The sequence below is a fragment of the Moschus berezovskii genome, chromosome 9, assembly GCF_049115385.1.
Source record: "Moschus berezovskii isolate FMDL1 chromosome 9, NW_MosBer_1.0, whole genome shotgun sequence".
NCBI lineage: Eukaryota > Metazoa > Chordata > Mammalia > Artiodactyla > Moschidae > Moschus > Moschus berezovskii.
The window spans coordinates 103566663-103634157 of record NC_142468.1 but is presented as its reverse complement, the minus strand read 5'-3'; the positions used below and the strand labels follow the sequence as shown (position 1 = coordinate 103634157).

Below are 67495 nucleotides of genomic sequence, written 5' to 3'. Positions count from 1 at the left end.
AGCCTGGTGGGATACAGTCCATGGGGTCGCAAAGAGTCGGACACGACTGAGCGACTTCACTTTCAATTTTCACTTTCCACTTTCATGCATTGGAGAAGAAAATGGCAAACCACTCCAGTGTTCTTGATTGGAGAATCCCAGGGATGGGGGAGCCTGGTGGGCTGCCATCTATGGGGTTGCACAAAGTCGGACATGACTGAGGCGACTTAGCAGCAGCAGCAGCAAAGGCCTTTTGAGTAGCTAGAGACCAAACCAGCTTGTCAGTTTGGGCCTGCTGAGTCTCAATTGTAAGTCTATATAAAGGCCAGGCAAGTTCCCTATAACCTGGAATCCATATGTGGCCATAGCCTGTAATGCCCAAGAATCCTCTCAATTGTCTTAAAGTAATAGGTAGAAGATGATCTAATATAGATTTAACTCTAGAAAGCATCCTTCAAATCAATGACTGAAAAATATTTGACTCGTCCAGATAGCCCCATTATGGTAGTGGATCAGGAAGAAAGCAGACCAGGGGCTTTAGTGAGCAGAAAGTTGCCCCAGTGTCCAAAAGAAAATCAACTTATTGGCCCTCCACAGTTATTAATACTCAAGGTTCCTCAGGTGTTACTAGGATGGGAGCTTGTGTGTGGACCCCCAGGCACCTTCGATCCCGATAGTGGTGAGAGTACAAACCCTGGGGCCTACACTTCAGAGGACAGTCTCTTCTCCAATATGGTCCTTTGCAGACAGGACATGGAGCTGGGGACGGCTTAGATGCCTGAGGGCAATCCCGCTTGAGATGCCCCTCCTTTCCACGGTAATAACAAGTCCGTCCCTTTTCACCTGGGTCCCTCTGGGCATTTTTTTCTCAGGCTGTTTCAGAGCAGGTCTAACAGCCATTATTGGGGCTTCAGTCTTTTTCCTGGTTCTTTTTTGCCTCTTATTTTCTACCATAATATCCTGTCTGAGCCAGCTGCAACAGCTTTTCTGAAGACTGATTTGGTCCAAACTCCTGTTTTTCTGACTTAGGGAAGATATCTGGAGCTGGCTGAATGAGAACTCTATCTTTTAAGATCATTCCTCCTTCTGCACTTTCAAGATCAACATCAGTAAACTTATGGAGACCTCCCATGGTCTATCTAGGAATTTACCAGGAGTGTGTGCTTGCTTAAGTCCTTCAAGAGTACATCCAGCAAAGCAGCTCTGTTATTGGAACTACTTGGCTCCCAGTTGGAAGGAGGGCTATTCTGTGTTCTCTCTTTCCCCTTGTCTCACGTTCAAGCCATTCATCTCCAAAAGTACTAACTTCCCCCAAAACTCAAGTTTTTGAGTCAGGAATCAGTGTCTGTCCCAAGACATACATAACATCTCTTCAAGTAAGGTCATAAAGTTAGTCCTGGAAAGTCTTCTATGTACTTTTTGGATCCTCTAAATAGTCTTGACCGAAACTGGGACTGTTTGAAATTCTACCGAGACTGAGGCAACCCTTCCTAGAAAGTTGCCCTGATTCTCAGCCTGTGCAGTTGGGAGCCCCAGATAAAGGGGTAAAGTAAGAGAACAGGAGGGAGTTGAAGGTTTCACATGCAAATCTGCACCCTTAGGACATAGTCTGGCATGTCTTTCAGAGAGATAAAGAGCAACACATATGTCACTTCTGCCAATTTCCCTTATTTTCTACAGAACCGGTCTAGTTGTAAAACAGTAATATTTGAGATCCTTTAGCAGGTCAGCGTTTCCCATCTTCCAAAGGATACTGTGGTCATTCAGTATCACAGAAGAAGATCAGATATGTCTTTTTAAACTCGGGGGATCAAACTTGTCCCAGCTTGTTTTTTAAAACACATATTAAAGGTGTGGTTCTGATAAAGGATTAATCTCCAAATTATACAAGCAGCTCCTGCAGCTTAATTCCAGAAAACTAAGTGACCCAATCAAAAAATGGGCCAAAGAACTAAACAGACATTTCTCCAAAGAAGACATAAAGATGGCTAATAAACACATGAAAAAATGCTCAACATCCCTCATCATCAGAGAAATGCAAATCAAAACCACAATGAGATACCATTTCACACCAGTCAGAATGGCTGCTATCCAAACGTCTACATGCAATAAGTGCTGGAGAGGGTGTGGAGAGAAGGGATCCCTCTTACACTGTTGGTGGGAATGCAAACTAGTACAGCCACTATGGAGAACAGTGTGGAGATTCCTCAGAAAACTGGAAATAGAACTGCCATATGATCCAGCGATCGCACTCCTGGGCATACACACCGAGGAAACCAGAATTGAAAGAGACACATGTACTCCAATGTTCATTGCAGCACTGTTTATAATAGCCAGGACATGGAAGCAACCTAGATGTCCATCTGCAGATGAATGGATAAGAAAGCTTTGGTACATATACACAATGGAGTATTTCTCAGCCATCAAAAAGAATGCATTTGAATCAGTTTTAATGAGGTGGATGAAATTGGAGCCAATTATACAGAGTGAAGTAAGCCAGAAAGAAGAACATCAATACCGTATATTAACGCATATATATGGAATTTAGAAAAATGGTAACCTGAACCCTGTATAAGAGACTGCAAAAGAGACATAGGCATTTAGAACAGTCTTTGGGACTCTGTGGGAGAGGGTGAAGGTGGAATGATTGGGGAGAATGGAATTGTAGCATGTATATTATCATAAGTGACCAGTCCAGGTTCGACGCATAAATTTTCCTCTGTTCATTTCTTTGCATTTGTGCTTTTTTAATAAAATTCTTTTTTAGAAATAAAAAAAAAAAAAAGTAAAGGTGTGGTTCTCCCACCTGGAAGAGAGAAAAAAGCGGCATCCACAGCCATGGCTTCTTTCCACCGGAGACGTCCCTCCCTGCTCTAGATGGGGGTGTAGACAGACTTGCCACCAAAGCATCCCTTCCCTGGTCAGACTTAGTCTGTCCCTTACTGATGCAGGCATCTTACTCATACCAGTTCTTATCTGGTTCTACCACCTCGGCGGGGTGGAGATGCACCAGGTGTAGACCTGATGGTATCCCAGATTGATTTATTTCCATACAACCAAGACCTTTGTCTGATTTGCCCTTTTCTCTAATGCCACCGGGGTGGAGCAGAGTAGCTTTCTGGAATGTTTCCCAAGCTAAGACTACTAGGGGAAGTATCCATCTTACGTGTGTCTGCGCACATTCCTGAGTACAGTTCTAACCGCAGTAGAAGCGGTGAGTCGTAAAGGGGCGAGCAACAACCAAGATGGCCCTTCTGAGTGTCACCACGCCAGTATATATGATAGCAAAGGAGGTGGTGGAGGGTCGGCCAGTGAGGAAAAAGTGATTTTTGTCCTCAAGCTATTAGGGCCAATCCTTCCAGTTCATTCCCACAGATTCCACAAAAGAATATCTAAGGAATTGAGACAAAAGCCACCTGAGAGCCTCCTCTGGTCCACTAAGAGCTAGCGCTACCAAAGGAAGAAGCCCACTGTACTTCCAGTCTGAACAGATCCTGGCAATTTCTGATCTGTGTCCTCAAAAACCTCATGGTCACCAGCAGTGCTTCTCTCCATATAGATAGGCAGCACAGCCATGACAAAGACTCACTTTCAGGCTGCTGGCCCCTGAGGCAGGCAGCCAAAAGAGTAATCTCTAGCCTGAGAGATATTCCTGGAGCTAGACTTCCAGCTCGCTCCATACATGCTCCTAGTAACTTTCAGCTCCTAGCAAAGCTAGGCGCTTTCATACTTGGGGTCTAAGTGAAAGTACATAGTAACAGCATGGATCACAAGTCCCTAGAAAGTCTATGATCTGACAGATTAGGTTAGTAGTTCTAATTCCCCATGCAATTACGAAATGGTCAAAGAGACCAGGAATAGTTGACCGAGAAAGGAAAGTTAGGTCCACATGCTTTGCCCATTTCTGGCTTCTCCCCTCTCAGGGACATTGGGTGTCTCTTGGCACTGACAGGTCGGTATAAATCCCCGACAAGATTCCCCTTTTTGGGACTGCCTTCAGTCACTACAAGGCACCGCAAAACCACAAGCAGGGCTCATCACTTGTTTAATGCAGGGCGTGTCATTTATTCACACAAGCACACCATAGAGTTAATAAAAGAAAGCAGAAAAAGTGCAGACTGAGAAAGCAGAGAGACTAGAGCTCTGAGTGTGCTTACCTTGTCTTGAAGATCCCGGACAAACCCCCAAGATGCTAGCTTACTGTGAAAGACATCAGATTTGTGATCTCCGAAGAAGATTTAACATCGGGCCCAGGGCCCAGGGACCAGGCTTGCTCACTCAAGAGCTTTTGGGTAGCAGAGTTTTATTAAAGTAAGAAAAGGGACAGAGAAAGCTTCTGACAAAGACATCAGAAGGGGGATGAAGAATGACCCCATTTCTTCTAAGTTTATTTTAAAGCACACATTCAGTTAAGAAACAGACTTTAAATTTTCTACAATGTGGGAATAATTATTTTATTAAATCTACAAATTTGGAGGAGGATGCATCTGCCAAAAATGCAATGTGCAAATTACATGTAACAACCAGGGGAAAGGTTCATGATTCATGTTTAGAAAACACTAGGCATTAAAAAAAAAACCTATATAAACAGGGTGATCCCATCAAAATAAATGATATTTAGGAATTAAGTATAGGAATATTAGAGAAGTAGATATCACCCATATTGATGATTTTGAGCCTAAATGTTTCCTAGAATGATAAGAATAACATTAATAGTATTGGTATTATAGTAAAGATATATTTAGGGAAAATGTGTTAATTTGGAGGGTTTCCCTTTTAGCTCCGATGATAAAGAATCCACCTGCAATGCAGCAGACCCTGGTTTGATTCCTGAGTGGGGAAGGTCTGCTGGAGAAGGGATAGGCTACCCTTTCCAGTATTCTTGGGCTTCCCTGGTGGCTCAACTGATAAAGAATCTGCCTGCAATAATGGAGACCTGGATTAGATCCTTGGGTTGGGAAGATCCCCTGGAGAAGGAAAGGCTACCCACTCCAGTATTCTGGCCTGGAGAATTCCATGGACTGTATAGTTCATGGGGTCACAAAGAGTTGGACGTTTTGGAGATGACAAATTTGTGGTTCAGAGATGTCTTGTGATACATTTTGGAACTTTAGAGGTGTATATTTAGGGCTCTTTCTTATAAGGGAGTAAAGTCACTTAAATGTATTAATCATCCAGCAGGAGACCCTAAGAAGAAAATGATTTCAAATGACAGACTTTTGGAGATTATCTACAGGAAAAGGATAGTAGAAACGATAGATATCAAGGGTACTAGGAAGTACTTGTCAACAAAACATTTAGGAGTGCTTTAGATGCATGTGTCTGGGAAGAGATGAATAATCAGTTTAGCTCTAATCATGACATCAAAATGTTCCAAACTGTGGAAGAGGCATGATGGCAGAGAAGAAAGGGCATTTGGCAAGGGGTTAGAAAGTGGTATTGGTCAGTATCAACTGAATCAAACAGTAATTCTTCGAGAGCTCTTTCAACCAATCTATAAATTTAAGATGTCGGACTAGTTGACTTTAGTGTCCACACTAATTTCAAAATTCTATGTTATAATAGGGAATTCCTTTCTTTATCATTTTATATTTTGTCCTTTCTCCCCAAGGAGGGGAACATCATAGCTTCACTTAGCTATAGTTTCCCTAAAAGCTTGAACTAAAAAGTTTAAATTTCTGGAAATTACTCAAAGTTTTTTTACTAAAATCTACTCAGCATGATAAAGTGTTTCTATTATAAAAGAACTTCCCCTGCCTTACCTTGAAACCAAGTACATGGATCTTCTAGAGCTATTAACATACCAAGATGGTACACTGTTGTGTAGTACACAGAGGCAAAAAAATGGCTCCTCATCAATTTTTGACACCCCCAATGGCCCTGTTCTAAAACTCTCCTGAAGCAGAATGGACTAGCTAGCAAAACTACTCATGGCTCTTCTTTCCACCATGTTAAATTTTTTCCAATAGGACAAAGTATTTCCATGAATCCTCCTGTTTTGTCCATTTGTGAATCCTCAAGGTGATGTACTGTAATTCTTGTGAGCAAACAAACTCTCATGCAATCAGCTCTAATGAAGGTAATTTCTGTTATTACAAGTCTCTGTGTCCCATGATCACTACAATCTAGTGACGCCAAATCACTAATTAGCTTCTCACACTTGTGGTGGTTTTTCTTATATCTATGTGTTGAGGACAATGATACTTCAAAGTGTAAATGGTGAAGACTGAAGTCTGTAAAGACATGGGTTCAGTGCATTTGCCCCCATCCAATGGATCCTGAAGAATGTTGGTTTTTTCCTGGTAGGTACAAATATTTTTGTACCTAGAGGCACAAAATAGAGGCTATTTTAGAGGCTAGGCACTAGAAGAGTGCTGTTTTTCCTCAGCCTTCTAATTCAGTTAGAACAGAAAACAAAGAGAAGCAATCATACTCTACTCTTTCAGTCTTGGATTATTCTATGTCCATTTTGCTTATTATTGTTGTCCTATATCTGAAAAGTAATAGACAGCTGTATTTCTTTACTAAAACCAGGATGGATTTCTTTTTTGATTGAATATGCTTTTATTTTAATACAACATTTTGTAATAATTTTTATAATGGAACTAACACATTCTGGGGATTATGCTTTCAAAAGGCAGAGAATTAGAGAATCATAAAGATTAGGAGGAAGAGTTCTTATCCATTTTTGAAAAGAAATGGTGCACCTTCATAGTGGCAGATTGCCTAAAATTGCAGTTATTTAGTGAGAGGTAGAGTCAGAACATTGAAGAAGGAAATGGCAACCCACTCCAGTGTTCTTGCCTGGAGAATCCCAGGGACGGGGGAGCCTGGTGGGCTTCCATCTATGGGGTCACACAGAGTCGGACACGACTGAAGTGACTTAGCAGCAGCAGCAGAGTCAGAACATAAATTTCAGTGACTCAGGCTATAACTTCTTGTATAGTCCATGATATCTTTAGACATCACCTGCTGATTTGGGTTTTAGGCTATTTTAAAGCTTATAATTTAGAATGGCTTTTGTTGATTCATGACAAAGAAATACCAATGTAAATAAATTATGAAAATAAAAATATCCTGCTGAATATATGCCCTACTTGTGAAAAGAGAAGATATGTCCTATATGATTACTGTATTTTAGACTCTTACTACTATTATGATAAATTTACTACATGGTAAATTCATTATTTCACAAAATAATATTCAAGTATTATTTGAATATTTGATTCAAGTATTTAATGATTATATATCTCTGAGAAGCAGGGGGAAAGTTACCTACACTTTGAATCAAGAGAAAGTAAGATAAGGGGAAGAAAAAGCCTAAATATTTCCTAAACATGGTTCTGATAAATGACACTATATTCTTGATATTTCAATATTTTTACAGACCCAAAATCATATAAAAACCACTGTCATTGGTGATGCTTCCTAAAAATATTCTTGCTAATTAAAAACAAAGTTTATATGAAATTGTAGATTAAGTTCACTCAGAGCCTCCCCTTGAGAACAGTGTTTGAATCCCTCAAAAATTTCATCTATTCTCAGGACCTGTCAGATGAGGTTAAGTTGAAAGAAAGCATTCTCCTAGAATATGTGGGTAAGTAATTCTATACTTAAAGCTTCAGTGGAGACTAAACACTAATTCTCTTCATGTATGCTTATTGATATTTAATTGGTTTTAATTTCTGGAGGTCTTTGAAAGTCATTTATGCTAAATTCTTTGGAAAATTGTAAAATAGCAGGGTTTTTTGGGGGGAGGGGAGGCATTTCTTCCTTTTTAACTCTTGCTTTGTCTTTTAGATTCCGGACTGCTCCAAATACTCCCTGTTACTTAAGTTCTGCGTTAGGACACAGCATGCAGGTTGATGTCCCCTTAAACAGCCCATCCTGTCTACAAGCATCTCGAGTCTATTTCCTACTTATTTAAAAATAAACGTCTTTATAACTCATTTCTTCAAGGCCAGGTCTGTTTTCTTAGAAGATGTAGAAGTAACAACTAAATCTGATCCATGAATTAATAGCTATCGATTATAAGCTTTCTCCACACTTTTCACTTCATCTTAGGTAAATGAAAGCATTTTGTCAGTATCCTTTTGAAGATGACACACAAGCTTTGTCTCCACAGAGTTGGTTAAATCTCTGATCTGGATTTACATGGAGAAGGTAAAGGCAGCGGAAATGTGGGAAAGCTTGTAAAAGATGTATCTCTGACTGGTAAGAGTTTGGTGGCCTCTGTAAACTATACTCAATTATTTCACTTCATCTACCGGTATTAAGTTCTGAGATAGAAGTATTGGAGAAATAATTATTTGATAGAATTTCATATAGAAGGGGACTGAGGGTCACCTAGTAAATCTTATATGCATGTTAATTTATCTTTAATTATTATAAGAAATGAAAAATTGGTGTTTACATGAACACATCTACTAATTGGAACTCATTCTTAAATGAGACAGATAACACCATCTTTACCAGTAAAATAATCTGAAAATAGTAATAATTATTTATTCTGGTCTGAAACAATACATCATTCAGAACATTTGCATATATTTAATCATTACAATTGATTAAAGATGTGTCACTGATGTCATTGGTTAAGAAACATTTTCAATGTCTCCTTGAGAGCAACATCATTTTCTATATTTGATATTTGAGGATATTTGAACCCTGAAAGACTAAATGTTCAGAGTCATATAGCTGCCCAATGACAACTGTTTTTACTCTAACAGCTTTATGTTTCTATTAGTACAGTAGTTTTATTAGATGTAAAAAGACAGTCCAATTCCTCTAAAAAGGAGTGAAGGGAAATGAGGATTCAGCATCTTCTCTAAATGAAAATAGGGATTATAAATATTAATAAATGAGCTTTGGGGAGGCAAGTTATAAACCTAAGTGATCTATCACCAGCTCATGGCACAGAGCCCTGGGGAAAATGGACAGTTATGTACTTAGAGAATAAATGAACTAAAGAAGAATGAACTTTATTAGAAGTAAAGGATTTATACTTAGACTAATTAATTCAGTTTCTTTTGCTCACCACTTTGATCTTGTATACTAAGCTCAGATGTTGATTGAATCAGTTCTACCAGTATTCTATCTGGAAAGCAGGATCCTTTCTTTTCCTGGGAACCCCAATAAGCCAATGACAGTGAAGAATACAAGAATGCAAATGACTCAATGGGAGAGTGACTCTTAGGATGACTGTCTCACATAATAGATTTTATTCTAAAGATGTCAGAATGTCTTCTCACAATGACTCCTGCTGCCCCTTTCTGTTCTAGCACCAAAAGATCTCCCTTGGAAGCTCCCTGTGCTTAAGACTTTGCTTTTTCTGATAGGGCAGATATGAACCCTTATTTGCTGGTTTTGTTAGATATTAAGTCTTGCCCTGTATCTAAGGATTCAGTATAGGATTCATGTCAGGGGTGTAAGAGTCAGGGTGTTTTCCAGGGAGGATACATCAGGGTGGGTTCCTGGAGTTGACTTGCTAATACGAAACTCCCGAGAAATGATGAGGAGGGGAGAATGGCACTGAAGAGAATGTGGTGGCTCCTTAAATATAAAGTTGTTTCTATGTGTAATTTTACTGGCCACCTGTTTTGACTTCAACCTCTGCTCGTTAGCTTTTTGAACAGCCTGGGATCATATTTTGATATAATCTGAGATAAAATGTGAATTAATTCTTTGGTAGATTTTCTAGAGAATTAGAGATTTGAAATATACAGGTGAGTCCCTGAACTTGGTTCCTGGGGGTTGAAATTATTCATTATATACCCTGTCTTTATGTGTAAACATTCCAGTGAAACTCAAAGGGTACTAGGCAATTTTTAATTATAATCTAAGAAGACATTAATTTAAAAAATTGCAGATGAGTAGAAATCAGTAAAAGATACTCTTTCCTAAGACCTAATTTAGATCCAGAGAAAGGTTCTTCAAAATCGTATGCTTCATTACATTTAATCACACAACTTTTCCAAGTTTTTTTAAAGTTAAAATAGCATAAAAGGGAGAAAGTTCTGATAGAATAGAAAATAACTGAATAGAAAAGAAAAAAACAATTTTCCTATGATACAAATTTCTTACTGACTACTTTCATGCAATACAATTTTTAAGCCTTGCCAAATCAAATAAAATATCAATCATAATTCAATAATATGTCTACATTACTAACACCAATGGCTGAGTTTAAAAAGCTTAATATCTTTGGGGAATAAACTGGGAGGAACTAACACTATATTCTTTCATATGATAGAACTGCATGAAGAGATGAATCACAGCTCTAGGAAGACTTACAATAGACTCTGGATCTTTAAGTTTTGCTGTGGTTTTGCATTTTAGTTGAGATAATTTGTAACTCAATAGGGAAAGGAATAAGATTTAATTATTCAAGGCAATGAGTTCCTATGAACTCTCTCACATAATGTAATGCCATCTTTTCTTCTCCTATTTAATTTTTTGAATATATATCACATACACTCAAAAGCACATGGAGCAGAAATATGTATCTTGATACATTTTCACCAAGTGAATACTCCTATGTAACTATCAACCACATCAAGAAACAGAACATCACCAACAGTTCAGAAGGCCCTTCCTATCCTTTCTGTCCCCAATTTCCCTTTAAGGATAATCATTATTGAAGCTTTTTCAACCCTAGAGATTAGTTTTACCTATTTTTGAAATTTATTTCAAAAGGTTAGCACAGTATACACCTCTTTGTATCTAACTGTCTTGGTCAACATTAAGTCTGTGAAAATATCTTCCTTTGTGTTAGCAGTTCAAAAAGGATTTATGTTCTTTACTGCAGAAAAATGATTTAGTCTCTGTAGATTCTTAGACTGGATTTCTGTAATGTCAAAAAAATTTCAGATACTCAATTTCATTTTTAAGTTCGTTTATTCCATTTGTTAAATTGATGTAATCGGATATGCCAGGTGGTTGAACATCTCTCCCCTCCATCCTTCTTGAATAGTGTTGTCGTGCTCTCTATATGATCTTTGATGATATGTGAAAATTTAGATACAAATATAAATAGAAACTAGAGTCCTAGGGTATGAAGCAGAACTGGGAAATCAAACCCATGCTCAGTTCACTGATTGATATCTGTTTCTCTCACATTCAGGTGACTAAAGAGAAGTCCTTTCCAAAGTCAATGAATGAGACAAATCACTCTCAGGTGACTGAATTTGTGTTGCTGGGACTCTCTAATTCCCAGGAGCTCCAACCTTTCTTGTTTCTCATATTTTCACTACTCTACCTAGCAATACTGCTGGGCAATTTTCTCATCATCCTCACTGTGACCTCAGATTCCCGCCTTCATACCCCCATGTACTTTCTGCTCGCAAACCTCTCTTTTATAGATATATGTGTTGCCTCCTTTGCTACCCCCAAAATGATTGCACTTTTTGGTTGAACGCAAGACTATTTCTTTTGATGCTTGTCTGGCCCAGATTTTTTTTGTTCATCTTTTCACTGGCAGCGAGATGGTGATTCTTGTATCCATGGCTTATGATCGTTATGTTGCTATATGCAAACCTCTTCACTATATGACAATCATGAGCCGCCGTGTATGTATTATTCTTGTACTCATCTCCTGGTGTGTGGGTTTCGTCCATACTACTAGCCAGCTGGCATTTACTGTTAACTTGCCTTTTTGTGGGCCTAATCAAGTGGATAGCTTTTTCTGTGACCTCCCTCTGGTGACTAAGTTGGCCTGCATTGACACTTATGTTGTCAGCCTACTAATTGTTGCAGACAGTGGCTTTCTTTCTTTGAGTTCCTTCCTCCTGTTGGTTCTTTCCTACACTGTGATACTCATAACAGTTAGGAGCCACTCCTCTGCTAGCATGGCCAAGGCCCGCTCCACACTGACTGCTCATGTCACTGTGGTCACACTCTTCTTTGGACCATGCATCTTCATCTATGTGTGGCCCTTCAGCAGTTATTCAGTTGACAAAGTCCTTGCAGTGTTCTATACCATCTTTACTCCCATTTTAAACCCTGTTATCTATACTCTAAGGAATAAAGAAATGAAGGCAGCTATGTCAAAACTGAAGAGTTGCTATCTGAAGTCTGGCCAGGTTCTGCAGTCATAAGAAATATCGTATTTCTGGAAACAAAGTAAATTCACAGGACTGTTAACACTGTAGCTGTGTCTCTACATATTTACAGATGGAATCACTGTCACGTTCAGTTCAGTTCAGTTCAGTCGCTCAGTCGTGTCTGACTCTCCGCGACCCCATGAATCACAGCAGGCCAGGCCTCCCTCTCCATCACCAACTCCCGGAGTTCACTCAAACTCATGTCCACAGAGTCGGTGATGCCATCCAGCCATCTCATTCTCGGTAGTCCCCTTCTCCTACGAATGGAATCACTGTCATGTTAAAACCAATCATTTTAACCAGTGGGAAGCATTGATTAAGTTGAAGTAAAGGTTAATGGTGATAATGAAAGATACAAGAAACCTTAGCAATTTTCGTCTTTTCTTCTTTCTATTATGTTTACTTGTCTTTTTGACATCCTTTCCTCCTTAATTTTTAAAATTTAAATTTGTTTTAAGATAAAGAGCTACTGATGTGATATCAACGGTACAATATCTTTAACTTTATAAACTGTAAATACATGGGGCCTTCTTTGGTTGGAAAAAGTATTGTTTATACCACAACGAACAGAATTATTTTTACTGTGTATAAATAAGGCAATGCACTGTTTTACAACAACTTTTCAAAATTGGAAGAATAGTGACGTGAACTTTCTGTTTTGCCATTTTATGTTCACTCTCCTGCAATAGCAGGAGAATATTGTGAATACTGTTCCGAGTCATTTGTTTGGTGACTTATCATTGGATTGTTAGTTTTCAAGGGGTTCCTCCACCAGCTCCATTTTTCCTTGTAAACTTCCCTGCCATTTGGGTCATATGAATTCCAATTAAATGGAAGTATTCACAAGATACAAGGTCATTATGGGATTCACTAGCAAGATCAAATAGATGAGCATCAGTGATAACTCTAAGGGTTCTGGAGGAAAATTTTGTACTCTACAACTGAGCACCATCCACCATTTGGAAAGCAGATCGTAGAACCCTATCAGGATTTATTCTGAATTAAGTTCCTGACCATGATTTAACAAGTGACTATGTGACTAGGATTTCCCACCATTTAAAAAAATCACAATTTCTATCATTCACTAGTTTTACATCGATGTCCATTATATGCCATTCTCCATAGAGAAGGCAGTTAAGGTCTGGGGAAAGGGTAATCTATTAGCCCACTTTGGTTCTGTATCCCCCCAGTACTTACATAACAGAGACATGAATCAGCTGGAATTTAGGTTATGGATCAGATGGTAAAGAATCTCCCTGGAATGAGGATACCTGGGTTCTATCCCTGGGTTGGGAAGATCTCCTGGAGAAGCAAATGGATATCCACTCCAGTATTCTTGCCTGGAGAATTCCACGGACAGGGGACCCTGGCAGGCTACAGTCTATGGGTTTGCAAAGAGCTGGACACAACTAAGCAACCAACATATACTCTGAATCTTTGGATTCCCTTTCATGAAGGCTTTTTGACTACAACTACTCTTAAAACTTTACCTGTAAGTAGAAGAGATTGATATTGAGAACTTGCCAATCAGTTCCTCCTCCACAGGTGGTAGTAAATTGTCTTTACAGGAATGAAATTTTACTCTAGATATGAATTTTCTCTCTCTGCTTGTAGTTCTTCTTCCAAGATCACTATCCAAGGCCTCAGAAAGGGTCTGATTTATGTATTTAGGATTCTACAAAGATTACCTGTGCAACAGATTTTACTCTGACAAATATTGTAGCAATAGACACAAGACCATGAGATCAATTTTCCTGAACAATTCCAGGCTCAAAGAACAATTGAACGTACAATCAGATGCCCAGAAAAGAGTCTAGCATTATGATTATACCTACTTGGAAACAATGAACTCTAACATATGATATATGCATTGAGTGCTGAGTGCTCAGTCATGTCTGACTTAGCAACCCCATGGACTGTAGCCCATGAGACTCCTCTGTCCATGGGATTTCCCAGGCAAGAATACTGGAATGGGTTGCCATTGCCTTCTCCAAGGGATCGTACTAACCTAGGGGTCAAATCCATATCACCTGCATTGTCAGGTAGTTGTTTTTTTTACCAATGAGCCACCAGGGAACCTGTATGCACTGAACTAGCAGTTAATTGTAACATTGTGTTATCAACTTTCAATATACAGTTTTGAAAAATATAGAGTAGAAATAAGAATGTTCCTCTTTCCACCATTCTTAGTGATCTATTTATGAACTTTTTGCTTCTTGCCACTGCAATTCCAGGCTTTGCTATACTGAAGATTCTGATTGCCAGAAGAACAACACTAATGAGAAATACACTATGATTTCCACTGAGCCAAATCTTTGCCAACTGCTTGACCACATTGGGATTTTCATGTTAATAGACAAGCAGCCCCAAAAGGGGGAGTCACTGCATTAACTAGAATAGATGACATAGTTAATACGTGGAGCTAAATAATGTTAGTAAGTTCAGTCTCTCAGTCATGTCTGATTCGTTGTGACCCCTTGGACTGAGGCATTCCAGGTTTCCCTGTCCATCACTAATTGCCAGAGCTTGCTCAAACTCATGTTAATAATGCAGACTGCAAACACATATCACAGTAAGACATAGAAGAAAAACCTATAAGAAGTTAATTAATGATCAGGCTACCACTATAGGAACTGAGCCTTGATCTTCCTTGGAAGCCCTTGATGAACCACATGTCCCAGTACCATGATGTCTTGATTACTATAGCTTTGTAATATAAGAAAGGGGAGGGAAATTTATTGAAAGAAATAATGACAGAAAATGTCCCAAATATGAGAAGGAAAATGAACATCCATTTCCATGATACCTAAAGAACCGAAATAAGTTGAACATCAAGACATCTTCACTAACATATATTATAATCAAATTGTCAAAAGTTAAAGACAGAGGGAATGTTGAGAATGGCAAGAGAAAAGATACTCAAGACATAAAAGGGAATTCTTATAAGTCTATATGCAGATTCCTCTGCAGTAACATTGCAGACCAGGAAATAGTGAGACGATCTATTCAAAATACCTGAGAGAGAAAAGCTTCCAGTCAAGCTGAGGACCTTATCCCTGACCATCTTGCTGAATGTCACTCCACTCCACATTTATGTATTTGCTCAGCCTCAGCATACATGCAAGTCAGTTTTAGAATTAGTAATATATACTCCCTGAGAAACAACTTTACCAAATATAGTACAGTGCTAATGTATAATTATTTTTAACTTAAACTTTCAGGTTAAAATTGGAATGCTCCAGTTATGTAGGGTGGTTCTTTTCCCCCTTCCTCCTTCAGTGCAGTTATGTCATACATTTCTAATAGAGTTAGAGCTGTTTTTCAGATTCTGAATTCTAGGAGGGATGCCCGTATAACCTGGTTGATGTTCTGCTTGTTTGCTTATTTGTTTATGTTTGCTACTAAAATTAAACACTTATTTACATGTCTATGAGTTTTGAAAAATACATAAGGTCATTTATCCATCAGACTTGTAACATACAGAACAGTCTGAGGGCCACTTTTAATGTAAAACAATCAAGACATAAAGAAAAGAATAGGGAAAAAATTTTAAATGCGTTTACATTTCCTTCCATAGATATCAAATGTTTTTATTGTACCATAGCTGCTTCAGATCTTTAAAAGTATATGTAATATCACTGATCCAGTTGAAAAAAGTTTCATCTTACTTCCTGACTATTTCTCTTATCTTCCATTCAAATACTACTCAGAATTTGGTGTTTATCACTTCCTTGGATGTTTTGGAACATTTATTGTCCATAATTATTTAAGCCTGTGAAATCATTTAAATTGTGTCATTTCATTTTTAAACTTTCTTAATGTTCATATATAAAATTCAATTTTAATTGTTGGCAGTATGCCATTGTGTTAAAATATTATATTTTTTTAATTTCCCCATTTATAAATACTTAGATTATCCTCTTATTTGAAAATATTTTAACATACGACATTGTGCATGTATCCTCATGCATGTAAAACTTTTACTAGAGTATACAGAAAGCTGAGTTTGCTGAATGGTACAGAATCCCATCTTCCATTCTTTAAAAATGACCAGTTATAAATTACAGCAGAATCTCTGAAGACAGTCAGGGATGGAACACATATAAAATATCTAAAATATGGTCTAATAGTTTACAGGCATATTTGTCCAGGAAATAGAAGATTTGTCATGGAGAAAAAATGAAAGCATCTTCAAATATTTGAAGTACAAATATGTTGAAGGAGGAGATTTCTTCAACTATAGGTGGTAGAACCAGTTGAACATGATAACAACAAACTAACTGTCTTGCAAAGTAGTGGGCTCCTTGTGACTGGAGAAAGCCTTCCCAAAAGTTGGTGATCATTTATAAGACTGTATGATGTCTCGAATGATAGTCAGAAAGTTGGGGGTCAAAAAGCTTACTCAGGAGTTTGAGTGATAATCAAACAACATTTTGTTTTCATATGTACCACTTAGTTGGTTGAAGTTTTTTTTCTTTCACTGTTAAAATTATTATGTAAAATATAATTATTCCCACTGCAGGATGACTTCACAGTTTTATAAAGGGTGATATTTCACTTCTCCAATGAGATCAGTTTCCTGGCATCCTGGTAATATAAAATGTCATATCTTAGGATACTGCAATTATATGATTGAAAGAAAGAGGAGCAGAGCCTGCACTACGTTGGCACAGAACCTGAGAGGCTTAGCACATTTCAGTGCAGAGACCAATTTAAAATCATGTCAAGAGTCTATTGAAAATGCATTCAACATGAAAATTCACAGGTTAATGGAAGATTAGAAGAGTCAGAGAAACAAGGACTGGGAGAATTATTAGAACGTGTAAGTATCATAAGTACATTTTGAACAGGTTTGCTTGGAATAGGGAAATAAATAGTAAGCTGTTTTCTAGATGTAAAATTGACAACTGGAATTCAGCAAAAGAAAGTCACTGTTGTCTCAAACTGGAAACCCCATCTAAAAGAAGCAAATTTCTGTTCTTTTCTCTCTGCATATAACATAGACACTCCTACTGCACTGGTTTAGGGATAGCCCTGATAGGAACAGGATTAAAATTTGACGAATTGAGGGAAGTGTGTTATAAGCATTATCCATGCCTTCTTTGCTCCTTTTACACTTTATAGTCAAAGGATATTTAGACACTAATAGCCTGGTGGGCTACAGTCCCTGGGGTCAAGAATTGGACACGACTGAGGACTTCACTTCAGTCTGTATTTACTGCCTATCAAAATTTACCTGGAATGAAGACAGGAATTGCTGTCCTTTATTGCATTTTGCTTTCAATCTTATAGGAAAGTAACTTTTATAAGATACATTATGGACAGTAAGAATTATGCCTACTCATGTTCTCAGAGTTCCATTGATTCATTCTAGAAGTATCAAACTTCACCTAAAACCAGGAGGGAAAATTTATTTTATGATGGCTTTGCAGTCTGAAAATATTTTTATGCCTGAGATTTATTGGCAGTGAGAAAATATATAATTCATCAACTAAAATGCTGATGGACTTTCTAAGGAAATTCTAAGAAATTTGAGCGATTTTTCTGAAATTCACATGTTACCATTACACAACTGCCTCTACATTTCTAATTTTAAAGAAATTAAAATATCCTTGGAGATTATTTCGTCTTATTTTCTAAGCTAATAAATGGAAGAAGATTATTTATATATACTAACATGTGCCTATCTAAATTATCAAAAAACAATGAAAAATATTATATTGACCTGGTCTGTAACACTTAATAGTAAAGTCAATATGGAGAGGATATTCTAGTTACTGCTTTTGTTTTGAAAAGTAACTGACAATTCTGTTGGGGAGATGGATATTATATAAAATAAGTTTCAGGAAATTTTTAGAGATAAGACAATCTGTACAGTAGATAATGAGTGATAACACTTCCTTGTGTAACATTATAAAACTCGGGCTTTCTTCTCTCTTCAGCTCCCATGCCTGCCCTTGGCCCTCTACCCAAACCTTCTCTCTGAGTGTCTATTATGTTCAGCATACATATCTCTCATCACTCATTACTATAATCTCCTAATGTCAAATTCCCAATTAGTTTCTAATCATTGCAAAGGCTTTCCTTCTATCTGTATGCTGAAGTCAATGATGTTTCAGAGTGTAAATGGTTAGAGTGAAGTCTTAGAAGACCTGTAGTCTCTATTTTGGCCTTTCTGTAAAGGCTTCTGCAAAATTTTGTTTCACTTGTAGATACTACAAGGCATAGCACAAGGAGGGAGTTGTGCTGCCTTAGACTCTTTATTCAGTCAGAAGAGCAGAGAAAATTTTTCTCTACCTTCTTCTTGGATCTTCTTAGGTTCTGTGTCCATTTTATCTATTAACAAATATCTGAATACCTGACCCTGCAGAGTAATTGATGCCTAAATTTCTTTGATGAAATCATCATGATTTTATCTTTTCTTTTTTTTTAACCATATATACTGTTTCCATCAGTGTAACCAGTTAAATTTTTTTTTTTTTTTTTACATTTAAGCAATTTGCTCTCTGGGGATATTTTCTTTTTTCTTTTTTTTAATTAAAAAAATTATTTATTTTAATTGGAGTCTAATTACTTTACAATATTGCATTGGTTTTGCCATACATTGACATGAATCCACCCCGGGTGTACATGTGTTCCCCATCTTGAACCCCTCTCCCTATACCATCCCTCTGGTTCATCCCTGTGTACCAGCCACGAGAATGCCAGAGAATCATAGGCTATTATGGTTAAATAAGTATAGTTCTCATCTGCCTCCTTTTTTCAAAGAGAAACTGAGTACTCGAAGGGTTGTGTGATTTGTCTAAAGTTTGGTAAGATAGTGGAAAAGAAGTAGAAAAGATTTTATCCTAGGCTAATGTTCTGTCTATATCATATGATACCTTTGGATGTCTTTTCTTGATGTGCCTTTCAGGCTATTTTAAAGCCTATAATTTAGAATGGTTTGCTTATTCAAGTCAAGAAAATATTAGTAGATATAAAATACATTTATAGCTACTAGATATAGTTATTAGATAGAAATAACTAATGAAAGTAAGAATCACCTGCTATGTACTTAATTGTGAAAAAAAAGTGTACCGGAGTGACTTTCACTTTCACTTTCCTATATGATGCCTATGTTTGAGAATATTATCACTAACGTTTTCATTTTTGTGTGCTCAGTCATGTCCAAGTCTTTGCAACCCTATCGACTGTAGTCCTCCAGGCTCCTCTGTCCATGGAATTTTCCAGGCAAGAATACTGGAGTGGGTTGCCATTTCCTTTTCAGGGCATCTTCCTAATCCAGGGATCAAACCCATGTCTCCTACATTGGCCGGCAGGTTCTTAACCGCTTGAGTCATCGGAGAAGCTCCACTAATATGGTTAAATCTATTATATTGTTACAGGATAAAATGTCTGATTCAATTATATGAAGATCATACATATCTCTGAGGAGGGAAAAATTAATATGTACTTTAAGGGGAGTAGGAAAAGAAGGAAGAATTTTAAAATTTTTCTAAGCATTATTTTGAGAAAATGATTAAATTTCCAGACAATTCAGGAACTATACAGATCTAAATTTCATGGAAATAACTATACTTGATTGTGTTTCCAAAAAATAAAATTTGGAGTGCATTTGATTAATATTTCTGACTGAAATGCTTTCTGATCATAAAAAGAAGGCTTACATGAAAAATTATACCTGGAATGTTTTGAGTTCCTCCTGGATATCAATATTTTAACTGTTTGATTAATTCCATTCATATCTCTGGAGGCTATGTTGGAAGGTCACATTTCCCAAGGATATGTGGCTGGAATGTAGGTCAGGATTCAATCTTCTTTATGTGACCTTTAGTGAAGTTTTATTGATTTTTATTTCTAGAAGTCTCTACAAATTGCTGTGATTGCCAACATATTTCCTTATCTACTGCTATCATAAAGAAAAGCAACGTAGCAACAACTAGGCTAAATTCTGCACAACATTTGAAAATTTATTTTCATCACTTCTTTGCTTCTTTTTACTACCTCTTTTACCACTCTCAGATTCCTGAGAGCTCCAAGTGCTCCCCCAGCTACGAAGGGCTTCCATCAGGATACAGCATCCAGCCCTGTCCCACATCCTTGGAGACAAGTCCACCCCAGGTTCAGGCACTGTGCCTCCTAACTTTTAGAAGTAAAGCTGTTTCATGGCTCATCATCTGAGGGCCATGTCAGTTTTTCTTGGTAAATTGTGCCTGACAACTAAATCCTTTCCAAGACTTAATGACCATAGATAAAGATGTGTGCACACTCTTCATTTTATCTTAGATAAGAGGCAGCACATTATTTGTGTCTTTCTGAGGACCATACAACAGTGAGGGAACAGGAAAGGAGAAGAGCATGGAAAAAGTAGACAGTCAAGAAAGTTTCTGATATTCTTTCTAACTCTAACTTTAAGCTGGTAGAGTTTATTGGCATCTGTAAATTATACTCATGCCTACTTTATCTTACCTATCAGGCAGAATATTTCAACAATAAAAAGTATTGGAGAGAGACTTTATTTCATAATATTTAGGAAATGGAGGAATCTGCAAGCCACCGAGCAAAAACTCCTATGATTTCACGAATTCACTCTAAAGTATTAAAAAAAAAAATTTACATGAGCCCATCCAGTAGAGTAAACTTGTTCTTTGAAAAGTTAGATAACACCATCCTTGAACAGGCATTATTGTAAGAAAGAAAATACTCTGATATGAAATAAGACATTATTAAGAATGCTCACATATACATGGTTTCTACACTTGATTAAACATTTATCATTCATGAATTTTTTCTTTTACCAAACATTTCCAGTGTCTCTTTCAGGATAACATTATTCTCAATGTTTTATTTCTGAGAATAATGAGCCCTGAACAATTAAATGACTTGTTCAATGCCATACAGCTGCCTGAAGATACAGTTGTGATCTTAACCTAGAATATTTTCCCAATAGGTTTATGCTTCCATTATAGTATAGTACTTTATTGGGTATAAAAGTAGTATCTTTTTATTAAGTGATAAAGCTATTCTTATTTCATTTAATAAAGAATGTACTGGAGATTCATAGAAAAAGAAGCTCCATCACCTTCTTTAAAAGGAGTAAGGATTATAATATTAGTAAAGAATTTTCAGGAGGGAAAGTTTTAAATCTAACTGCTCTATCACCATCCTACCTAGCTCAGTGTTCTGGGAAAAATGGACAGTTAAATTATTATAAATAAGTTTACTAAAAATAAGAATGGATTTATATTGCAAAAAACTTAGAACTTTGTTTGCCCCAAATCTTCATCCTGCATTCTTAAGAATGGAGGTATTGATTTAAGAGCTTTTCTGAGGTCAATGAGCTACTCTGTAACAGAAGAGGAAATAGATATAATCTATATGTTTATCCTTCACAGTTTTTTCCGCCCGTTGGAGCAAAGATGAGAAAGCTAAACTTTCTTCCTCTTATGTCCATAGCCCCCTATCATAAGAGAAAAAACTGAAAAGATGAAAATATTCATTTATTATGCAAATCTCAATGATTTATGACATAAAATATACAATCATCGTCCACTAATGCTGAGTTGTGAAAGATTGTTTCTGAAGAAGCCAATGCCCCAAACTATCTTACTAGGAATGAGAAAAGAATTTTAACTGTTACAGCAGGAGGAGGTTTTTAGAACCCACAAGGGAAAGAAAAAGAAAGTCCCCTTTTTTCTGGACATCCTAAGAAGCCATTCAACTGAGTCAAAATCAGACCATTACTAGTAATCCAAAAGCCCCTCTAATGTTTCCTTCTGTCCCTTTAATCCCATCAAGGAAAACTGCTATCCTAGCTTCAAATACTATAGACTTGTTCGTCTGTCTTTCAACTTCATTTAAATAGAGAAATAGAGCATTTACTCTTTTGTGTTTAATGTCTTTTGCACATTAATTTTGTGAAAATGTATTTCCTTCTTGTAGCAGTTCACACATTTGTCTCTTTTTAAGAGTTCTTATTTTATTTAGTGAAGAAAAAATGACATTTTGTCTCTGTAGATAATAATAGTGGATTTCTGAGATATATAAACAGCTTTTCAGATATTTATTTATAACACTCACTTGTAAATCTCATTTGCAAATTAGCTTACTTAACTTACTAAACTTAAGCAATTAATAAATCAGTTGGTTGAAATTCTCTCCGCCAACCTCCCAACCACCACCCTCCTCTTCTAGAAAACTTTTGGTTCAATATCCCATCCTGACTCTGTTCTCCTTTTGATTACTAGATCACTGTCTCTATTTAGACATGTGTGAGGTCTATGGACATGAGTTTGGGTGAACTCTGGGAGTTGGTGATGGACAGGGAGGCCTGGCATGCTGTGATTCACGGGGTTGCAGAGAGTCGGACACGACTGAGCCACTGAACTGAACTGAACTGAACTGAGGTCTTACAAGTACATTTGAGTAGAAACTAGTCTCTCTAACTGAACTGGAAAATTAAATCATAGTTAGTTCATTCACTGATTTCTATTTCTCTCCTATTCAAGTGACTGAAGAGAAGTCCTTTGTAAAGTCAATGAATGAGACAAATCATTCTCGGGTGACTGAGTTTGTGTTGCTGGGTTTATCTAGTTCCCAGGAGTTCCAGCCTTTCTTGTTTCTAATATTTTCACTGCTCTACCTAGCAATACTACTGGGAAACTTTCTCATCATCCTCACTGTGACCTCAGATTCCCGCCTTCATACCCCCATGTACTTTCTGCTTGCAAACCTCTCTTTTATAGATATATGTGTTGCCTCCTTTGCTACCCCCAAAATGATTGCAGACTTTCTGGTTGAGCACAAGACTATTTCTTTCGAAGACTGCCTGGCCCAGATTTTCTTTGTTCATCTCTTTGCTGGTGGTGAAATGGTGCTCCTTGTGTCCATGGCTTATGACCGTTACGTTGCCATATGCAAACCTCTCCACTACACGACAATCATGAGCTGGCGTGTGTGTATTACTCTGGTCCTCATTCCATGGTGTGTGGGTTTCATCCATACTACTAGCCAGCTGGCATTTACTGTTAACTTGCCTTTTTGTGGGCCTAATCAAGTGGATAGCTTTTTCTGTGACCTCCCGTTAGTGACCAAACTGGCCTGCACAGACACTTATGTTATCAGTTTACTAATAGTTGCAGACAGTGGCCTTCTGTCTTTGAGTTCCTTCCTCCTATTGGTTCTTTCTTACACTGTGATACTCATCCCAGTTAGGAGCCACTCCTCTGCTAGCATGGCCAAGGCCCGCTCCACACTGACTGCTCATGTCACTGTGGTCACACTCTTCTTTGGACCATGCATCTTCATCTATGTGTGGCCCTTCAGCAGTTATTCAGTTGACAAAGTCCTTGCGGTGTTCTACACCATCTTTACTCCCATTTTAAACCCTGTTATCTATACTCTAAGCAATAAAGAAATGAATGCAGTTATGTCAAAACTGAAGAGTCGCTATCTGAAGTCTGGCCAGGTTTCTGCAGTCATAAGAAATGTTCTTTTCCTAGAAACAAAGTAAATTTATAGAACTGTTATGACCACTGTAGCCTGTGGCTAGACATTTACAAATTGAATATCTGTGATATCAAAACAAATCATTTTGACCAATGAGGAGGACTGATTAACTTGAATTAAAGAGTAATAATGATTCAAAAGACATTGAATGAATTTTACTTATTTTTATACTTTCTTCCTCCAAATTTGTGCTTTTATTCCTTTTTTTCCTATTTCCTACTTTTTATTTAACTTCTTTAAGATACAGCCTTATTTTGGCATAATTTTGAGAGAGGGATAACTTAGGTATGGCATTGGGTTTTTTTTCTTTTTGCAGCTTGAGTCAGTTGTAAAATAACTTAATGTAGCTTTTTGCAATGTGTATTCTATAGTATTTCTTTCATTTGGTGAAATTTTAACTGTTAATGTTTATGGCATTGTGCTTTGTACCATTTATTAAATAAAAATTAAAAAAAAGATACAGCTTTTGAAAACATTAAGAATGGAATTTATATTTGAATGGTAATTAAACTGTATATTTTCCCTCTCAAAATAGTACTGCTCAGATGCCAGTTTTGGAGTAATAATAGGTACATAATACTTTATCATAGAGATAATAAATCTATTTGCATATATAATATATGATATACCTAAGTAATAATGCATTTCTCACTGTACTATGTAACTGACAGCTTGAAGACAATTCTTATTGTCTAGTAAGGTGTAAAGTGGCCTGGTTGTACAACAGAAAGCGTTTATATTCAACACTTTCACAAATCCTTGTTCAATGTTGTAGCTTAATATGCACTATTTATGGAAAACAATTCAGAGGATAAATGTGCCAGTGTGTTCTGTGTTTGGTTATCTTAATTTCTGCTTAATACTGATAAAATAATCTGGAGAATTTCAGTGATGAATTACGGTTCTCTACCTCTTGTCTTCACAATGATGAGAGACTGACTCTAAGATAAAACGCACTCTCTCCCCCAGGTCTTCATGATTCCTGTACTTTCAGATAGGAGTTAAAGCCACTCAGTCGTGTCCAACTCGTTGCAACTGCATGGACTATGCAGTCCATGGAATTCTCTAGGCCAGAACACTGGAGTGGGTAGCCTTTCTATTGCACAGGGAATCTTTCCAACCCAGGGATCGAACCCAGGTTTCCCACATTACAGACAGATTCTTTATCAGCTGAGCCACAATGGAAGCCCAATAATACTGGAATGGGTAGCCTTTCCCTCTCCAATGGATCTTCCTGACCCAGGAATTGAACCAGGGTGTCCTGCATTGCAGGTGGATTCTTTACCAACTGAGCTATCAGGGAAGCCCTTCAGATAGGTAGGGTAGTTTTCAAATAGATACTTGGTAGAAACTATCATATTTCTATGTGGACATTTTCTTCAGTTAACATCTTATTTTTATATTGCCTAATGCATGTCCAGAAAATGACAGAATCCTATTTTAAGGCCTTAGGAATAGTCATGAATTTATCCCTCCCCAATTACTTACAAAATCAATATTTTTTTAGGATTTCCTACTATATGCTATTTTGGGTTTTTTTCTCTTGTATTGTACTTTTATGTAAAAAACAAATGACATATCATTCCAAAACAGTACTAATTGCAACTGAACTGACACTGTATAACCAGAAACGTGGTAAGAATTTTATGTCTTTTAAGCTTTAAAATACCTCTATAAGATATTCTTAAAGATAGAATAAAATAGCTTAAAATCAAGAATACTTTATCCCACAAGATTATCATTTAGATTTGAAAAAGAGATAAAGAGGTGTACCAATAAGCAAAAGCTAAGAGTTCATAACACTAACCTTGCTGACTCATTGGAAAAGATCTTGATGCTGGGAAAGATTTAGGGCAAGAGGAGAAGCGGGTGACAGAGGATGAGATGGTTGGATGGCATCACTGACTTAATGGACATGAGTTTGAGCAAACTCAGGGAAATAGTGAAGGACAGGGAAGCCTGGCATGCGGCCATTCATGGGGTCACAAAAAGTTGGACATGAGATAGCAACTGAACAGTAACAAAGCAAAAAAATAAATATCCAGGAATAGACATAAGAATATTATGAAAGGAAAACTCTCATTGATAATAACAAAAATATAGTTAAGGAAGTAGATCAATCACTTTTAAAGCTATTAGGAAGGTTAAAAGGCAAAAGTAGTAAAAGTATCTGTAATTATAATAAGTAATTAAGGGATTCAGACATAATACAAAAAGATGAAAAATATGATGTCAAAAACAAAACATAAATGTGAGGGAGTAAAAAGCAAGGTGCTTAGAATGCATTCAAACTTAAGAAATCATCAACTCAAAATATACCTGTATAGAAAATACTGTTATATATGAACCTCATGGTAATCACAAACCAAAAAAAATAATAGATACATACACAAAAAAAGGAAAAGGAATTCAAACAAAACATGAAGACCATCATCCTATCACAAAAGAGTAGAAGAAGAAAGGAACCAAAAGCCACTATAAAAACAATCCCCAAACAATTAACAAATGACAATAAATACATACCTATTAATAGTTACTTTAAATGTAAATGGACTAAACGCTTCAATTAAAAGACACAGAACGGCTAAATGGATAAAGAAAAATAAGACTCATCTATATGCTGCCTAAGAAGACACAGTTCAGATCTACACACACACACACAAAGTAAGGGGTTAAAAAAAGTATTCCATGCAAATGGAAACAAAACAAAAACTGGAATAGCAAAAGTTATATCAGACAAAATTAGACCTTAAAACAAAGGCTATAACAAGAGACAGAAAAAGGACATTGCATAATGACAAAGGGAAAAATCAAAGAATTAACAATTGTAAATATAGGCATCTCGCATTACCCACTCGATGGACATGAGTTTGAGTGAACCCCTGGAGTTGGTGTTGGACAGGGAGGCCTGGTGTGCTGTGATTCATGGGGTCGCAAAGAGTCGGACACAACTGAGCGACTGAACTGAACTGAACTGAACCTGCCTGCCAATGCGTTTGATCCCTGGGTCAGGAAGATCCCCTGGACGAGGGCATGGCAACCCACTCCTTTTTTCTTGCCTGGAGAATTTCCATGGACAGAGAAGACTTGTGGGCTGTAGTTCATAGGGTTACAAAGAGTTGGGCATGACTGGAGGGACTTGGCATGCCCACATGCAAGTACATAGAGCAAATATAAACAAACAAAAAGAAAGAAAAAAAAATCCTCAGTAATAGTAGGGGATCTTAACACCACAGTTTTATCAATGAAAAGATCATTCTGACAGAAAACTAATAGGGAAACACTTGTTTTAAATGACATATTAGACAATTAGATTTAATAGATATACATAGAAAAGTCCATCCAAAAGCAACAGAACATACATTCCTTTCAAGTGCACTTGGAATAGTCTCTAGGATAGATCACCTTTTTGGGCCACAAAACAAGTCTCTACAAATTCAAAAATATTGAATTCATATCAACTATGTTTTCTGACCATGACCCATGAGATTACAACGAAAAAAAAAAAAAGCTTCAAAAACCACACACATGGAATTTTCAAGGGGGTCATTGAAGAAATAGAAGAGTACACTAAAAAAAACTTGGAGGAAAATGAAAATGAAAACATAGCAATCAAAATCTATGGAACCTGTGATGACGTAGAGGGGTGGGAGAGAGATTCAAGAGAGAGAGGATTTATGTATACTTATTGCTGATTCACTTTTTTGTACTGCAGAAAGTAATACAACATTGTAAAGCAATTATACATCAATAATAAAAGAAGTAAATAAGTTTGATCTGTTCTGTTCAGTCACTCAGTCGTGTCCGACTCTTTGCGACCCTGTGGACTGTAGCCTACCAGGCTTCTCCGTCCATGGGATTCTCCAGGCAAGAATACTGGAGTGGGTTACCGTTTCCTTCTCCAGGGGATCTTCCCGACCCAGGGATCGAACCTGGGTCTCCCGCATTGGAGGCAGACGCTTTAACCTCTGAGCCACCAGGGAAGCCCAAACAAAGTTAAAAATACATTTATGGGATGTAGGATGAATGATTCTAAAGAGAAATGTTTACAGTGGTATAAGAATACCTAAGAAAACAAGAAAAATCTCAATCAATCCTTACAAGTAAAGTAACTGAAAAACAAAAACAAACAAAATGCAAAGTTAGTTGAAGGAAGAAGATAATAAATGCCAGAATGGGGGAAAAATGAAATAACTACTGAAAAAAAATAGATCAATAAAGGTAAAATCTGGTTGTTTGAAAAGAAAAACCAAAATTGATAAACAATTAGCCAGACTCATCAAGAAACAAAGAGCAGTCATAAATAAATAAAATCATAAATGAAAGCTAACAAATACCATTAAAAATACAAAGGATCATACGAGAGTATTATGAATGATTATATGTTAATAAACTGGACGACCTAGAAGAAATGGATAAATGCCTGTAAATGCATAATCTCCCAAGACTAAATCAGGAATAAATACAAACTATGAACAAATTGATTACCAGTAATAGAACTGAATCAGTTATTAAAAATATCTCAGCAAATTTTAGGGCTGGAGGGCTTCACAGGTGAATTCTATCCAAAGTTTAAGGAAGAGTTAGCACCTATAATTCTCACAATATTTCAAAAATTGAAGAGAAAGAAACACTTCTTAACCCCTTATAGAAGGCTAGCATCAACCTCAGACACCAAAAAAAGACAAACACTACAAAAAATTATAACCAATATCACTAATGCACACAAATGCAAAATTTCTCAGCAAATATTAGCAAACTGAATTTAAGAACACATTGAAAGCATCATACATCATGATGAAGTGAGATTTTCCCCAGAGACACAAGGATGGTTTGCTATCCACAAATCAATGATTTACTACATTATTAAATTAAAGAATATAAACCATACGATCATCTCAATACACACAGAAAAAACTTTTGACAAAATTTAACATCCATTTATGGAAAAAACTCTGCAAAATGGATATAGGAGAAACACACCTTAACATAATAAAGGCCATATATGTCGAGGCCACAGCTCACATTATATTCAATTGTGGAAAGCTGAAATCATGTCCTCCAAGATCAGGAACAAAATAAGAATGCCACTCCTGTCACTTGTATTCAGCATAGTATTGGAAGTCCTAATGACAACAATCGGACAAGGAAAGAAATGAAAGGAATTCAAATAGGAAAGGAAGAATTAAAACTGCCACTGTTTGCAGATGATATAATACTATCTACAGAAAATCCCAGATGATATAATACTATCTACAGAAAATCCTTAAGTCTCCACCAAAAAACTCTGGAACTAATAAATAAATTCAGTAAAGTTTCAAGACACACAGTACTATATAGAAACATATTGTGTTTCATAAAATAATAACATATCATTGGAAAGAGAAATTAAGAAAATAGTCATTTAAAATTGCACAAAAGAGAATAAGATACATAGAAATACATGTGTTTAAAAAAAATGTGTATTCTGGAAACTATAAACCATTGATGAAAAAAACTGAAGACTATTATACAAAAACAAATGAAAAGATATATCATGCTTATGGACCAGAAGAATTAATATTGTTAAAATGATCATACTACCCAGGGAAATGTAAATGATGAGTCACTATGGAGTATTCCTGAAACAAATATACTGTATGCAAACCATATACAAATTTTTAAAAATTTAGAAAAAGGAAAATGTAGATAAATTGAAATTCATAAAAATTAAAACTTCAGAGGACATTTTAAGAAAGTAATGAAACAGTTTATAGATCAAAGAAAATATTTGCAAATCATATCTATGACAAAGGTCTTATATCTAAAATATTATCAACTTATATCACAACAATAAAAAGACAAATAATATAATTTTTAAATGATCAAAGTATTTGAGTATATGTTTTTCCAACCAAGATATACAAAGGGTCAATAAGCACATGAAAAGATGATCAACACCATTAGCAATTAGGGAAAATGCTAATAAAAACCACAATAAGATACCAATTCATACCTACCAACATGGCTAAAGTAAACAGGAAAAAAATAACAAGTGCTGGTGAGGATATGCAGAGATTTGAAATCCAAAGTACATACATTGCTGGTGCGATAGAAAAACTATGCAGTCTTTTGGGAAAACAGTCTGACAATTCTTGAAAATATTAAGTATAGAGCTAACCAATAACCCAGCAATTCCTCTCTCAGGGATATATGTTAGGGAAGTGAAAACATGTTCTTATGAAAACTTACTAATAACTATTCACAACAGCGTTATTCATAATAGCCACAAAATGGAAACAACTCAAATATTCACTAACTATTGAATGGATAAACAAAAGTGGTATGTCTATACAATGGGATGTTATACAGCTATAAAAAGGAATCAAGTAATGACACATGCTACAACATATGTAAACATTGTGATAAAGGAAAAAAAACAGTCACCAAAGGCAAGTTATCATATGATTCCATTAATACTGCATCCAGAATAGACAAATACTCAGAAATGGAAAGTGGATGTCAGGATTAGAGAGAAGGGAGAGTGGGGAGTGACTGTTACTGGGAAGAAGGTTTCTTTATGGGATGAAAATATTCTGCTTGGGAGTAGGACACACTAGTGTCCTTGGGACAGTTAACGGAACAAATCTAACACATTCTGTCATCACAGTACCTGGGAGTCACTAGCCATTTCATTTGAACCTATAGCAGACAAAAATGGCATGTTAGAAAAAGGCAATGCATGGCTTAGCCTAAATAGAACACTATCAAAAACAATTCTTAAAAATAAGTGTATATAAAGTGGATAAAAATCAATGGCAAACATCTAGATCTAAAGAAAATTATCACTAAGTCTCATTGAGAAACTGGGAATAATTATAATAAATCAATTTTCATTAGAAAGTGAATACAGCTTGTCATATTTTAATAGACACAATAACATTTAATGTTGTTTTGTAAAATTAGCATGTATAATAACTATTGACTCTCTTGAAAAAATTTTGTAATAAATTTTAGTATAAGATAGATTGTATGCATATGTGTGTGATATTGGTAGCAAAATATTAACTAGCATTCAATCAGAATGCTAACAAGTTGACTATTAGCTTATTTGTCTGATTACTTTTGCCTGAAAATTTTACTATTAATGCAAATTTTTCTCCAATAAAAGAACAAATAAGCATAGCTTTATTAACATTTTATTACATTGAATTAGTTCTTCCTCCTCCTGAAAGTTATTTTTCTCCTTCAGCTAATACAGTTGAATATTAATACTTTAATTATTTGTTTTCCATATATTATTTCAGCTGTCAATGCAAGTTCTTCAAAGATTTCTTTTAGGCCTTTGATTAAACCTTACAGTCCTAAGTAGTTTTATTAGATCTGTCTTCATCTCTTTCTTCCAGAGATATACTGTAGATTCAGTGGCTGAGTAATGGAGTTAACATGGAATAGAACAGACTCAGACTTTTCTGGGTCTCTTGGATTCTCTGCTCTTGGACTCACACACAATCACAATGGAGCCATAGAATAGGGACGTCACAGTCAGATGGGAGGCGCACGTAGATAAGGCCTTAAACCCTATCTTCTGAGAGGGCCCTAAACCCAGCTCTGATCACCAGGGTATAGGCTGGTAATGAAGAGTAAGGTAGAGAACATGATGACTGTTACAGGTAGCACAGATGATCTCAGTGACGGCAGTTGGCGTAAGGACAACTTTATAAGGAGATCTGGTTCACATAGGAAGAGATCAGTCTTACTGAAACAACAGAACTGGAGCAGAGAGATTAGGTGAACAGACAAGAGGAAGTACAAGAAGCAACACACGCAGCAGGCTCCCATATTGACATAGCATCGTACCGTCATGACAGTGGGGTAGCGTAGGGGCCTGCAGATGGCAAGGTACCTGTCAAAGTCCATGGCAGACAAGGTCTTGGTGGTGCCCGTGGAGAATAAGTAGAACTTCAGGAAGCAGCCAGAGAAAGAGATGGTGTTGGTTTCAGAGAAGTTACTGAGCATATTGGGCACAGAAGGACATACCGCATACCACAGAGTTTAGGTTTCTAATTGAATTTCATAAGTTTCTTTACACAACTGGAAGCATTTAAATTGTAAAATTCCCAAGAGCTGTATAACTTACATGATATTTTCTAGAAAGCCATGCCTCCTAGATAAGTACTAGATTCTTTTTAGAGTGGTGGCTCAGATAGTAAAGAATCTGCCTGCAATGCGGGAGACCCAGGTTCAATCCCTGGGTCAGGAAGATTCTCTGGAGAAGGGTACGGCAACCCACTCCAGTGTTCTTGCCTGGGGAGTCCCATGGACAGAGGAGCCAGGTGGGCTAGAGCCCATGGGATCACAAAGAGTTGGACACGACTGAGCAACTACACCTTTTTTCACTTTCAATCCTTTACCAGCAACATTCTGAAGGAAGATTTAAAGGATGAAGTCTTTGTTTTTTCCAGGAAAATAACTTTATTGGATTACTGGATTTACCTGGAGTCTAGTCGCTAAGGAATTTAGTGTGTTTCCCGTGTCTTCTTTTACCCCGAAGGATTTCCTCATGTGAAAGAAGTGAATGGATAGTCGAATAGTCACTGTAATGCCTTCTTATTCTGCATTAATAAGCACATGTTTTGCTGCAATTTGGTCACCATCAAAATTGCCCTTATTATAATTTCTTAACTATTTAGCCGTAGTAAGTCTTTTTCCTATACAATTTGATATTTTATATGATTTAAAGAAAAGAACTTTATTACCACACATTATTAATTATTATAGTCATTTCATTAATTCTCCATATTCCACAATTTGCCTATTTTCTTTTACATAAGTAATTTATTTCTCATTCTTTTTTCCTACCCTAAATAATGCTTGAAATGTCACTGAAAGGTACTATTTAATTATAAATTATATGAATAATTTATTTTAAAATGATTAGATCAAGATTTTATGATCTCAGGGACATAATCAAATAGATTCCTTTTGAAAATGTGTGATAGAAAGCAATCTTTTCAGGAATATCAAGATGGCAAAACAAAAAATAAGTAAGCATGCTGTGATTCATATTGCCCCATAAACTTTGTGACAGATTTGGATATGCCATAAAATACTTGAGAAACTTTTATTTTAAAGTAGTGATTTGGAGTTTGTGTTTGATCTCCGCTCTTAACAAATACCTATTAAAATATAAAATGTTTATAAAGTTGGAAAAATCATCTATAACAAAAAATAAATATATAAATAAACATAGTAGTACCTTTTGTGACCTTCGATTAGGCAAAGATTTCTTAGATATGAAACTAGCATCACAAGTGATAAAAGTTAAAAAGATAAGTTGGACTTCATTAAAATTCAAAACTTCAAAGGACAATCATAAAAGTAAAAATGTAACTCACAGATTGATTAAAGATATTTGCAAATTATTTATCTAATAAGTGACATATCCAGAGTATATGTAAAGACCTCTACAGTTGAGAATTAGAAAGATGAATAGGCTAATGTTTTAAAAATCATCAAGGATTTGAATATATATTTCCCAGTGAAGACATGCAAGTGGCCCATAAGCACACTGAAAGATAATCAACAATCTTATCATTAGGGAAATGCAGGTGAGCACCATAATAAGATACCTCTTCATATATACAAGGATAGCTAAAGGACAAAAAAAAGAAAGAGCAAACAAGTGTTGGTAAGGATACAGAGAAACTGAACCCCACACATTTCACACTATGCTGATATGACAGTGAAGGTGGCACAGTCACTTTGGAAAATAGTCTGACAGTTCCTCAAAATGTTAAATAGTTAACATATGACACAGCAATTCCTCTCCCTGGAGTAAACCCCCCCAAAGTGAAAATATACGTTCACACAAATACTTGTTCCTGTATAACTCACAATAGACCAATGATGGAAACAACTCAAACGTCCATCAACTATTGAACAGACAAAATGTGGTATATTCATACTAAGAAATGCTATTCAGCTATAAAAAGGAATAAAGTACAGATAAACATGCCCAGCAAAAATGAATCTTGTACACATGATGTTAAGTGAAAGAAGTTGGTCACAAAAGGTCACACATATTATATGATTCCATTTATATGAAATTTTGAGAATAAGTAAATCTATAGAACAGAAAGTAGATTAGTTGTTTCCAAGGACTGGAGAGAGGAAGGATGGGGGAGTAATAACTAATGGATTCATGGTCTTTTCATGAAATGAGGAAAATTCTGGCTGACAGTATGAGACACTATTGCTCTTGACATAGTTAACAAAGCAAATCTAGCAATTTCTGTAATCACAACAATACCTGAGGGTCACTGGCTGTTATCTCTAGCTTGTAGAATGCACAAATGATGTATCAGGAAAAGGCAGTATATGGTTTATTTTATAGAGAATTTATTTTAAAAATAATTATTTTTAAATGATCTTAATTATTTTTAAAAATTATTTTAAATGGAGAAATAATGGCAACCATCTGGATCCAAATTCTGAGTATTTAAACTAAATCTTGGTGAGAAAGTGGGAAGTACAATTATGATAAATGAACTTTTATAAAGAGGTTAATTAATTTTGTCACATCTTTAATATTGACATAGAAATTAAAATTTAAATGTTGTTTTGTAAATTTAGCGTGACTTTTGACTTACCTGAGAAATATTAGTAATAAATATTTGATTATTGTGTTTACATGTATAACTGAAATGGTAACATCAGAATTTTAGCTAGTATTAAGTCTAAATGCCAGGAAGATGACTGATTATTTTTTCTTTGATTATTTTTATTTGAATATGAAAAAATTTTACTATTAATGTAAATTTTCTAAAACCATAAAAAAATGGACAGATGGCCACAGTTAATTTAATAAACATTTAATTACATTTGACTATGTTCTTCTCCCTCCCCCAAATATATTTGTCTAATGTGGTTAATTCAATTGAATGCTAAACTTTCAATCATTTATTCCACATATATTTCAGTTGCAAACACAAGTTCTTCAAAGATTTCTGCCAGGCCTCTGCCTAAATCTCACAGTCTTAAATAATTTTCTCAGAGCCTCCTTCATCTCTTTATTCCGGAGACTATAGATCAAGGGGTTGAACAGTGGAGTCAGCACAGAATAAAACAAAGTCACATATTTCTGAATCCCGGCTGGATTGCCTGCTGTTGGGCTCACATATACAACCATAATAGAGCCATAGAACAGAGACACTACAGACAGATGGGAGCCACATGTAGAGAAAGCCTTATGCCGGCCTTCTGCTGAGGGTACCCTAAACACAGCTCTGATCACCAGGGTGTAGGAACTAGTAATGAAGAGTAAGGGGGAGAAAATGAGGACTGAATTACAGATGGCACAGATGATCTCAGTGACAGGAGCTGGCACACAAGACAGCTTTATAAGGGGTCCTGGGTCACATAGGAAGTGATCAATTTTATTGAGACAACAAAAGGGGAGTTGAGAGATTAGATATATAGGCAAGAGGAAGTACAAGAAGCCACATACCCAGCAACAGGCTCCCATTCTGATGCAGCGTTGCACTGGCATGACAGTGGGGTAGTGAAGGGGCCTGCAGATGGCAAGGTACCTGTCAAAGGCCATAGCAGACAAGAAGAAGGTCTCAGTGGTGCCCACGGAGAAGAAGCAGCCAGAGAAGGAGATGGTGTTGGTCTCAGAAAGAAAGTTGACTAGCATATTAGGGACAGTGGAGGTGATAAACCAGATCTCCAGGAAGGAAAAATTGGCCAATAGGATGTACATTGGAGTTTGCAGTTGATGGTCGCACCTCACAGCACAAATAATGCACAGATTTCCAATGAGTGTCAGAATATATGTCCCAGAAAACACTGAGAAACAGAGGATCCCAATTCCCCAAGTATAAGGGAAGCCTAAAAGGATGAATTTACTCACAGAGCTAGAGCAATTCTCTACATGGGTATCTGTTTTTAAAGCTGCAAAAGAATGACAGATTTCCATATTAGAATTGGCCATACAAAACATTACTCATTAGAACAGATGACTTGCTTTGAGCCACATTACTTTGTGCTGTACTTAGTTGCATCCAACTCTTTGGTACTCCATGGACTGGGACCCACCAGGCTCATCTGTCCATGGGATTCTCCAGTCTAGAATACTGGAGTGGGTTGCCATGACCTCCTCCAGGAGAGCTTCCCAACCCAGGGATCGAACACAGATCTCCCATATTGTAGGCGGATTCTTTACTGTCTGAGCTACCAGGGAAGCTCAAGAATCCTGGAGTGGGAAGCCTATCCCTTCTCCAGCAGATCTTCCTGACCCAGGAATTGAATCGTGGTCTCCTGCATTGCAGGCAAATTCTTTACCAGCTGAGCTACCTACCATATACAGAGATGTTGCCATGATTTTCAAGTATTCATATTCCTATTTTGGATATAATAAAAACAAAGTGAACAAAGAGCTTTCCTAATTTCCTACAGCTAACAAAGTGTTGACAATAAGTAAATATGCATAAGGACTTACCATTTTAAATAATACTGAAAAAAACACAGATTCCCCCCCAAGAAAAAAAACAAAAACACAGCCAAGTTAACTCAGTGTTTGTGACATACAAAGACATTAGAGATAATGCTATTCAATATTCTTTGTTCTATTAGTGAGAAACATGTCGAGTTGAATTAAGGACAATATCAATAGATCTAAATCCTTTATACAACTTTAAATTTTTCTGAGTTAGGTTATGAGAAATATTCCTATATCTTTTTAAGAATAGATTATAAGTCAATATTAAAATGAAAATTTACAAGAGTTCACATTTCAATTCTTCCCTTCAGTAAAAACACACTCTCAAAAATACATGTTAAAGTTAAGTAAGTGATCAATTATTAAAATATGTCATGTTTACTTATGCTCACAAAGAATGTCCTAAAATTTGCAATCTCAAGTAAAAATAAATTTCCTTGCCTGCTACTCAACCAATATAATATTGTAAAATAATTTGCCTCCAATAAAAAATAAATAAAAAAAAAAAGAGAAATTACAGGGGATAGACTTTTCTGAAAGAAGGCGTATCCATTCATTTTCTGGAATTTTCCCTGATTTAGGATCAGAACACCCTTCTATAGAGTGGGAATAAAAAGGAGCATCTGGCAAGATCCTTTAAGAGTTTTAGCAAATGTTTGAAATAACATTTTTTATAAGCTCTCATATAAAATCTCGGCTATGATTCTAGAGAAATAGTACTTTTATAATTCACATATTAAGTTATAAAGCAAGAAGGGGTAGAAGAAAGAAATAAGGAGAGCTTAGACACATGTGAGCTTTACCTTACCTGAGGATACAAGGTGAATATCATAGAATTCTGTATAGTTGAAGGCCATTTTCCACATCCGAGTATACAGAAAAACCAAATACAACAGTTTTCTCATATCTCAGAAAAACCAGATATAGTAGTATTCCATGAATTATTGTGGGAATTCATATGAATTGCTGAATAGGCTTTTAGGAACATTATGGGATTAAGAAGTCAGTCATGGGTACCCTTCAGGTTTGCCCTCTGTAGTTCTCCCTTTTTATATAAACTGTAAAGGCAAAGTGACAGTGGCAAAGAAAATCATGGTCTAGACAGAATCAAATGAGGAATTTAAATATTGTTCCCTTTTATGTTCTGTAGAGGCTATCTTTGGAAATTGGCCCTCTAGAGAGGGAATTCATAAACCATATTCTAGAGTAAAATATTTCCAAATAATAGAATGTTATCGTGTAAGATGTATATCTTAAGAGCTATCCATTATTGTATCATATAAGAATATAATATATAAATATAACATACTTTTTAATTAATAGAAGTAACATAAATATGTCTTGATAGATGCAGAAGAAAAATAGATAAAATTGAAACCCATTTTTAATAAAGTAAACCAGAAATAGAAAGAAATGATTTAACTTGGTAAAAAAACTTCTTCATCAGAAATAATTGGCAAACTCATATTTTAGTAGTAAAACATAAAAACATTACAATTAAAATCAAGGACAAAACAAAATATTCATATGACAGAGTTATTGTTCTAAATGATTCATTTTCCTTTTTTACTAGAGGATAATATTTCTATGTTTCACAAATGTTAGACTAAGCAATGTGACATGGTTTGCCCAATAAGACAATTTTACATATGGCACTTCTAAAGAAAACCTTTAAGAAACATTATGCAATGCACCACAGCACTTTTTCCACTGCTATAAAGTTACACCCATGGCTGATTCATGTCAATGTATGGTAAAAAGCACTATAACATTGTAAAGTAATTCGGTTCAGTTCAGTTCAGTTGCTCAGTCGTGTCCGACTCTTTGTGACCCCATGAACCACAGCATGCCAGGAACCCTGCCCATCACCAACTCCCGGAGTTCACTCAAACTCATGTCCATCGAGTGGGTGATGCCATCCAACCATCTCATCCTCTGTTGTCCCCTTCTCCTCCTGTCCTCAATCTTTCCCAGCATCAGGGTCTTTTCAAATGAGTCTGCTCTTCGCATGAGATGGCCAAAATATTGGAGTTTCAGCTTCAACATCAGTCCTTCCAATGAACACCCAGGACTGATCTTTAGGATGGACTGGTTGGATCTCCTTGCAGTCCAGGGCCCTCTCAAGACTCTTCTCCAACTATACAGTTCAAAAGAATCAATTCTTTGGCACTCAGCTTTCTTCACAGTCCAACTCTCACATCCATACATGATCACTGGTAAAACCATAGCCTTGACTAGACGGACGTTTGTTGGCAAAGTAATGTCTCTGCTTTTTAATATGTTGCTCACAACTTTCCTTCCAAGGAGTAAGTGTCTTATAATTGCATGGCTGCAATCACCATCGGCAATAATTTTGGAGACTGGGAAAATAAAGCCAGTCACTGTTTCCACTGTTTCCCCATCTATTTGCCATGAAGTGATGGGACCAGATGCCAAGACCTTAGTTTTCTGAATGTTGAGCTTCAGGCCAACTTTTTCACTCTCCTCTTTCACTTTCATCAAGAGGCTCTTTAGTAATTAGCCTCCAATTAAAAAAATAAATTAATTAGGGGGGAAACCTATTTGCAGGGCAGGAATAGAGTTACAGATGTAGAGAATGGACTTGTGGACATAGTGGGGGAAGGGAAGGGTGGGATGAACTAAGAGATAGCATTGACATATATTCTTTACCATGTGTAAAATAGCTAGCTAGCAGGAAGCTTCTGTACAGCACAGGGAGCCCAGCTCAGTGCTCTGTGATGACCTAGAGGGGTAAGATGGGAGGGAAGGTACAAGAGGGAGAGAAAATATATATACCAACCAGAAGCAACAAGTCAAATCAAGTAAAAAATATAAAAGAAGAACTTGCGGTAAGTCATTGATAATTCAGTTCAGTTTAGTTCAGTTCTGTCGCTCAGTCGTGTCCGACTCTTTGCGACCACATGAACCACAGCACGCCAGGCCTCCCTGTCCATCACCAACTCCCGGAGTTCAATCAAACTCATGCCCATCGAGTCGGTGATGCCATCCAGCCATCTCATTCTTTGTCATCCCCTTCTCCTGCTGCCCCCAATCCCTCCCAGCATCAGAGTCTTTTCCAGAGAGTCAACTCGTCGCAAGAGGTGGCCAAAGTATTGGAGTTTCAGCTTTAGCATCAGTCCTTCCAATGAACACCCAGGATTGATCTCCTTTAGAATGGGCTGGTTGGATCTCCTTGCAGTCCAAGGGACTCTTAAGAGTCTTCTCCAACACTACAGTTCAAAAGCATCAATTCTTTGGCGATCAGCTTTCTTCACAGTCCAACTCTCACATCCATATGTGACCACAGGAAAAACCATAGCCTTGACTAGACGGACCTTGGTTGGCAAAGTAATGTCTCCACTTTTTAATATGCTATCTAGTTTGGTCATAATTTTCCTTCCAAGGAGTAAGCGTCTTTTAATTTCATGGCTGCAATCAGCATCTGCAGTGATTTTGGAGCCCAAAAAAATAAAGTCTGACACTGTTTCCACTGTTCCCCAATCTATTTCCCATGAAGTGATGGGACCAGATGCCATGATCTTTGTTTTCTGAATGTTGAGCTTCAAGCCAACTTTTTCACTCTCCTCTTTCACTTTCATCAAGAGGCTTTTTAATTCCTCTTCACTTTCTGCCATAAGGGTGGTGTCAAGTGCATATCTGAGGTTATTGATATTTCTCCCGGCAATCTTGATTCCAGCTTGTGCTTCTTCCAGCCCAGCGTTCCTCATGATGTACTCTGCATATAAGTTAAATAAGCAGGGTGACAATATACAACCTTGACGTACTCCTTTTCCTATTTGGAACCAGTCTGTTGTTCCATGTCCAGTTCTAACTGTTGCTTCCTGACCTGCATACAGGTTTCTCAAGAGGCAGGTCAGGTGGTCTGGGATTCCCATCTCTTTCAGAATTTTCCACAGTTTATTGTGATCCACACATCCAAAGGCTTTGAAGTCAATGAAGCAGAAATAGATGTCTTTCTGGAACTCTCTTGCTTTTTCCACGATCCAGTGGATGTTGGCAATTTGATCTCTGGTTCCTCTGCCTTTTCTAAAACCAGCTTGAACATCTGGAATTTCATTGTTCATATATTGTTGAAGCCTGGCTTGGAGAATTTTGAGCATGGCTTTACCAGCGTGTGAGATGAGTGCAAATATGTGGTAGTGTGAGCGTGCTTTAGCATTGCCTTTCTTAGAGATTGGGATGAAGACTGACCTTTTCAGTCCTGTGGCCACTGCTGAGTTTTCCAAATTTGCTGGCATATTGAGTACAGCACTTTCACAGCATCATCTTTCAGGATTAGAAATAGCTCCACTGGAATTCTATTACCTCCCCTAGCTTTGTTTGTAGTGATGCTTTCTAAGGCCCACTTGACTTCACATTCCACGATATCTGGCTTTAGATGAGTGATCACACCATCGTGATTATTTTGGTCATGAAGATCTGTTTTGTACAGTTCTTCTATGTGTTCTTGCCACCTCTTCTTAATATCTTCTGCTTCTGTTAGGTCCATACCATTTCTGTCCTTTATCGAGCCCATCTTTCCATGAGATGTTCCCTTGGTATCTCTAATTTTTTTTGAAGAGATCTCTTGTCTTTCCTATTCTGTTGTTTTCCTCTATTTCTTTGCATTGATTGCTGAGGAAGGCTTTCTTATCTCTCCTTGCTATTCTTTGGAACTCTGCATTCAGATGCTTATATCTTTCTTTTTCTCCTTTGCTTTTCACTTCTCTTCTTTTCACAGCTATTTGTAAGGTCTCCTCAGACAGCCATTTTGCTTTTTTACATTTCTTTTCCTTGGGGATTTTATTGACCCCTGTCTCCTGTACAATGTCACGAATTTCTGTCCATAGTTCATCAGGCACTCTATCTATCAGATCTAGTCCCTTAAATCTATTTCTCACTTCCACTCTATAATCATAAGGGATTTGATTTAGGTCATTTCTGAATGATCTAGTGGTTTTCCCTACTTTCTTCAATTTAAGTCTGAATTTGGCAATAAGGAGTTCATGATCTGAGCCACAGTCAGCTCCTGGTCTTGCTTTTGCTAACTGTGTAGAGCTTCTCCTTCTTTGGCTGCAAAGAATATAATCAATCTGATTTCAGTGTTGACCGTCTGGTGATGTCCATGTGTAGAGTCTTCTCTTGTGTTGTTGGAAGAGGATGTTTGCTATGACCAGTGCGTTCTCTTGGCAAAACTCTATTAACCTTTGCCCTGCTTCATTCCGTGCCCCAAGGCCAAATTTGCCTGTTACTCCAGGTGTTTCTTCACTTCCTACTTTTGCATTCCAGTCCCCTATAATGAAAAGGACATCTTTTTTGGGTGTTAGTTCTAAAAGGTCTTGTAGGTCTTCATAGAACCATTCAACTTCGGCTTCTTCAGCATTACTGTTTGGAGCATAGGCTTGGATTACTGTATTATGGGATGGTTTGCCTTGGAAACGAACAGAGATCATAATGTCGTTTTTGAGATTGCATCCAAGTACTGCATTACAGACTCTTTTGTTGACCATGATGGTACTCCATTTCTTCTAAGGGATTCCTGCCCACTGTAGTGGATATAATGGTCGTCTGAGTTAAATTCACCCATTCCAGTCCATTTTAGTTCACTGATTCCTAGAATGTCGACGTTCACTCTTGTCATCTCCTGTTTGTCCACTTCCAATTTGCCTTCATTCACGGACCTAACATTCCAGGTTCCTATGCAATATTGCTCTTTACAGCATTGGCCTTGCTTCTATCACCAGTCACATCCACAACTGGGTATTGTTTTCGCTTTGGCTCCATCGCTTCATTCTTTCTGGAGTTATTTCTCCACTGATCTCCAGTAGCATATTGGGCGCTTACCCACCTGGGGAATTCCTCATTCAGTATCCTATCATTTTGCCTTTTGATACTGTTCATGGGGTTCTCAAGGGAAGTATATTGAAGTAGTTTGCCATTCCCTTCTCCAGTGGACCACATTCTATCAGACCTCTCCACAATGACCCGCCTGTCTTGGGTGGCCCCACATGGCATGGCTTAGTTTCACTGAGTTAGACAAGGCTGTGGTCTGTGTGATCAGATCGACTAGTTTTCTGTGATTATGATTTCAGTGTGTCTGCCCTCTGGCAATTCCTACCGTCTTATTTGGGTTTATCTTGCCTTGGTCGTGGGGTATCTCTTCACGGCTGCTCCAGCAAAGCTCAGCCTCTGCTCCTTACCTTGGACGAGGGCTATCTCCTCACGGCCGCCCCTCCTGACCTTGAACGTGGAGTAGCTCCTCTCGGCCCTCCTGCGCCCATGTAGCTGCCGCCAGTTGGACATGGGGTTGCTCCTCTCTGCCACTGGCCCTGACCTCGGGCTTGGGGTACCTCCTCTTGGTCGCCGCCCTTGGAGCCGCCGGCGTCGCTTACAGGTACTTAAAAGATAACGTAATTTGGGGAAAGTAGGTTGATACATCATCATCACTGTTCCTATATATACCAATGAAGAGAGACAAAGGTAATAATATACAGGCATGAATATTAGGAAGAGAAATTTTGATTGTTGGCTAAGAAATGAATGTCCACCAAGAAGAAGAGAATCAACTAAAACAAAATGATTCAATAAATTAGCTAACTACAAAACATGTAGGTGATAAAACTTTCGTTTTAAGGATGAGAAGATTTGTAAATTCTTATGGGTAAATTATTTCATTTTCCATAGCAACACAAATTATCTGGAAATAAACTTTGAAAGATAGTACATGTACCATTAAGAAAATGTGAATCTTTACAAGGGTATATAAAGGAAAACCAGATTATTAGGAAAGTTATAGCATGTTCTTTCATGGATTGACTTCTTAGTGTTAAGTATAAATACTTAACACAAGGCAATACACAAATCCAAGGCAGTCTAGACAAATCCCAGTCAGACTCTGCGAAAGATACTGTTATAGAAGTTTTCAGCTTAAGAAAGAGATTTAAAAAATCTCTTTTGAAATAAACTCTCAGATAATAAATGTATTTTGAAAAAGTAAAATAATGATGTAAGATTTGACCTATCAGATACAAAAAATGAAAAGACAACTTACAGAATGGGAGAAAATGTTTGCAAATGTTGCCAGCATCACCCTGATATCAACATCAGACAAAAATATCACAAAAAAAGAAAACTACAGGTCAATATCACTGATGAACATGGATGCACAAATCCTCCAAAAAATTTGCAAAACAAATTCAAGAATACTTAAAATGATTATTCACCATGATCTAGTGGTGTTTATCTCAGATATGCAAGAATGGTTCAATATCCACAAAAAAATCAACCTGATACACTACATTAACAAATTGAAGAATAAAGATCAAATATATTTTTAATAGATCCAGAGAAAGCTTTTGACAATATTCAATATGCATTTATGATAAAAACTCTATGCAAAGTGGAAATAGAGGGAAGGTACTTCAACATAAAAAGCCATATATAATAAGCCCACAGCTAACATCATACTCACTGATGAAAATCTGAAAATATTTTCTTTAAGATCAGGAACAAGACAAGAATGCCCACTCTCACCACTTCTATTTTTCATAGACTCTTCAGGTTATGTCATTGGAAAACCTGGACAGCTACATGCAAAAGGATTAAATTAGACTACTTTCTCATGCCCTTTGTAAAAATTAATTTAAAATAGATTAAAGACTCTATGGGGTCACAAACAATTGGACACAACTGAGCAACTAACACTTTACTTCACTTTTTTTTCTAAAGTGTAAAGCCTCAAACCATAAAACTCTTAGCAGAAAATGCAGGAAGTATGCTCTCTGATACTGGTCACAGCATTATGTTTCTAGATCCATCTTTTTAAACAAAGGAAATAAAAAAATAAATAAATGTGAATACAGCAAACTTTGCCTTTTGCACAGCAAAGGACACCATCAACAAAGTGAAAAGGCAGCTTACTAAACTGGAGAAATCATTTTCAAATAATACACATGATATGGGGTTAATATCCAAAATATATAAATCACTCATATAACTCAACAACAAAAACCAACCAGTTGAATAATGGGCCTGAATTGACATTTTTCTAAAGAACACATACAGCTGGCCAACAGGCACATGATAGGATATTCAGCATCAGAAATATTCAGAGAATTGCAAACGAAAGCCATAATGACAGAATGGCTATCATCAAAAAGACAACAAATAAGGAGTATTGGTGAGGATGTGGATAAAAGGAAACACTTGGACACTGCTGGTGGAATTGTAAATTGGTGCAGTCACTATGGGAAAAGTATGAAGTTTCTTCAAAAAATTAAAATATAACTGTCATATGATTCATCAATTTCATATCTGGGTATTTATCAAAGAAAACAGAAACTTTAATTGAAAAAGGTATATGTACCCCACTGTTTATTGTATCATTATTTATAATAGTTAAAATATGAAAACAACCTAAATTTCATTACCCTGACATCAAAGCCTGACAAAGACATAGGAAATGAAAACTACAGATCAATGTCTCTAATAAATGCTAAAATAAAAATCATCCACAGAATACTATCACAGAGATTTTAACAGCATAGTAAAAGGATTATGATTATACAAAGTGGGTTTTTTTTCCTGGAATGAAAGGATGGTTGAAGAGAAGAAGAGCAGTCAAAGTAACATATTAACTACATGAAGGACTAAACCCACATGAATATATCAGCTAATGCAGAGAAAAAATCTGACAAAACTCCTCACCCTTACATGATAAGAAACATTAAAAAAAAAAAAACCCACTAGGGGTAGAAGTGAATTATCTCAACATAATAAAGACCATTTAGGAAAAGACTCACAGCTAACATTAGAGTCAATGGTGAAAGACTGAAAATATTTCCTCTAGATAAGAAATGAGGCAAGAATTTCCACTCTTACCTCTACTGTCCAACATAAGAGGAAATCCAGAGCTATTACACCGGGAAAAGAGTTAAATATTATCCTGAAATAGAAAAGGAAGAAGTAAAATGATTTCTGATTTCAGACAACATGATCTTATAAGGAGAAAACCCTACAGATTCCAACAAACTGTTAGACCTTATGAATAAATTCAGCAAAGTTGTAGGATTAAAAACTCAAAACCCAAAAAATTATTTGCACTTCTAGATACTATAAACAGTCTAAAATAAAATTAAATATCATTCATTTATAATAATATCAAAATTAAAATAGGAATGAAGGTAACATAAGGAGGTTGAAGATACATTACACAGAAAACTATAACATACTGTTGAAATAAATTATAGAGCCAAATAAATGGAAGGACATTCTGCGTTTATGGATTAGAAGACATAATATTGTTAAGATGTGCATACTAGCCAAAGTAATCTGTAGATTCAATACAATAAAATTTAGGCTAAGTGAATATGGCAAAGTCACTATAACTGTTTAAAAAATAAAATTAAAGAAAAATAAATTTGCAGTAGTTCAAAAATAAGATAAAGAGTAAAAAAATCTAACTAACTCTACTCTGGAAACTGAAACACATAACTGAGAGAAATTAAGTGAAGCAATATGTTCATGTTTATGTACACATGGCTCATTGCTGTTATACGGCAGTGATCCCAAACAGTTACTTTGTTTGACTGATATATTAAAATTCCAATTAGCATTCTTATAAGTATGCTAAAGGAAGTTGATAAACTAATTCTAAACTGTAGGTAAAAAAGAATAGGGCCTAGAATACACAAAGCAATGTTAAAGAACAAAGGGGAAGGTTTATAGTATCAGGTATCAAGGTTTAATGTAAATCTTAATATGACAGTGTTGTATTAGTAAAAGTATTAAAAAATAGAGAAGATTGAAATGGAGACCCATATTTAGTGTTATTTATCACATAGCCTGCACTGCAATCTAGCCAGAAATCAGTGGTCTCTTTAGTAAATACTTTTAGGTCAATTAAATATCCATATGAAAGAAAATGAAACTTGACACCCTACCTCACACCACACACAATTAATTTTAAAAGGATCATATCCTTATATGTGAAAACCAAGAATCTTTAAGCATTTTAAAATGAGAATACGACTCCTGGGCATACACACCAAGGAAACCAGAATTGAAAGAGACACATGTACTCCAATGTTCATTGCAGCACTGTTTATAATAGCCAGGACATGGAAGCAACCTAGATGTCCATCTGCAGATGAATGGATAAGAAAGCTTTGGTACATATATACAATGGAGTATTACTCAGCCATTAAAAAGAATGCATTTGAATCAGTTCTAATGAGGTGGATGAAACTAGACCCTATTATACAGAGTGAAGTAAGCCAGAAAGAAAAACACCAATACAGTATACTAACGCATATATATGAAATTTAGAAAGATGCAAATGATAACCCTGTATACGAGACAGCAATAGAGACACAGATGTATAGCACAGTCTTTGGGACTCTGTGGGAGAGGGTGAGGGTGGGATGATTTGGGAGAATGGCATTGAAACATGTAAGTTGTCATATGTGAAACGAATCTCCAGTTCAGGGTCAATGCATGTTATAGGATGCTCGGGGCTGGTATGTGGGGATGACCCAGAGGAAGGATAAAGGGAGGAGGGAGGTGGGGGGGGTTCAGGAAGGGGAACTCATATACACCCGGGGCGGATTCATGTCAATGTATGGGAAAACCAACCAATATAATATTGTAAAATAATTAGCCTCCAATAAAAAAAATGGGAATATGTTCATGACTTTGAAAGAAAGAAATATTTTTCAAAAGAAATGTCTTTTGAATATATGAAAAACCACATATGAAATCCATATATGAAAAACTTGACATTATTAAAACTAAGAGCTTCTGCTTACTAAGACACCATTAAGTGAAAAGGTAAGTGCTAATAGAATTAGATCATTGCAATGCATATATTCAATAAGGGATTTGCTTATACATGATACAAATAATATAAGTCAGTAAGAAAATGCCCATGATCCAGTTAATAGCCCATAGATATATGAAAAAGATGTCAGTTTGATTTTGGATTTTTCCTACAACACTGAAGATAAAAACTGATATAAGAGAATAGCATGTTTATATTACAAAAAGGGAAACTAGTGATGTCAATAAAGAAAAATATTTGGCAGTTTCTTATTGAATTAAACACACATTTATTCTACGATTGAAAAGTTTCAGTTGATATACACATACATCCAACAGAAATGAGTGTTATGTCCATTAAAAAACATGAGCAGGAATGTTCATAGCAGCTTTCTTGTACCTGACCAATGTCCAAAAACAATGTAATGTTTAAGTAAATTACGGTATGTTCATACAATAAAAGAAATAATACAGTTCACTAGTAACAAAAAATAAACACTGATTAGCATAACTGCTTGAAGAAATTTCACAGATAGTATTAAATCAAAGTAATCAAACATATACAGCATTATCATTCAATTCCCCTTATTGAAGTTCAAGAAAGCTAAATTAATTAAGAGTGATTAAAAATAAAGATAAAATTTAGGATTTTTGACTGAGAGGAGGATATGAGCTAGCCTCCTGAGGTACTGTTGATATGCTATTTCTCTGTTTGTTTGGAAGTTTGCATAGGTAAAAATTTAAATTTAGGCTAGGATTAAATATCAATATTTCAACTATTTGCATCTTGTAATATCCTTAAAATCTAGAGAATTTCTGTAAATTGATAATGAAAACATAATAGACAGTTAAGTGATAACATGCACATGAAATTTTCAGAAGGAGTATTCAGTTCAGTTCAGTCGCTCAGTCGTGTCCGACTCTGTGACCATGGACTGCAGCATGCCAGGCCTAACTGTCCATCACCAACCCCCAGAGTTTATTCAAACTCATGTCCATTGAGTTGGTGATGCCATCCAACCATCTCATTCTATGTTGTCCCCTTCTTCTGCTGCCCTCAATCTTTCCAGCATCAGGGTCTTTTCAAATGAGTCAGTTCTTAGCATCAGGTGGCCAAAGTATTGGAGTTTCATCTTCAACATCAGTCCTTCCAATGAACACTCAGGACTGATCTCCTTTAGGATGGACTGGTTGGATATCATTGCAGTCCAAAGGATTCTCAAGAGTCTTCTCCAACACCACAGTTCAAAACCATCAGTTCTCTGGTGCTCAGCTTTCTTTACAGTCCAATGCTCACACCCATACATGACCACTGGAGAAACCATAGCATTGACTAGATAGACTCCTTGATGAGACTTCCCTGGTGGCTCAGAGTATAAAAGCATCTGTCTACAATGCGGGAGACCTACAATGAAATCTTCCCAATGGGTTGGGAAGATCTCAGTGGCAACCCACTCCAGTATTCTTGCCTGGAAAATCCCACGGACAGAGGAGCCTGGCAGGCTACAGTCCATGGGGTCGCAAAGAGTCAGACATGACTGAGCGATGCCACTTCACTTGACTAGACAGAACTTTGTTGGCAAAGTAATGTCTCGACCTTTTAATGTGCTGTCTAGGTTGGTCATAACTTTCCTTCCAAGGAGTAAGTTCTTTTAATTTCATGGCTGCAGTCACCATCTGCACTGATTTTTGAGCCCCAAAAATAAAGTCAGCCACTGTTTCCACTGTTTCCCCATCTATTTGCCATGAAGTGATGGGGCTGGATGCCATAATCTTAATTTTCCTACTGTTGAGCTTTAAGCCAACTTTTTCACTCTCTTTCACTTTCATCAAGTGGCTCTTTAGTTCCTGTTCACTTTCTGCCATAAGGGTGGTGTCATCTGCATATCTGAGTTTATAGATATTTCTCCCAGCAATCTTGATTCCAGTTTGTGCTTAAAGAGTATACAAATAATGAAAAACCCAAAGATGTTTATTAATAACTGCTGATGAGGCAAACACAAATTAAGATAATGAACTATTATTTTACCTATCATATTTCCAAAATTACAATAAAGATTGATATTATCCAGTGTTGGAAAGAGTGAAAAATAGCACCACGTATATTGTTCACAGGAGGAAAAAACAGTCTGTCAACATTCTTCTCAGAAATTTCACTCTCAGGCCTGTATCCCTTCCAAATCCCAATAAATACCTAAATAACTATGAGCAAAATTCAAAATTTGAAACTATTCATTGTAGTGCTGTTTGCAGAAGTTATAAAATAATAAATGATATGCATGTCCATTAATGAATATTTATTTCATTATAGCAGAACTATTTCAAAAATATTATGTATTATTAACAACGAATTAGCATTGCATACAGTATATGAAAGTATATCCATATCAATCCTTCTCTCTCTTTCCGTTCCTTCTTTTCTATTCACCCCTCTCTCCTTCTTTCCCCTTGTGGTATGGATGTGGCAGTGGAAGAAAGGGTGAGAATTTTACTCTTATTTACATAGTTCTATAATTAGGAAAAATAAAACAATATAAAATCTAAAGTGGGAATCCTGATTAGAGAAGGCACGTCAAATAAAGACAGTGGTGAAAAGGTTGACCATTTTTGGCAAGGCACTTGGAACCAAACTTTTCCTAATGTTTCATTGTCTTTCTTACTAACCTCAGTCCTGGGAACATTTACCTCTCAATTACATATCATTTTAAAAATAGGTCCGCTACATTGAAATAAATATTCAATTAATGGACATGCATATCATTTATTATTTCATAACTTATGCAAACAGCACTACAATGAATAATTTTTAATTTAGAAATTTTAAATAACCCAGATGACATACTGGAACTATCACCCAGCTGATATATTGCAAAAAAAGAATCTTTTTTCCTCTTTATTTTTCCTATCCATTGCCACTTACCCCTGCATCCCACTATTACCCTAAAACACACATATTTTTTTTGTGTTTGGTAATTTCTGGCAACAGATTATGATTTAAAAAATTTAATAATTCCCATTACTATTTGACTATGAGTACCTGAATCCCTAAATCCCTGAACGCCAAAATTTCCTAATAATGCCCGATGTAACCTGGGGGTTCCACTTTATTTATTTATTTTCCTACATCTATAGTATTTAGAATGGCTCTGTAGTGTTAACGTGCCAGGCTTCTGTGACCACATGACCCGAGAATCTACACTTTATATGAAGAAGGTATATAGTTAGACTTAAACTCTATCATGTTGAAAGTTTTACTTCATGTTCCTGTTATTTATACCCATTTGCAAGACCAGTATTTAATGGAAATTGCAGAATTTTTCAGTAGTAGGTCATATTGTATATGTAATATCAATTATATAAATAAAAAATACATTTTAGAAAGCTTTCAAGAATATATGACACACTAAACTTAATCATGTTTGCTTCTTGGTATTAAGAAAATTATTTCCCTCATGTTTATCATGTTTCTAAATTTCAGCAATAAATGTTCATTATTTTTGTAATTATACAAATGTTTAAACATGAAAAATTAAATAGTTTAATATTTTTTGAAAAACATACTATCATTAAAACCTTGCTTTTTAATAAATTTGAGGTTTTTTTATGTTATACCTGCTGCTGCTGCTGCTAAGTCACTTCAGTCGTGTCCGACTCTGTGTGACCCCATAGACGGAAGCCCACCAGGCTCCCCCTTCCCTGGGATACTCCAGGCAAGAACACTGGAGTGGGTTGCCATTTCCTTCTTCAATGTGTGAAAGTGAAAAGTGAAAGTGAAGTCGCTCAGTCCTGTCCGACCCTTAGCGACCCCCTTAACTGCAGCCCACCAGGCTCCTCCATCCATGCGGTTTTCTAGGCAAGAGTACTGGAGTGGCTTGCCATTGTCTTCTCTGATGTTATACCTAGACAACAATAATTGCTCTGTAAAAAAGTTACATGGATTATAACTAAGGGGATTTTTAATCTGAAATTTAGTAACTAAAATAAGCAACAATTAGGACTGATGCTAAAGCTAAAACTGCAATACTTTGGCCACCTCATGCGACGAGTTGACTCACTGGAAAAGACTCTGATGCTGGGAAAGGTTGGGGGCGGGAGGAGAAGGGGACGACGGAGAATGAAATGGCTGGATGGCATCACCGACTCTGTGGACATGAGTTTGAGTGTACTCCGGGAGTTGGTGATGGGCAGGGAGGCCTGGCGTGCTGTGATGCATGGGGTCGCGGAGAGTCGGACACGACTGAGCGACTGAACTGAACTGAACTGAACTGAAGTTGCACATAAAGGACAAAATCCAAATATTCAGTTTTTTAATATGAAGTAAGAGTTTTTCTATCAAAAAAGCTGTGTGGATATTTATAACTGCACAAAATCACAGAGAGCTATATATTAATCAAAAGTATAATTGAGTTTATTATAGAAAATTTAAAACTATCAATAAGTAAAAAGAAAGTTTCAATTGTCCAAGTAAATATTTATATTTTGTTGTTTTTCCTTTAGTATAGCTGTTTATACAGCTTAACTTTTCTGTGTATATAAATTTTTTTCATGTTTCAAGTATATTTTTGTGCATTGTTTTATTTCCCTTTATTATTTTACCATTTTCTTGGGTTAATTCATCTTTTTGCAAGCATCATTTTAACAAACTGATACTTAAATTTGGGAGATTTTCTTCATATTATTCTTTGATAATTTTAATTGTTAGCATATAAATAATAATATTTCTACTCATTAACTTTTTCTTTTTTTCATATAATTTAATTGTGAAGTATATACATTTTTACTGCTTTCTTTAATTTTTATTTGGTTTAAAATTATCTTTTTCAAAACTTGCATTCTTGTTAATTGCCTAAATGAAGATATTCAGTTCATAGACTCAAACAGGGCACGAACTATGATGATAAAATATAAAGAATATTCACTGATATCTAAACTTGAAATTATTGTGTCTTAATTCCTCAAAACTTTGCATGTGTAGTAGCGCTGTAGACTTTGTGTCAATAGCAGCTGTTGCGTGTGCCCACAGTCCTCAGTAGACTATTACCCGTTTCACTTCATGCAGTAGCACCTTCTAGCTATTGCTCATATGAATGGATGAAATATGCGAACACAGTCCCTGGACTGCTAATTCTTTCATATAAGAGAAATCATTTCTGTGTGCCCAGTTTGATAGGAGTCAAACAAAGGAGGAACTTTAATGTATGAATAACCATCATGTGATTCTGTTTAGATCAATAAAAGCATACTATGTACCCATAAGTCCACAGCTATGACTTAAGATGAGAAATGTTATTATAGATAATAATAAGCTGGATGGAAATTTATTATAACAATAATATGCAGGACAGACATTCAGCAAACTTAAGTAAGAGTCATTACTTAGGTAATGAGCTAGCAATAAGACCAAAGTGGCAAATAAACTTCCCTCTAGCCATTTTTACAGGGTGGAGCCTCAAGAGTTATCTTCATAGAAAATGACACAGGGTTATCATAGTAGCCTAACCATCTACAGTGTGATGATTTCTTATCTCAGATAAAACCTTTATAGACTCTAATGCCTGTACACTGGAATTTTAAATTCTATCTTCTAGTTTTATTTTTTTCTAAAGATTATAATTTTTTAAAAATATTAATATCTTAGTGAAATGTAATATTGCCTTGAGACAATGTAAAACAGGGGAAGGAAAATACTGACTGATGGAAGATAGAGATGCATCAAGTTGCAGCTAAAAGTCCAGTACTGGTGACTTCAAAAAATGTTGGCTGCTTCATCAGTATCTCAAAGCTAGAGTTGTTGGGAAATATGTATTCATATCATTTAAGAAAAAATAATTTCTTCCAGCTAACCAATCGAGATGCATCCTAGAGAAAAAGTTCACTTTTGAAATAAGGTTCTTACATTTTGTGTGAAATATCTTATCCATTTTTAACATTACTAATGCCCCATTGTTTAATTTTTTGATCCAGGTGAAACCAGATCAAATGGATGAAAACCCAACAAAGGTAGTGAGAGAATTTATCCTGGCAGGCTTCTCACAGACACAATCTATTGAAACAGGGCTATTTGTACTATTTCTTCTCTTCTATGTGTCCACTTGGGTAGGAAATGTCCTTATCATGGTCACAGTAGTCTATGATAACCATCTGAATTCATCACCCATGTATTTCCTTCTTGGCAACCTCTCTTTCCTCGATCTATGTTATTCAACAGTAACTACCCCTAAGTTTCTGGCCGACTTTCTTGATAATGAAAAGCTCATTCCCTCTGACCAATGCATTGTGCAGCTCTTCTTCCTGCACGTTGTAGGGGCAGCAGAGATGTTCCTGCTCACAGTGATGGCCTATGATCGCTATGTTGCAATTTGTCGCCCCCTGCACTATACCACTATCATGAGTCGAGGATTATGCTGTGTGTTGGTAGCTGCCTCCTGGATGGGAGGATTTGTGCACTCTACTGTCCAGACAATTCTCACTGTCCATCTGCCCTTTTGTGGGCCAAATCAGGTGGACAATTTCTTTTGTGATGTTCCCCCTGTCATCAAACTTGCCTGTGCAGACACTTTTGTCATTGAATTGCTAATGGTATCTAAGAGTGGGTTGATTTCTACCAGCTCCTTTGTAGTGTTGGTTTCTTCCTATGCCACTATCCTAGTCAAGATTCGCTCCAAAGAAGGAAGGCAAAAGGCACTCTCAACCTGTGGCTCTCACCTCATGGTGGTAACAATCTTTTTTGGACCCTGTATTTTCATCTATGCTCGTCCATTCTCCACTTTTTCTGTGGACAAGATGGTGTCTGTACTCTACAATGTTATTACTCCCATGCTGAACCCCCTCATCTACACACTTAGGAACAAAGAGGTCAAGTCAGCCATGCGAAAGCTGTGGGATAGGAGTGGACTTACTTGGAAAAAGCAAGAGACATAAGAAGATGAAGTGAGTTTTTGCAAGCAAAGAATCTTGGGTGAGAATAATTACTTTGGCAAGAATGTGTTAGGAGATGGTAGCTTAGTTGTTTGGTTTTCTTCCATTAAATCACAATACTCCTATTTATGGCTTTATAACAAAATTAAACCCAGAAAAACTCCTTTCATAATGAATTGTTCTGTTTTCTGCTTCTTTTTCTTCCCTAAAGAAAATCTGGTTTCTGTTTCCGATCAATTCATGCTTTTCCATTCTATCTACTTATATAATCAAATTTTATTCTATACATTTTGTATATTCAGTTTGCTATTACATACAGGTACAATCTACCCTTTCCAAATTCTCATCAGTTTCTTCTCCACCTTGCTACAGGTTTTGTCTTGGTCTCAGTTTTAACTTACTCCAACTAAAAGTCTGCAATGAATTAAGTAATGAATTTACACAGGTTTCTTACTCTCACAAAAAAAGGAATATCAGTGAGATGAGTCAAAGTGAATCAGATTTATATGACTGCATAACAACAAACTAGTGGGATATGTTAGTCTGCTTCATCACTTCACCACATTATTAATTACCATCTAGCGGTGGAATTGAGACAGCAACTGCCTCATAGTGTGGGTTCAAATACCCCTCTCTGAATTACAAATCAAGTAAGGTTCCTATCTGTAGCATATACAAATTGATGCCTATTTTCCAGTTCTTTGTGAGAGCTAAAAATGATGAAAGATATGAATGCAGATTCACCCTGGTTCATAACAGGGTTTCACTATTATTTACTCATTGAAGTTGATACTTTTTCAAGGGATACAGATGTTGAAATTCTAAATTTGTTGATTTGCCTTAATGAAACAACAATGTAACCTACTGTAACTGGTTTGTGGAGAATGCTAGAAAATGTACAGAAATGTCACAACATTTTCAACTTCATCAACTATTGGGCACAGTTTATATTACTGTCACTATTTTCATCAATACATTCAGTTCAGTTCAGTTCAGTCGCTCAGTCGTGTCTGACTCTTTGAGACGCCATGAATCACAGCACGCCAGGCCTTCCTGCCCATCACCAACTCCCGGAGTTCACTCAAACTCACATCCATCGAGTCAGGGATGTCATCCAGCCATCTCATTCTCTGTAGTCCCGTTCTCCTCCTACCCCCAATCCCTCCCAGCATCAAGACTTTCCAGTGAGTCAAATTGTTGCATGAGGTGGCCAAAGTTGGAGTTTCAGCTTTAGCATCAGTCTTTCCAATGAACACCAAGGACTGATCTCCTTTAGTATGGACTGGTTGGATCTCCTTGCAGTCTAAGGAACTCTCAAGAGTCTTCTCCAGCACCACAGTTCAAAAGCATCAATTATTTGACACTCAGCTTTCTTCAGAGTCCAACTCTCACATCCATACAAGGCCAGTGGAAAAACCATAGCCTTGACTAGATGGACCTTTGTTGACAAAGTAATGTCTCTGCTTTTTAATATGCTATCTAGATTGGTCACACATTAGTAAAGCCATGCTCAAAATTCTCCAAGGCAGGCTTCAGCAATATGTGAACCGTGAACTCCCAGATGTTCAAGCAGGTTTTAAAAAAGACAGAGGCACCAGAGATCAAATTGCCAACATTTGCTGAATCATGGAGAAAGCAAGAGAATTCCAGAAAAACATCTATTTCTGCTTCATTGACTATGCCAAAGCTTTTGACTGTGTGGATCACAATAAACTGTGGAACATTCTGAAAGAGATGGGAATACCGGACCACCTGACCTGCCTCTTGAGAAACCTGTATGCAGGTCAGGAAGCAACAGTCAGAACTGTACATGGAACAACAGACTGGTTAAAAATAGGAAAAGGAGTACGTCAAGGCTGTATATTGTCACCTTGCTTATTTAACTTATATGCAGAGTACATCATGAGGAACTCTGGGCTGGAAGAAGCACAAGCCGGAATCAAGATTGCTGGGAGAAATATCAATAACCTCAGATATGCAGATGACACTACCCTTATGACAGAAAGTGAAGAGGAACTCAAAAGCCTCTTGATGAAAGTGAAAGAGGAGAGTGTAAAGGTTGACTTGAAGCTCAACATTCAGAAAACAAAGCTCATGGCATCTGGTCCCATCACTTCATGGGAAATAGATGGGGAAACAGTGGAAACAGTGTCAGACTTTATTTTTTTGGGCTCCAAAATCACTGCAGATGCTGATTCCAGCCATGAAATTAAAAGACGCTTACTCCTTGGAAGGAAAGTTATGACCAATCTTGATAGTATATTAAAAAGCAGAGACATTACTTTGCCAACAAAGGTCCATCTAGTCAAGGCTATGGTTTTTCCTGTGGTCATGTATGGAAGTGAGAGTTGGACTGTGAAGAAAGCTGATCGCCGAAGAATTGATGCTTTTGAACTGTGGTGCTGGAGAAGACTCTTGAGAGTCCCTTGGACTGCAAGGAGATCCAACCAGTCCATTCTAAAGGAGATCAATCCTGGGTGTTCATTGGAAGGACTGATGCTAAAGCTGAAACTCCAATATTTTGGCCACCTCATGCGACGAGTTGACTCACTGGAAAAGATTCTGATGCTGGGAAAGGTTGCGGGCGTGAGGAGAAGGGGACAACAGAGAATGAGATGGCTGGATGACATCACCGACTCTGTGGACATGAGTTTGAGTGAACTCCGGGAGTTGGTGATGGACAGGGAGGCCTGGCATGCTGTGATTCATGGGGTCGCGGAGAGTCGGACACGACTCAGCGACAGAACTGAACTGAACTGAACTAGGTTGGTCATAACTTTCCTTCCAAGGAATATGCATCTTTTAATTTCATGGCTGCAATCAGCATCCACAGTGATTTCGGACCGTCCAAAAATAAAGTCAGCCACTGTTTCCACTGTTTCCCCAACTATTTCCCATGAAGTGATGGGACCAGATGCCATGAGCTTTGTTTTCTGAATGTTGAGCTTCAAGCCAACATTTTCACTCTCCTCTTTCACTTTCATCAAGAGGTTTTTTAGTTCCTCTTCACTTTCTGCCATAAGGGTGGTGTCATTTGCATGTCTGAGGTTATTGATATTTCTCCCGCCAATCTAGATTCCAGCTTGTGCTTCTTTCAGACCAGCATTCCTCATCGTGTACTCTGCATATAAGTTAAATAAGGCAGGGTGACAATATACATCCTTGACGTACTCCTTTTCCTATTTTTAACCAGTCTGTTGTTCCATGTCCAGTTCTAACTGTTGCTTCCTGACCTGCACACAGGTTTCTCAAGAGGCAGGTCAGCTAGTCTGGTACTCCCATCTCTTTCAGAATGTTCCACAGTTTATTGTGATCCACACAGTCAAAGGCTCTGGCAAAGTCAATGAAGCAGAAATAGACATTTTTCTGGAACTCTCTTGTTTTTTCCATTATCCAGCGGATGTTGGCAAGTTGATCTCTGGATCCTCTGCCTTTTCTAAAACCTGCTTGATCATCTGGAAGTTCGTGATTCACATATTGCTGAAGCCTGGCTTGGAGAATTTTGAGCATGACTTTACTAGCGTGTGAGATGAGTGCAACTGTGCGGTAGTTTGAGCATTCTTTGGCATTGGCTTTCTTTTGAATTGGAATGAACACTTATCCTTAAAGTTATATTAAAACTAATTCATCGGTTTGTTTTTTGTTTATAAGCAAAGATAGGAAAATTAAAATGACATTCAAGTTTAGAACAAACTAGACACAAATTTAATATAAATGAAGCCTCCACTTTTTAGGGTTTTTATGTCAGTGGATTATAGAAGCCATTGCAGCAAATAATTTGGGTGACAGAAACAGAAGCCAAGATTATTTGGTAAATTCATTGGATACTTAGGTTTTGTCTTTATTATCTCTACATTTACGAGTCAGAGTCAGATTTAGCTTTCCTATGACAGATGAAGACTCACTTGGTCCTGTCACCAGAGCTGGTGAATGTGCAGAATAGATGCAGCAAAACTCCAAGCGAGTGTTTGAACCTCCACTAAAGTGTTCTCTTAGCACTTGTTATTATTGTTTAGCTGCCAAGTCATGTCTGACTCTTTTTTGACCCCATGGACTATACCCCTCCAGGCTCCTCTGGCATTGAATTTTCCAGGCAAGAATGCTGGAGGAGGTTGCCATTTCCTTCTCCAAGGAATCTCTCGACCCAGGGATTGAAACCACATCTCTTGCATTACAGGTGGAAGATACTGCTGAGCCACCAGGGAGGCCCTACATATTCCCAACACCTAATTTTTAAAAGGGAACACATGTACACTTGGGGCGGATTTGTGTCAATGTATGGCAAAACCAACCAATATATTAATGTAAGGTAATTTGCCTCTAATAAAATAAATTTTAAAAAAATAAAATAAAATGTCCAAAATAAATGCTGGAGAGGGTGTGGAGGAAAGGGAACCCTCTTACACTGTTGGTGGGAATGCAAACTAGTACAGCCACTATGGAGAACAGTGTGGAGATTCCTCAAAAAACTGGAACTGCCATATGATTCAGCAATTGCACTCCTGGGCGTACACACAGAGGAAACCAGAATTGAAAGAATCACATGTATTGCAATGTTCATTGCAGCACTGTTTATAATAGCAAGGACATGGAAGCAACCTAGATGTCCATCTGCAGATGAATGGATAAGAAAGCTTTGGTACATATACACAATGGAGTATTTTTCAGCCATCAAAAAGAATGCATTTGAGTCAGTTCTAATGAGGTGGATGAAATTGGAGCCTATTATACAGAGTGAAGTCAGCCTGAAAGAAAAACATCAATACAGTATACGAATGCATATATATGGAATTTAGAAAGGTGGTAACCTTACCCTGTATACAAGACAGCAAAAGAGACATAGGTGTATAGAACAGTCTTTGGGACTCTGTGGGAGAGGGTGAAGGTGGGATGATTTGAGAGAAAGGCATTGTAGCATGTATATTATCATATGTGAAATGAATCACCAGTCCAGGTTCGATGCAAGATACAGGATGCTTGGGGCTGGTGCACAGGGATGACCTGGAGGGAGGATATGGGGAAGAGGGAGGTGGGGGGGAGTTCAAGAGGGGGAACACATGTACACCCGGGGCAGATTTGTGTCAATGTATGGCAAAACCAACCAATATATTAATGTAAAGTAATTTGCCTCCAATAAAAAAAAATTAAAAAAACTTAAATGTCCAAAATAACATGAATTAAGATTCAATAAAAATATGTTGAATGATTGGGGAAGAGATATTTCAAAGCTGAGGTTTTTTCCCCATACTTGGAAAGAGAATTTGCAAATTTTTCACTGAGACATAGGAAACATTTGAGATGACAGAGCAAGAACAGATCAAAATTGCTTTAGTTCCTAAAATAGATATAAAAACATTTATAGATACACCACTTGTTGTCACTGAAGACCAGATAGACACCTCAATACTGAGCAGATAATTAGGAAACCTGATTCATAATACAAATAAGTAGAAAGATGTGACTTCATCTATAGAAAAATGACTATTTATAATGACTATAAAGGACTGTAGTTGAATTATTTGTCAGTCTTTTAGTTTTTATTGCTTAATAACAGTATTACTAACAGAGGAGATAGCTAAGGGTTAAAATTCAGCAGGATTGAGGCAATTCATCATAAAGACATAATACAGTTTATTTTTCTCTAGAGATTAAGGGAGAATCTCTCTTGCTCCTAGACATTTTCCACTAATCAATAATATATGGGAAAAATTGATACTTAGGAATTTAAAAAAATGGTTCAACATTTTGTAATAGGAGGAGAAGATAAAAAGTACATAAAATCAGTATTCTTAGAAAATATAAAATATAAACAAACAGATATAACTATAAATTCTACAGGATAAGTGAGAATGCCTGTTTAAACAGAAGTACAAATAAAGCTCTCTAGAATTCTCAAGAAAGCAACTGCCCCAATAAAACATCCCTAATACTACTCTTTGATGACTTTTACTGCTTCTCCTGTCATGACCACACCACCATTTTTGCAATACCTGCATATCTGTATTTTAAAATAAGAAGTTTTAAAAAGTCCATTGTATTCCTGTACACTGACAATACAAAAATTGAAAATGTAATTAAAAGTACTAAAATTATACTACATGTAAGGCATCAAAGAGCGTCCCTGGTGGCTCAGATGGTAAAGCGTCTGCCTGCAATGCGGGAGACCTGGGTTCGATCCCTGGGTTGGGAAGATCTCCTGGAGAAGGAACCAGCAACCCACTCCAGTACTCTTGCCTGGAGAATCCCATAGACGGAAGAGCCTGGTAGGCTACAGTCCATGGGGTCGCAAAGAGTCGGACACGACTGAGCGACTTCACTTTCACTTTCAAAGCATCAAAAGTAAAAAGATAAAATATAAAATAAAATAGTTATATATTCAATTCATAATTATGGAAAGAGTACTGGATGAAATTCATAACTCATTCAAAAATAGTAGGAAACGCCTTAATCTTAGATCAGATCAGATCAGATCAGTCGCTCAGTCGTGTCCGACTCTCCGCGACCCCATGAATCACAGCACGCCAGGCCTCCCTGTCCGTCACCAACTCCCGGAGTACACTCAAACTTATGTCCACAGAGTCGGTGATGCCATCCAGCCATCTCATTCTCCGTCGTCCCCTTCTCCTCCCGACCCCAACCTTTCCCAGCATCAGAATCTTTTCCAGTGAGTCAACTCGTCGCATGAGGTGGCCAAAGTATTGCAGTTTCAGCTTTAGCATCAGTCCCTCCAATGAACATCCAGGATTGATATCAATAAATATCTACTGAAAACATCAGCATGTGAATTTTTAAAAAGCTTTCCCACGAGATATGAAGTGCGCCAGAATCCCAATATTACCATTTAAATAATGTGCTGCTAGATGTCCTATCTAGGCAATATAACAAGGAAAAGAAACTAAAAGCCATAAATGTTGGAAACAAAGAGACAAAATTGCCTTTTACAATGACATAATTTTAGCACAAGTGCATACTCTATGATTTCATTCTATAAGCTCAAGAAAAGAAAAAATAATGTTTCCATTAAAAGTCAAGACTGTAGTTATCCTGAGTGGGTGGAGAATGGAAGGGGGAGTGAGGGAACTTCTGATGCTATGTTCCTCAATCTGTGTGTTCATTTTGTGAAATTTTGTTGGACTATGTGATTATTATTTGTATACTCTTCTCACTTCAGTTCGGTTCAGTCACTCAGTCGTGTCCGGCTCTTTGTGACCCCATGAATCACAGCATGCCAGGCCTCCCTGTCCATCACCAACTCCCGGAGTTCACTCAAACTCATGTCCATCGAGTTGGTGATGCCATCCAGCCATCTCATTCTCTGTCGTCCCCTCTCCTCCTGTCCCCAATCTCTCCCAGCATCAGAGTCTTTTCCAGTGAGTCAACTCGTCGCATGAGGTGGCCAAAGTATTGGAGTTTCAGCTTTAGCATCAGTCCTTCCAATGAACACCCAGGATTGATCTCCTTTAGAATGGACTGGTTGGATCTCCTTGCAGTCCAAGGGACTCTCAAGAGTCTTCTCCAGCACTCTAAATGTATGCAATTCTTCAGTAAAAATATTTATCTATAAAAGGTAAAAATAATAAAATGTTACTTAATTGAATAGTATTAAAATAAACATCTGGCAAGGTCAAAATAAAAATGAGGCAAAAAATAATTGAATTATGGTAGCATAACTGTCCCCCACTTAATCCCTCTCCCAATACGCCAGGCTGTTAAAGCTTTATGGGTGATTTTGCTAAATTTTCTGGAAAATATATTTCTCCCCCTGTGCAAAAGTATTCCAGAAAAATAAAAGTTCTCAAGCTCATTTTATAGAACTTATGTAAATTCAATGCCAAATGAAAAAGAGAAAATAAATAAAATTATAAACAAATCTTACTAATTATTATGAAAGTTAAAGTCGCTCTGTCATGTCTGACTCTTTGCCACCCCATGGACTGTAGCCTGCCAGGCTCCTCTGTCCATGGAATTCTCCAGGCCAGAATACTGGAGTGGGTAGCTGTTCGTTTTTCCAAGTGATCTTCTCAATCCAGGCATTGAACCCAAACAGATTCAAAAAGATAACATTTTTACAAACTCAAGCCTGTATTTGTGTTCCTTTATCAAGTAGAATTTATCCTAGTATTATTTAACCAAAGATGGTTCAACTTTACAGAATTTCTCAGTGTAATATTATATTGAGCAGATTGAAAAAGAAAAATATATTATTATCCTAATATATGCAAAATATCACTTGATAGAATGTAAAGAAATTATCATTCTGTTGATATATTTCACAATTTGGCAAGAGAGCCACTCTCTACTGTTTAGAGTCAATACTTTCAGGTATAACTGAACAAAATTGTGAATTTACTTTTGAGTTTTCTTGTTCCCCTTTCTCGGAGAAGGCAATGGCACCTCACTCCAGTACTCTTGCCTGGAAAATCCCATGGAAGGAGGAGCCTGGTAGGCTGCAGGCCATTGAGTCGATAAGAGTCGGATACAACTGAGCGAATTCACTTTTTTTTTTTTTTTTATTGAAGGCTAATTATTTTACAATATTATATTGGTTGGTTTCGCCATCCATTGACATGAATCCGCCCCAGGTGTACATGAGTTCCCCTTCCTGAACCCGCCTCCCACCTCCCTCCTCCGCTTATCCTCCCTTTGGGTCATCCCCGCACAGCAGCCCCGAGCATCCTGTAACATGCATCGACCCTGAATTGGCAATTCACTTTCACTTTTCACTTTCATGCATTGGAGAAGGAAATGGCAACCCACTCCAGTGTTCTTGCCTGGAGAAATCCCAGGGACGGCGAAACCTAGTGGCTGCCGTCTATGGGGTCGCACAGATTCGGACAGGACAGAAGCGACTTAGCAGCAGCAGCAGTTCCCCTTTCTGCATATTCATGATGAAACGCTCGACATCCAGCACCTCTACTAGCATCTCTACAATCTTACGCTCATTTTATTTTCAGGAAAAGAATATTTATATCAATCACACAGACCATGCTCTCTGCTTCTGCTTAAGATGGAATAGTAAGGACTGGATTTACTTTTCCTTATAAAGTAACTTAACATAAAATACACAAAACAATAGTTCTCAGAATCCTAGACATCAGGCATCGAAGGACAGCAATGGTCCCTAAGAGGAAAAACATTGAGTCCTACAATTGTCCAGCTTTTTGCTGTCAGGGATTTTTCCGGGTTGCAGAGATATACTTCTGAGAACACCTTCTGGTCCATTAGTAGAGATTTCTGTCACAAGAAAATCCTTCCAATCATACCTTAATAGCAACTACTCCTGCAGATTGATAATGTCAACAGTTGTTCTGTGGTTCTCAATCATGGTTGTGAATTACAATTACCTGAGGCAGTTTACAGTTAACAAAAGAAGAACATATTATTTGCATTTAAAAATCATTCCAGGTGATTTTTTAGTATAAGCAGCTTTCAGTTATACTTCGAGAAACACTGTATTATGTATTTAATTTACCTTATCTCAGAATAGGAAAATACGTTTTATAAATGGTTCCTCAAAACGCAAAGAAGTTCCTCTATTTGGAAGGTATGACTTCCTATGAATTGACAGTGGTGAATTTCCTGCAAAAGTTTAGAGTCTGTGGAAAACAGACACGGATGACTCCTTTCACACTAATTTTACTAACACATCAAATATCCATGTTTATGTCCAGACAGCTTAAATGCAGGGATTTCTCCACCTAGACTGATAATACAATGGTCCACATCCGTCTTCATGGATCTGGCATCAGCAACATGGAGAGCTGAGCAGGTATTACAGATGGGACATAGCCATTGGATAGTTTTATTAATAAAAAGAAACATAGGATTCAGCATATATTTGGGCACTTACTATGTGACTGAGTCATGCTAAACTAAATGAAATGTGTGTGCGCACATACATGTGTGTGCAGTAATAGAATCCAGAATCCTAGGAGATAGAAAAGCTGAAATAATAAGGGAAATATTTTCTGAATATCAAAACTGAACTAGGTTTTCCTCTCATTTGCTCTCAGAGCATATCATGTTTATTCCTATCACAACTTTAATTTAATCATATGCTTTGATTGTGTGCATAACCAACTTTATTCCACTAAACTGGAAATGTGTGTTCTTAAACACTCTATCTTCATTCTTAGTGCAGTGCATTAAATATGGAAGGTGCTTGACAAACACTTGTCAACTGAGTAAATAAATCTATGAATAGTATTAGCTATATCTTTGATGATGAAAAGAGCTATGTCCAAAATCTGTAAATCAAAAATTCTGTATTACATCAATAAAAACTAAGGAAATCAATCCCCAAACAGATATTGATTTCCTTTTAAGCTTTTTCAGTGTTCACCGAGGCAATGAACATGAACTTGGGCAAACTCCAGGAGATGGTGAGAAACAAGAAGGCCCGGTGTGCTGCAGCCCATGGGGTCGCAGAGTTGGACACAGCTGGGTGAATGAGCAACAATGTTCACATATATGGGCATCGCCATAAAATTGACTGTGTCCAAATTTATAAAGTAGAAGCACAGTATTATCATAATAGCAAGCAAGATAACTATAGAGAAAATATCCCAAGGAAGAAGTTGTTTGCCTTCTATGTTCTTTTATTGGTTAGGCACATGCGTAGGATTATAGTCAGAGGGGAAAATAAAAGTACCCAGGAGCATGCTTTTACTGATTGACAACAATGTCCAAAATTATTGGAAGTTTCATCCAGTTACTCAAATAATTCATGCATTACCCAATTCGGTCCTTTGGCTTGATGTTTCCGAATAAACTTATGAGAAAATTGCTTGAATCCTCTAAACATTAACTTAGTTCATATCAAACTTAATTCTTGCTTATGATTATCTTTTAGGATCCAAAGACATTCAAAATTCAGCATAAGATCTGAATCTGTGTTATTCTGACAAACGCTTCCTAATAGATGACTCCTTAAGGGACAGCATCAACTCAGTAAGATGCAATGTTTATTAAAAACCTACTATAGGTGAAGATTTATTAATTAAATAGTCCAGTGTATATCATATAGTAAGTTTATGTTTATACCATGAAATATGTGGCCATAAAATATTGATTTTCTCATGTTAAAATTGACTTCGATAATTCAATACCAACAGCATGCATTGTTTTTAAATAAAAAAGTTTAAATATAATACACATTCAAAAGAAAAAATAATATGCTGTTTTAAAAAAATTTTAATTGAGAGTCCCTTGTAATGCAAGAAGATCCAACCAGTCCATTCTAAAGGAGATCAATCCTGGGTGTTCATTGGAAGGACTGATGCTAAAGCTGAAACTGCAATACTTTGGCCACCTCATGCGACGAGTTGACTCACTGGAAAAGAGTCTGATGCTGGGAAAGGTTGGGGGCGGGAAGAGAAGGGGACGACAGAGAATGAAATGGCTGGATGGCATCACCGACTCTGTGGACATGAGTTTGAGTGAACTCCCGGAGTTGGTGATGGACAGGAAGGCCTGGCGTGCTGTGATTCATGGGGTCGCAGAGAGTCGGACACGACTGAGCGACTGCACTGAACTGAACTGAACTGAATTACTTTATAATATTGCATTGGTTTTGCCATACATTGATATGAATCCACCCCCGGTGTACATGTGCTCCCCATCTTGCTTTTTAAAGCAATATGATCCTGAAATTGTGAAGCAATTTTTCCTCTCAGGGTTTCAAAACCAGGACAAAGATTCACATGGTATTATTTACTCTCAAGCTACCTTCCCTGGGCCAAATATCTCATGCTATGAACCGAGAGCCCTTGTGTGTTGGACTATAATTGTGTGTATGTGTATATGTGTGTGTATGCTCAGTCATGTTTGACTCTTTGCAACCCCATGGACTGTAGCCCATTAGGCTCCTCTGTCCATGGGATTTTCCCAGGCCAGAATACTTGAGCGGGTTGCCATTTCCTTCTCCAGGGGCTCTTTCCCACCCAGGGATCAAACCCATGACTCTGGCATCTCCTGCACTGGCAGGCAGATTCTTTTCCACTGTGCCACCTGGGAAGCCCCACTGGACTATGATTAGGAAATAAAAATTCATTTTTAATCAATTTTGTTAGACAAATTGTTAAGAGAAATCTGGCTTAAAGAATGTGGAATTCATTCCAAGGAGGATGTGTGGAATTGAGTAAACATACGCATGCATGCCTGCTTAGTAGCTCCGTTGTGTCCAGTTCTCTGTGAACCCATGAACTGTAGCCTGCCAGGCTCCTCTGTCCACAGTATTTTCCAGGCAAGAATACTGGAGTGGGTAGCCATTCCCTTCTCCATAGGCTCTTCCCAGCCCAGCGATTGAATATGTGTCTCCTGCATTGCAGGCAGATTCTTTACCATCTAAGCCATTAGGGAAGCCCTGAGTAAACATATATTGTATGAGCAATTACATACGCATATATATAATATCACACACAAAATTATGTATATATTTTGTTGAAATCAGTAACTATTTCTCTATAATGTAACACAATACAAATTATACCAATGTCATGTCAGAATGAAATATTTGATCAGAATTATATTAAAGAAAGATATCTTCTGAATGAATAAGAACATATAACTTTTTGGAAAGCTGGACTTCAGTGAAAAGTCACATGTCGGTTTCTCAGTTTCTTCATAGATATTTTCATCTCTTTATTTCTCAGTGTGTAGATAAGAGGGTTCAAGAGTGGAGTAAAAAGGGTATAAAACACAGAGAGGAGCTTGTCCACAGAGAACCTACTAAAAGGCCACATGTAAATGAAAATGCAGGGCCCAAAGAAGAGTGTGACTACCATGATATGTGCTGAGCAAGTTGAGAGTGCTTTGGATACCCCACCAGCTGCACGCTGTCGGACAGTGATGAGAATAACAGTGTAGGAGATCAGGAGGAGAAGAAAACAGCTCATGGAAAGCAACCCACTGTCTAAGATCATAAGTATACCCAAGACATAATTGTCCAGGCAGGCAAGCTTGATCACAAGAGGAAGGTCACAGAAAAAGCTGTCCACCTCTTTGGGGCCACAGTAAGGTAAATTTACAGTAAAGGCTACCTGACTGATGGAGTGCACAAATCCAATGACCCATGAAACCAACACCAGCCCCACGCAAGTCCGCTGGCTCATCACTGTCATGTAATGTAAAGGCTTGCATATGGCCACATACCTGTCATAGGCCATGGTAACAAGAAGTACCATCTCAGCCCCTCCAACAAAGTGCAAGAAGAAGATTTGAGCCATACATCCTCTGAAGGAGATGAGCTTTTGATCACTAAGGAAGTCCCTGATCATCTTGGGAGTGGCAAATGAGGCCAACCATATGTCCAGGAAAGAGAGATTCCCCAGCAGGAAGTACATAGGGGAGGAGTGTAAATGGGGGTCAGATATTACAGTGACCACAATGATAAGGTTGCCCAGAACAGGGACCACATAGATCTCAGAGAAGAATACAAAGAAAAATTTTTGAAGATGCTGTGAAGTGCAGAGTCCATGCAACACAAATTCTGATACCGAGGAATAATTCTGCAGGTCCATTATCACTGGTCTCAGATTTTGTTCTGAATCTACACAAAGAAAAGAGATATAAGTGAAAGTGCCTATCATTTCCCAGGCACATGAAAGTGACCGATTAAGTGTGATCTAAATATAGTTTTTAAGTTGTAAGAGAGAACATAAAATACGCTGTATAGAAGATTTAAACCGATTGC

The 67495-nt window shown here is 37.1% G+C and overlaps 3 protein-coding genes and 2 pseudogenes across 3 annotated transcripts; 3 read left to right on the top strand and 2 right to left on the bottom strand.

The window, feature by feature from the left end:
* Positions 1 to 10966: 10966 nt before the first annotated feature.
* On the top strand, positions 10967 to 12074 carry LOC148776826 (olfactory receptor 4K15-like; annotated as a pseudogene).
* A 10513-nt stretch (positions 12075 to 22587) lies between these two features.
* LOC148776825 (olfactory receptor 4K15-like) lies at positions 22588 to 23592 on the top strand. The gene has a single exon (XM_088840111.1). The coding sequence runs from the start codon at positions 22618 to 22620 to the stop codon at positions 23590 to 23592; it is 975 nt and encodes a 324-aa protein (XP_088696237.1). The 5' UTR covers positions 22588 to 22617.
* Positions 23593 to 34700: 11108 nt separating this feature from the next.
* Positions 34701 to 35331, bottom strand: LOC148776824 (olfactory receptor 11H6-like; annotated as a pseudogene).
* A 17517-nt stretch (positions 35332 to 52848) lies between these two features.
* Positions 52849 to 53805, top strand: LOC148776823 (olfactory receptor 4Q2-like). The gene has a single exon (XM_088840115.1). It carries the CDS (start codon positions 52864 to 52866, stop codon positions 53803 to 53805), a length of 942 nt encoding a protein of 313 aa, XP_088696241.1. The 5' UTR covers positions 52849 to 52863.
* A 12584-nt stretch (positions 53806 to 66389) lies between these two features.
* LOC148776822 (olfactory receptor 4K14-like) lies at positions 66390 to 67322 on the bottom strand. Its single transcript, XM_088840101.1, has one exon. It carries the CDS (start codon positions 67320 to 67322, stop codon positions 66390 to 66392), a length of 933 nt encoding a protein of 310 aa, XP_088696227.1.
* Between the last annotated feature and the right edge of the window lie 173 nt (positions 67323 to 67495).

Excerpts from the sequence above, each read along its gene's own strand:
- LOC148776825 (XM_088840111.1), top strand. The coding sequence starts at position 22,618 with ATGAATGAGACAAATCATTCTCGGGTGACTGAGTTTGTGTTGCTGGGT.
- LOC148776823 (XM_088840115.1), top strand. The coding sequence starts at position 52,864 with ATGGATGAAAACCCAACAAAGGTAGTGAGAGAATTTATCCTGGCAGGC.
- LOC148776822 (XM_088840101.1), bottom strand. The coding sequence starts at position 67,322 with ATGGACCTGCAGAATTATTCCTCGGTATCAGAATTTGTGTTGCATGGA.